The 67,946-nt window shown below is 58.7% G+C and overlaps 3 protein-coding genes across 5 annotated transcripts in view; 1 reads left to right on the forward strand and 2 right to left on the reverse strand.

The window, feature by feature from the left end:
- The first annotated feature begins 5,377 nt into the window (after positions 1-5,377).
- LOC138813913 (E3 SUMO-protein ligase PIAS4) lies at positions 5,378-27,868 on the forward strand. The gene is made up of 11 exons (XM_070002506.1): positions 5,378-5,843; positions 10,577-11,003; positions 20,200-20,284; positions 21,162-21,203; positions 21,357-21,447; positions 21,551-21,679; positions 21,773-21,878; positions 24,753-24,826; positions 24,961-25,121; positions 26,828-26,958; positions 27,055-27,868. Exons 1-11 carry the CDS (start codon positions 5,817-5,819, stop codon positions 27,318-27,320), a joined length of 1,539 nt encoding a protein of 512 aa, XP_069858607.1. The 5' UTR covers positions 5,378-5,816; the 3' UTR covers positions 27,321-27,868.
- A 2,532-nt stretch (positions 27,869-30,400) lies between these two features.
- Positions 30,401-47,286, reverse strand: LOC138813909 (zinc finger and BTB domain-containing protein 7A). 3 transcript variants are annotated; one of them, XM_070002497.1, is made up of 3 exons: positions 47,006-47,286; positions 37,595-38,883; positions 30,401-34,951 (listed from the first exon to the last, which is right to left on the reverse strand). In XM_070002497.1, the coding sequence occupies exons 2-3, from the start codon at positions 38,866-38,868 to the stop codon at positions 34,477-34,479; spliced, it is 1,749 nt and encodes a 582-aa protein (XP_069858598.1). In that variant the 5' UTR covers positions 38,869-38,883; positions 47,006-47,286; the 3' UTR covers positions 30,401-34,476. The 3 variants fall into 3 exon arrangements, with proteins under 3 accessions (XP_069858598.1, XP_069858597.1, XP_069858596.1); XM_070002496.1 differs by lacking the exon at positions 47,006-47,286 and adding an exon at positions 45,649-45,833; XM_070002495.1 differs by lacking the exon at positions 47,006-47,286 and adding an exon at positions 39,217-39,964.
- A 19,298-nt stretch (positions 47,287-66,584) lies between these two features.
- Positions 66,585-67,946, reverse strand: part of LOC138813916 (dual specificity mitogen-activated protein kinase kinase 2) — a 20,431-nt gene continuing 19,069 nt past the window's right edge. The window contains exons 10-11 of the mRNA XM_070002509.1: positions 67,476-67,521; positions 66,585-66,832 (exon numbers count right to left, since the gene is read on the reverse strand). Coding sequence (XP_069858610.1) covers positions 66,722-66,832; positions 67,476-67,521 — 157 coding nt within the window. The 3' untranslated portion in view covers positions 66,585-66,721. The remainder of the gene's footprint in view (positions 66,833-67,475; positions 67,522-67,946) is intronic.

Raw genomic sequence — 67,946 nt, forward strand, 5'->3', positions numbered from 1 at the left:
AAGGAACAGAGAGAGAGTTAGAATAGAACAGAGAGAGAGCTAGAATAGAACAGAGAGAAAGCTAGAATAGAACAGAGAGAGCTTCTGGGCCTGGGCTAGGCCTTATCTAGGGTATGGGCAGGGAAAGGTGTGGCCACATCAAATTCAGATGTGACCTCAGCGGATGCAGATGTGACCTCTTCCAGGTGTCCCAGTTGCCTAGGTAACACAGGTACTGGGTGGAGACTTTGCTGCGAGGAGGGTGGAGTCCGCTAGCCATCCAGAAGCGGACCTTACAAGAAGGTACAGCCAGGCCCAGGTGAGGGATGGTATGGCCACACTGGATGTAGATGTGACCTCAGGAACTGGGACGCTCCCTAGGTCCAGTGGGAGGCGTGACCAGGGGCAGCCCAAAATGTGACCTCAGAGGGGGGCGGGGGCAGTGGCTGCCTGCAGGCGTCCTAGTTGCCTAGGTGACACAGGCACAGGATAGAGACTTAACCAAGAAGTGGGAAGGCCAGTGCAGTGGGAAGGCCAGGGCAGAACTTTACAGTCAGGTGATCTCAGAATTTTCAAGGAAACTCAGATTAAATCACAGCTTCCACTTCGTAGTTACAAGGTTTACATTAGTTACAATTGTAGTCAAAGCATGTAACTTTGAAACCATGACAGTTTTACCTATTTTACATATAGACAAATAGACAGACATGTTTGTGTACAAATCATAGGGTACCCTTACATTTTTATATCAGCTTCTGGTATTTTTGTGGCAAAAAGATATTTTGTCTAATTATGATGGAACCACGTGGTCCATTATAAAAAAAAAACAACTTTGTCAACAACAAACTTTTCAGTAGACAGGAGACGGGACACGAACACAGAGACATGCTATGCCATAATAGCCTCTGGGCTGGTCAGGGAGACAGGCTCAGGTCAGGACAGGGAGGGTCACAGAATTGTGAGTCAAGTCCAGGGGAAACGAGTTGAGCAGGCGTGGACAGCAGCTGTGCTGAGCTGAGCGGCTCAAGTTCAGGGGGGCAGGGTCCCAGGGAGATTGAGATGTCATATCCCGGACCCTGCCTCTTGGAATTCAGGCATACCCATTACCCAAAGGGTGGGTGTGATTCCACCTCCAAGAGCTTTTTCTGAGATTTACCTTGATGCAAAGATGGCACCTGTTAATCCTAATTTTCTTATCTGTCACTGTGGTCAGTGCTAGAGAGAACTCAAAATTTAGCCAACAAACAATTTAACAGAAGCTCCACTCTTAAACAAGAACAGAAAACCTCTTAGTTAAAGTTCCTCTTTAAAACAATGCAATATTCCTTCGAGACTTTTGGTGAAGTCCAAACCTCATGGTCTTCCTTGGAGTTTGAACTTTAGAACATGATGACAGTTTTTGTCTTAAAAAGTTTACATACATGCATATATTTTCTTGCCTACAAAGATATTCTTTTTCTTTTCTTTTTTTTGGGTCCAGTCATGGGGCCTGAACTCTGGGCCTGGGCGCTGCCCCTCAGCTCTTCAGCTCAAGGCTAGCCCTCTACCACTTGAGCCACAGCGCCACTTCTGGCATTTTTTTCTTTTTGCTTATGTGGTGCTGAGGAATCGAACCCAGGGCCTCATGCATGCAAGGCAAGCGCTCTACCACTGAGCCACCTTCCCAACCCCAGATTTTTTTTCAATCCTAGGGCTTGAATTCAGAGCCTGGGCACTGTCCCTGAGCTTCTTTTGTTCAAGGCTAGCATTCTACCACTTGAGCCACAGCGCCATTTCTGGCTTTTTCTGTGTATGTGGGACTGAGAAATGAAATCCAGGGCTTCATGCATGCTAGGCCAGCGATCTACCACTGAGCCACCTTCCAGCCCCGTTAGTAGTTTTAGGCAGGCAAGCAGTTTAGGGAGGCAAAGTGTGAGAGAGAAGGGGAGAGGGAGGGGTGTAAGGCCCGCCCCCTTCTATGCAGGCCCTGTGCAGACATCTCCCTACCTCTTGGCTAAGTCTCTGTCCAGTACCTGTGTTACCTAGGTAACTGGCACCCCTGGAAGCAGTCACCTCACCCTCTTGCTAGGTCACATCCTGGGCTGCTCCTCGTACTGCCTCCCATCTGACTGTAGGAGGGTCCCAGGTCTGAGGTCACTTTCGGATCCAGTGTGACCACACATTTTCCCCACCTGGCCACACCTCCTCCAGAGTCAGGCTTAGATAAGTCCTGGCCCAGGAATAGGTTGCCCCTTTGGCCATGTGCTTCCCCGCCCGGGCCCCTCTCCCCTCATTCAAGGCAGGGTAATGATTTGATAAATAAACTTCATTTCCTGCCTGAATACCACGAGTTGTTCTCTTTATCAGCTATCTAATTAAGCTTACCTATTTAATATACCTTACAACGTGGAGACAGTTTCACTTGCACTCACAGAAGTGGAGTTCCAAATTTTTTTTTTGGGTCCGGTCGTAGGGTCTGAACTCTGGGCCTGGGCGCTGTCCCTCAGCTCTTCAGCTCAAGGCTAGCGCTCTACCACTTGAGCCACAGCGCCACTTCCGGCTTTTTTCATTTTGCTTATGTGGTGCTGAGGAATTGAACCCAGGGCCTCAGGCATGCAAGGCAAGCGCTCTACCACTGAGCCACCTTCCCAGCCCCTGGGCCCAAATTTGATTGCATTAAGTTTAAGATTGGGCTCAAAGGTGAACAGATTTTATGAAGAAGTTTATTGTTTTCCTACTGTTGGAGAGTAAACCAGCGGAGCTGATAAGCAACCAAAGAGCATCCTCAGTGGCCATACCATCAGCTAATAAGGAAGGAAAAAAAAAAAAACAGGACAAGGAGTTGTCACAGGCACTTGCTGATTTCCTTGATCTTTCAAGCTCTGTGGCTTAAGGTCCCTGGGTGGAGCTGGGAATTCAGCAGGCTGAGATTTCTCTTTGTGAGGCCCAGTGGCCTTACAGATAATCAGAAAATCAGATCCCAGTCCCAGCTAACTGCAGGTCTGGTTTACTCACCCTGATTGGAGATGTACATTGTGGTGGATGGAAGTAGAGCACTCAGTCAGGAGAAAGTTACCTTGGTGGTCCTCCTGGCCATCCGAGGGGACCATGAGATGGCAAACAGGAGCTTTGGTGGTCCTCTGGCATCGGCAATGAAGGACCACGGGCTAGGTCCCAGGACAGCTGGTTTGACCCCCCAACTGAAGTGGGCAGGGGAGGCAAACCCATTGGGGAACCTATCCTGGGTTTTGGCACCAAGTGTTAGGCTCCATCATGACCACCCCAGGGGGTCACGTGGAGGCAGGAGAAAGATTATAAGGTTTATTAGAAGGGCCATATCTCCCAGGGAGAGGGAGTAATATGGCATTTGCCCCATCCAGGTGGGTAGCTCTGGGGCTAGTAGCAAGGTCCATGCATAGGTCTGGGAGAAGAGAGGGAGTGGCCAGCTATATGGCAGGAACTCTAGCACAGGGAGGAGCTCAGGTCTGGATGGAGCTGAGGACTGGAGGTGGGGATAATGCTAACAGAACCCAAGGCTTCGTGCATGCTAGGCAAACTCTCTCCACTGAGCCACATTCCCAGCCCCACTTCTGATTTTTGAGTGGTTAATTGGAGGTAAGAGTCTCATGGGGACTTTTCTGGCCTGCTGACTTCGAACCACAATCTTCAGATCTTAGTCTCCTAAGTAGCTAGAATTACAGGTGTGAGTCACCAGCCCAACATCTTTTCTAGTTCTTATCAAGCCACTAATAAAAAAAAACACACACACACACAAAGGGGCTGGGAAGGTGGCTCAGTGGTAAAGCGCTTGCCTTGCATGCTTGAGGCCCTGGGTTCAATTCTCAGCACCCATAAGCAAAAAAAAAAAAAAAAGCCGGAAGTGGTGCTGTGGCTCAAGTGGTAGAGCGCTAGCCTTGAGCTGAAGAGCTGAGGGGTAGCGCCCAGGCTCAGAGTTCAGGCCCACGACCGGACCCAAAATAAAAAGCAAAACAAAAAAACACACACACACAAAAACACTTAGCAGGTGTGGGAAGGTGGCTCAGTGGTAGAGAGCTTGCTTTGTATGCATAAAGCCAAGTTCCATTCCTCAGACCATATAAGCAGAAAAAGCCAGAAGTGGTGCTGTTAGCTCACTTAGGTGGTAGAGTGCTAGCCTTGAGCTGAGGAGCTGAGGGACAGTGCTCAGGCCCCGAGACAGGCAGAAAAAAACAAAAACAACAAATAACAACAAAAACAGTGGCTAATACCAATATAGGGAGCACACCCTTATAAGACGTCTAACCCTAATCTAATCACTTTCAACCAGTAGATTTTGAGAGAACACAAACAATGTGATTGTCTTCGTTTGCAAATTTAAAATATAGTCCTGATAAGTGGCTTACACCTGTAATCCTAGCTACTCAGGAGGCTGAGATCTGAGGACTGTGGTCTAAAGCTAACCCAGGCAGGAAAGTCTGTAAGACTTTTACCTCCAATTAACTACTAAAAAGCCAGAAGTGGAGCTGTGGCTAAAGAAGTAGAGTGCCAGCCTTGGACACACAATCCCAGCGCCCAGGCCCTGAGTTCAAGCCCCAGGAAAAGCACAAAACAACAAAAAAAATTGAGATAGGGTTGTGATATGTAGTGCAACCTGTCTCTGAATTTAAGGTTTCCCTAATCCCCTTGCCTTTCAAAAGCTGAAATTAAAGGAGGACACCACTGCGTCCAACCCATTTTGTGTGTTTATGAGTGTTCTCCATCCTGGGGCTGAAATCCGCCTGAATGCTCCTAGAGCTTTTTTGTGCTCAAGGCTGGTACTCTCCCACTTGAGTCAGCCCCACATTGGGTTGGTTTTTTTTTTTCTTTTGGTCGGTCGTGGGGCTTGAACTCGGGGCCTAGGTGCTGTCCCTCAGCTCTTCAGCTCAAGGCGAGCGCTCTATCACTTGAGCCACAGCGCCACTTCCGGTTTTCTGAGTGGTTTATCACAGACTTTCCTGCCAGGGCTGGCTTTGAACCGCGATCCTCAGATCTCAGCCTCCTGAGTAGCCAGGATGACAGGCGTGAGCCACCGGCACCGAACCAAAGGAAGCTTCTGAGCGGGAGCAGGTGCAGGTGCGGGAAGATGTCCACGGTTCCCCCGTGGGTGAGAACTCGGGACCTGCCGGGGATCCGTTCCTCCGGAAAGTCGTTAAGGCCCTCCAGACGCTGGGGAGTTTGCGGGCGGTGGTGGCCGTGGTGCGGCGTCAAGCCTCCCTCCAGCCGGCCCAGCCAGCGCGCAGCCCGCGCCGCCACGTGCGCCCCAGGACCCGGATGTGCGGCGCGCGGAGCGCCTCGGGCCCGCCAGTGTGCGCCGCGCCGCCCCGCGCCGCCTGCGCCCCGCCGCCAGGCGCCACACCGCACGCACCGGCAAGTCGCAGCGGTTGAGCAACCGTCTCCTCTTCCTCCAACGCCGACGGCAGTTCGCGAACGCACCTGGCGACCGCCGCGCGCCCGGAGCGGTGACACCTGGCGGCATTGTTGTCGCGCTGGAGCCCACCCTTCCTCAACCCCCTCCTTAGACGCCGTCCGGCACCCGCCCCCCACCTGTGCGGCGCTTCGGTTCCTTTAAGAAGCCAGACGCCGCCGCGAGTGGGCGTGGCCGTCGCGGGCAAAACCTAAAGGGGAGGGGGAGGGTGTAGGGTAGCTGGCGTTTCTGATTGGCTGGAAGATCGGGCGGTGGCCGCGCACGCCTGCGCAGTATGTAACCATCCGCCCAGCTCGGGGGGGCGGAGTCAGAGGCGGTGTTAATAGGCCCGCGCGTTGGCCCCGCCTACGAGTGGCGGGCGGTCACGTGACGCGACGGCTGGGGGCTCCCGGCGCGGGGGACGCTGGTGGCCAAGATGGCGGCGGAACTGGTGGAGGCCAAAGTGAGTGAGCGCGGCGGCTCCAGCCGGGCCGGGCGGGTGACGGGGCGGGGTCGGGTCCTCCAGATGGGTTCTGCACCCTCCGTCCGGGGCCGTGGGATGCGTCCCGCCCGTGGCTGCCTCCGGGGACGGTGGCCCGGGGGCCCCGGGGCTCCGGGTGCGGGCGGGGGGCGGGGAGGCCGGGGGCGGGGTCCCAAACCTCATCCCGGTGTTGGCGCCGGGGTTGTGTCCCCCGGCCCTCAGGCCGAGGCCGTGCCCCCCTCCACCCCCCGGAGTAGTTCTGGGGTCCGACGTCCCGACGGTCGGGGGCTCCGCCGGTGCCGGCGCAGTCCTGCGGGACGGCGGGCCGGACCGGCTGCCCGCTGCCTACCTGGTCCGGAGCCGTTCCTCGTTGCTTTCTTCTTGGCCGGGGGGAGTCCGAGATCGAGATCCCAGCCTCCCTTGCCCCGCAGGCTAAAAGCTTGGGGTCTGCGGCTCCGGAGAGTCCCCTGAGCCCGGCGGGTGTTTAGGGGTGGGGTGGGCTGAGGAGTGTTCCGTTACACCCCTGCCACCGCCCCGGGGGACAGCCCGGTGCCCGGCCCGACCTCTCACGGCACTTGTCTTCGGGAGCGGGGGAGGGGGCTGGCGGGAAGGGGGGTGTCCGTGCCTCAGGATCATTTGGGACTCCTCTTCAGTGCGGTGGGGCCCCGCGCCCCGCCCCCTCCCGGCGCTCCAGAGTGACAGAGTGGCCACCCCTGGCCTTCTCTGTGGGACGCAAGCCCGACCAGCCCCTGTCGGTCGGAGGTTCCCCCCCCCCACCTCCGACCCCCCGTTCAGTTTTGGATGTTGGCCCTCCATCTTTCACCTCCCTCCTTCCTCCCCTCCCTCCCCGTTTTCCGTGTCCCATCTCTCACTTTCGGGGCGGGGGGGGGGGGCTCTCCACACCACTCTTAAACGGGATTCTCTCTACTCCTTAGTCTCCAACCTGCTTCCTGATGAGTCTATGTTTGGGGTCGGCTTCCTTTCTACTGAGCCCCCAGGACCCTATGCACCCACTTCTGGCTTTTAGTCCCCTTCTTTTTCTGCCTTGTCTTCCATATTGATCCTTGGAGGGTCCCTAATAGGCTCTATTTAAGGTGGGCCTTCACTGCTGCTCCCCTATTCTGTTCCTGGGTCTTGGTTTCAAGACTTTTTTCCCTCTCCAGGATTTGGCCCCTATTAACCCTCTTGCTGAAAGCTTGTCTGTTTCCCAGGTGAGGGTCCAGTGTTCTCACAGTTGACCTCCTTTCAGAAGTACCCCTCCCCCAGACAGCTACTCCTAAGAGCTGTGGGACCTCGACCTCCTTCTGCTCTCCCCTCCCCAGTTCCTCACCTGCTGGTGTTTGCTCCTCACTCCTTCCTCTCCCCTTACTTCACCCTTCTCCCCCCTGCAATCTAGAAGACAGCTTCTAGGATGTGATTATAGGGTAGACCAACCTTTCCCCAGAACTCTTCCCCAAAACCTGTACCACATACACATCTGCCCCTCCCCAGGATTATGGAGAGACAGACATCTGCACTCTGCATCCCAGAGGCTTAGCCTCTGCTTGGAGTCCCCTGGAGCCTTGAAAGGTGACCTCCTGTAGCATGTGGGGCCGTACCTCTGGACCCTCCCTGCAGAGGGTAGGGGCTGCCTTGAAATTTGATCTGATGTCCTCTGCATGACCTATGGTGGCAATCCCCCCCACCCCCATTAAGTCACATTGACCTTTCAAGTTTTCTGAACTGCTAGGTTGTTGGTCCAGAAGAATAGGGACCTTCTATCCCCTGGAGTCTCTTGCTCTGGTCTCTGCCTTAACTGTAGTTGAAATGTCCCCTCTTTCTTCAGTAGCTCTCCCTGCCCTGTGGGATACATGCCCCAGAGTTTGCCTTTCAGTGTGCACAGGGTGCCGATGGAGAACATGTAGGATTGGCACACAGGCATACGAAACCGATGCTGAGGCAGGTTTGAGGGTGCAGTCATCCGGGATGGTGGAGGAGCTGTGTCAGCCTCCTGCTGCTCCCCCCCCCCCCGCCCTGTTTACAAACAGCCCAAAGGCAGGCAGGTCTGGATGGACAGAACAGGAAGTGCTCTTCACTGCATCTGAGGCTTCTTGGATGTCTGTCTGTTACCCCTCATGCCCCAGTGTCCAGGACGGGCTCAGGAGTGGCAGCTGTGGGGAAATGTGAGTCGGGAACATATGGTCAGGCAAGAGAGCTATGCTCTGTGGTGCCCAGTCTGATGTTGGAGTGGCTGGCTTTCAGGCCCTGGGCTAACTAGCAGGGGATCTGGAGCTGAGGATGTTGGAAGGGCTGTGAACTCCCTGCTCTTGCTGGTGCATCCTGGTCAGCTCCCAGCTGACCACACACCTATCCCTCCTAAAAGGCTTGAGCCACTTCCAGAAGGAACATCTTGTCCACAAGCTGTTTCTTTCTGTACAAGGTAGGAAGTCAGGCCAAGGGAGCAGAGCATCTTTGTGTTTAAAGCATGGCTGGCTCTCTGAGAGCCTGCACTTTGGTAAGCTCCTCAGCAGGTGTGGTGACCCAGTGCTCCCCCCCACCCCCCCGCCCCCGCCAATCTGCTCTTCCCCGTGCAGTGTGTGTGTGTGTGTGTGTGTGTAAGAAAATTTCTGGGCTGGGAATATGGCTTAGTGGGCTTATTGGTAGAGTACTTGCCTAGCATGCATGAAGCCCTGGGTTCTAGTCTTCAGTACCACATACACAGAAAAAGCTAAAAGTGGTGCCTTGGTGCAAGTGGTAGAGTGCTAGCCTTGAACAAAAGAAGCTTAGAGACCGTGCCCAGGCCCTGACTCAAGGCCCAGGACTGGCAAAAATAAAAATAAATAAATTCTTTTTTTTTGTTTGTTTGGTCTGGTCGTGGGGCTTGAACTCTGGGACTGGGCGCTCTTCAGTTCAAGGCTAGTGCTCTACCACTTGAACCACAGCACCACTTCCGGCTTTTTTATTTTTGCTTATGTGGTGCTGAGAAATGGAACCAAGGGCCTCAAGCATGCAAGGCAAGCGCTCTACCACTGAGCCACCTTCCCAGCCCCTAAATAAATTCTTAAGGAGTGCAGTGGCTGGCCACAAGCCCAGACCCCAGCCCTGCCTCTTCTCCCTCCCATCCTCAGTTTCCTCACCTGCCTGCCTGATGGAGCACAGGCCCACCTTTACATGGACGTGCAGCTCCTACCACAGAGCCCAGGTCACACATGAGTGTCTGCTGAGCTCTGGTTTGCCTTGGCATAGCTGGCAGGTCCTGCTGAGTGTCACCCGTCACTTTGCCACCAGCTCAGCGATTAATTAGCCTGTGAGACCAGCCCTTCTCAACTGTGACCTATGCTGCCCCTGGGGACACTGGGCTGTATCTGGGGACATGTCTGTCACCAGTGGGGAAGCTCCAGGATGGAGTAAGGTGGAGGCCAGGGATGCTGCCAGGAACCCGGAAGTGCTCAGAATGTCCCCAGAGGCAAGCCAGCCATGTCCAGGGTGCCCAGGGGCAAGCCCCTGCCTGAGCCAGATGGTGCCCATCTGAGCAGATGCCTATGGGAATGGGGTGTATTGGGAGTCGTCTGGAGAGTGAAGTTTCAGACTCGATTTCCAGCAGGTGACTAGTGTAAGGTCCGGCATGGCTGTGGTTACTTGTGTTTGTGGCTAGAGCAATGGCTCTGCCAGGGTCCTCCCAGCTTCCCGCCCTGAGGAAAGGATGGGAATCAGGGAAGCTGTCAGCCCACACCGGTATTGGGAAGAGCCAGTTTTTTGTTTTTTGGGGTTTTTTTGGGGTCCAGTCGTGGGCTTGAACTCTGGGCCTGGGCACTGTCCCTCAGCTCTTCAGCTCAAGGCTAGCGCTCTACCACTTGGGCCACAGCGCCACTTCTGGCTTTTTTTTCCCCCTGCTTATGTGGTGCTGAGGAATCGAACCCAAGGTCTCATGCATGCAAGGCAAGCGCTCTACCACTGAGCCACCTTCCCAGCCCAGGGAAGAGCTAGTTTATGGGGAAGATTGCCAGTTCCTGCCCTGGTGATGCTTTCAGGTGCAAAGATGACGAAAAAAAAAAAAAAAGAACCTAAAATAGATGTGGGGGGCGGGACAGTGGGAGGAGCTCCTGCTGCATGGAAAGTTGGAGGGGGGACAGGCTTCCTGGTGGTGGACAGGATGGTTTGGAACAGCTCTCTCTCGGACACCCTGGGTCAGCCAGACACCCCCACCAGGCCATCCGAGTGCTGCGTGTGCTTGCTTCCCTCAGAACGTGGTGATGAGCTTTTGCATTTCCGAGTGCTATGCATTTCCCTGAGTGCTGTGTGTGAGTGTGCGTGCGCACGCATGTGTGCACTTCCCTCAGTACATGGTGTTGAGCTTCCGTGTGCCCGAGCGCTATGCATTTCCCTGAGTGCTGTGTGTGTGTGTGTGTGTGTGTGTGTGTGAGTGTGCGTGCGCACGCGTGTGCGTGCACTTCCCTCAGTACATGGTGTTGAGCTTCCGTGTGCCCGAGTGCTATGCATTTCCCTGAGCGCTGTGTGTGTGCGTGCATGTGTGTGCGTGCGCATGCGTGTGTGTGCACTTCCCTTAGAACATGGTGATGAGCTTCCGTGTGCCCGAGTGCTATGCATTTCCCTGAGCGCTGTGTGTGTGCGTGCGCATGTGTGTGCGTGCACTTCCCTCAGAACATGGTGATGAGCTTCCGTGTGCCCGAGTGCTATGCATTTCCCTGAGCGCTGTGTGTGCTTGCTTCCCTCAGAACATGGTGATGAGCTTCCGCGTGTCCGACCTCCAGATGTTGCTGGGATTCGTGGGCCGCAGCAAGAGTGGCCTGAAGCACGAGCTGGTCACCAGGGCCCTGCAGCTGGTGCAGTTCGACTGCAGCCCGGAGCTGTTCAAGAAGATCAAGGAACTCTACGAGACACGCTATGCCAAGAAGAACGTGGAGCCTGGCCCACAGCCCCACCGGCCCCTGGACCCTCTCACCGTGCACTCCACCTACGACCGGGCTGGCACGGTACCCAGGACTCCGCTGTCGGGCCCCAATATTGACTACCCTGTGCTCTACGGAAAGTATCTAAATGGACTTGGACGATTGCCTGCCAAGACCCTCAAGCCAGAAGTCCGCCTGGTGAAGCTGCCCTTCTTCAACATGCTGGACGAGCTGCTGAAGCCCACCGAGTTAGGTGAGTAGCCACTGCCTTGCGCTGCCTGTCCCGAGGGACCCTGGGGTTCGTCTTTCCTGGCAGCAAAGCCACTGGGTCTACTGTGGGTTACTGTACCTGCCAAACAAACTGCCCCCAACCCAGCTGCTTAACACAGCAGCTGTGGAAGCCGGGCACCCATGGCTCATTCCTGTAATCCTAGCAACTGAAAAGACAGATCTGAGGATCAGAGTTCCAGCCAGATGAGATTCTTATCTCCAATGAACTACTGAAAATCCAAAAGTGGGGCTGTGGCTCAAATAGTAGAGCCCCAGCCTTGAGCACAAAAGTTCAGGAACAGTGCCCAGGCCCTGAGTTCAAGCCCCAAGACCAAGACAGACAGACAGACAGACACACACACACACACACACACACACACACTGAGAATAAGCTGTGGGTTTGTGGACAAATTTGCAGTAAACTGGGAGCATCTGGTTCATACCTGTGAGGTTGTAGAATGTGGGCCACCCACTGGGCCACTCATCTGAAGGTTTGGCTGAGGCTAGAAGAGCCCTTCCTCAGACTGTGGAGGCTGCATGCATAAGTTATCTGAATGTCCTTAGCCTGGTGGCTCTGGTGTCCCAGAGTGAGTGTCCTGAGAGGGAGGTAGAGAGCCAGCTTCTGTGAGCACACACACGGCCCAGCTGGAAGCCACAGTCCTTTGTTAAGAGCCAGTCTGCCTGTGCAGCCCAATGGGGCTGGAATTGCGATCTCCTTACCTCAGCCTCCCCGGTGCTGGGCTTACAGGTGTGGCCACACCACCCCTTCCCTTTTGCCCTGTTCCGTTGCTTTTCCCATCACTCATTCAGAGGCCTTCCACTCACTGTGACCTGTGCTTAGTCCTTGTAGAAAGGGGCTGAAAAATGGTGTGTGACCCTCTGACCTATCTAGAGGGAGGACATTGCCAGCAGGGGAGCCTCAGGTAACCTGACAGCCAGCTCAGGCTGGGGGCCACAGGATGGAGACAGATCTAAGCTCCCCAGTCCTTCCTGTCTCTGATTCTTTGTCGCAGTGTTGATGGAGCTGGGAACTAGAACTTGGCTGTAGGAGCAGTGTGGACAGGCCAGGCCCTCCCTGGCAGTGTCTGTCACCTAGGCTGCAGGGAGGCTGGGCGCCTGGTCTCAGCCTCAGATGCTGCCCCTAGTTCAGGACAGAGGAGGCCTTACCAGCCCAGACTCGCAGTAGCAGGTCCCCCTAGCCCCTCAGCCAGAGCCAGCCAGCCGTTCCGGACCTTGGTGGGCTCATACCCAGCACCCAGCTTTTACTAGGTACCCAACTGGCACCATCACCTGGAGACCTGGCCCATTGTGTTCTGCTGCCTGGTTACCCGCCCATCCACGTGCTCTCACAGCCAGTATTTATGGGCACTGCCTCGCAGTGCCAGGAGCTGGGCTTGCGGCACGGACAGACAGGTGGAGCCCTCTGCCCTCCCGTGGGTGGCCTCCTGCGGCACCCCACTTGGAACTGCAGTGCACACTGCCTTCCTTGGTACCTTCACTGTTGTGGCAGAGTGGGTGGGTCTTAACTCCCCAACCCTCTCCACCCCCACTGGGCCCAGTGGTTCAGAACCTCCATGCCTCCCCCACTGCTGACCCAGCTTCCTGCCTGGCCCTAGGGCCTCTCTGGCATGCGCCGCCATTCAGCACAGGCTAGTGCCAGCCAGCCCCCTCCGCTCCCCTCCCCTGCTCTGGTGGAGGGGGAGAATGAGGAGTGGTTGATGGTTGATCTGCCCTCCTGCCTGCTGCCTCTGGGCTGCAGGAGGTTGGGAGAAGGGCTGTGGTTTCTGGCGGGGCTGCAGGAGGGGGAGGGCAGAAGGACTGGCATGGGTTCCATCCTGCAGCCCCCAGAGCCTCCACCTTCTGCCTGATGCTGGCTTTCCTCTGGTATGAGCCATTGCACTCTGATCTAAAGCTCCACCCTCTGGTGTGCTCTGCTGAGACCTTGCATGGTGGAGGAGACTGGCACCAGAACCTCTTTGAGCAGGTTGGCCTAATAGTTGACTGGGGATCAGAGCTCATCCCTGGTTCTTCCTGGCTGGCTTCCCCAGCCTGAGTGCTCTTTCAGTTCCTCCCTTCTCTGGGCTCCCCCGAAGAGTATGGGGACCTTGGGAATGACGGGCGATTCTGAAGATCAGTTTGGACTCTAGGAGTCTAGAGAATGACCGAAGTCACAGGGAAGTGTGAGCCAGGCTGGGTGCTGGTGGGTCTGGGCCGGAGGTGACTGGATCTCCCTGTAGGGCATGACGGGCCTCCTCCCTGCAGGGTGGGCTGGCCTCCTGCTTGCTCCACTGCTCCGCCCCACAATGCATCACTGCCCTGGGCCCCCCCTGGGACCCTGGTCACCTGATCTCCGGGAGAGCCTGCTCCCCTGTTTGCACCAGCAGCCTCTGCTGCACTTAGAACAAAGAGGCCGCACGCCCTCCCTTCCTTCCCCTCCCCATAGCGGGGAGGCCTGAGAGCAAACCCCCCATCCCACCAGGGCACACCTACCATGGGCCCTCATGCTCTGGGGGTCCTGAGGGGCTTCCTGGGGCTTAGGAAGAGCACAGACTCTAGGCTGGAGGCAGTTGTCCTCATGTTCCGGAACCCATGGTGGTTCAACCCACCTCACCCTGGGCATGGCCCTCCCCACCATGGAGTGCTGGCATCGCCTGAGGCCTGACCAGGGGCCAGTTCTGTCTGCTGCCCCTTCCTCCTTGCCCTGGCCACGACCCACTAACCGGAGCGAGGCCCACAGGCTCCGATCCGATTCCCCGGAAGAACCATGCTGGCTCTGAGCTCTGGGCTGGAGCCTGCGCCAGGCAGACAGGAACCATAAATCACCCTGGTGGTGTGCTGGGTGGGGGAGGGGAGGCAGAGCAGCCGCAGACCAGGAGCTGGACCCCGAGCCCAGGAGAGCATGGCTGGCCATTATAGAGACACAGGAGCCACTGCTGAGGGAGGGCCCATGCTCAGAGAGGTTAGGAGCCTTGCCCAGGCTACCACAGCAGGCTCATCTGTCCTCCCAGCACGACCCCTTTCCCCACAGACAGCATCTGCACGGCCTTAGCACAGGGGTCTCTGGGTGGCTTTCCACCCAGGAGCCAGGCAGGCCAAGGCAGAAGGCCATTGCCTGATCCAGGGCCCAGGAACACACGGCCCCTGTGTTGCTTGAGGATCAGCAGCTGGAACCTGACCAAGGGGTGCAGGCGAGAAAAGAGGCCATCATGGGCATGGGTATGGGAGTTGGGGAGGTGAAGGGAGGAAATGCATTAGTCCAGCCCCAAGCTGCTCTTGCGCCCAGAGCTGGGTGGCACCGATGCTGGCTGAGGAGCCTGGCGCAGCACGCACACCCCCCTCACCCTTCCTCCTAAGCCTGGGCTGGGAGTGTCAGGAGCCATTACTGTGCATTTGTGAGGATGGTGGGCTGGAAAGGCCTCCTGGCCTCGAGGGCCCAGGAGGGTGGGGCGTGTGCTCCTGGCATGGGGGCATGGGACGGAAAGTGCCAGGCAGAGGGGGCTCGCTCATGCCACTGAATGGCCCGTTGTGTGGGCCAGTATGGGGTGCTGGGGCAGGGACACAGCCCATGGAGGGCTGTGGGGATCACTGCGGCTTCTCATCCAGCTTGCTGGTGTGTCTTCTTTGTATGGCTGTCAGTATTGGGGCTTGAACTTAGGGCCTAAGTGCTATTCCTTAGCATTGTCACTCAAAACCGGCGCTCTACCACTTGAGCCACAGCTCCATCTAGCTTTTTGGTGGTTAATTGGTGGTTAAGAGTCTTACAGACTTTCCTGCCCTAGCTGGTGTCAGACCTCAGTCCTCAGATCTCAGCCTCCTCAGTGGTAAGGATTACAGGCGTGAGCCACTAGTGCCCAGCATTGCTGGTGTGTCTTATGCTTCAAACTGGACCCTTTAGGAAGTGGCGCTGTAGCTCAAGTGGTAGAGCGCTCTCCTTGAGTTGAAGAGCTGAGGGACAACGCCCAGGCCCAGAGTTCAAGCCCCACGACCGACCAAAAAAAAAAAAAAAACAAAACTGGACCCTTTAGAGTCACTAAAGACGCTGAGGGTATGGTGTCCTTTGGAGCTGTCTGGGTTCCAAGCTGTGCCCTAGAGCCTGGGCAGTCACATTCCTCCCAGGGTGGGGGAGTCAGAATCCCCCCCCATCTCCCCCCTCCACCATTCTGCTCACTTTACCTCTAGTCTTCCAATCCTGGCAGCCAATGTCCACCTGTCTAGCTGACCGGCCTCCTCCTAGCTCCACCCCCTCAGGCTGGTGGTCAGCAGCCAGAGGGAGCTTTTCTTTCTCTTCCGGTTTGATGGGACAGGGACTGGATAATGTAGCTCAGGCTGGCCTCAAACTCCATGTGCTTACCCGTAGCAGTTGACACCCTGCCACTCCAGCTCTGACTTTTCCGGGGGGAATAAGGAATACCAATCCCAGAGCTTGAATTTGGGGCCTGTTCCTAAGCTTTGCTAGCATTCTACCACAGCTCCAGAGAGAGAGAGAGAGAGAGAGAGAGAGAGAGAGAGAGAGAGAGAGTGTGTGTGTGTGGTTTATTGGAGGTAAGAGCTTCACAGACTTTCCTGATTGGGCTGTCTTTGAACCATGATCCTCAGATTTCAGCCTCTTGAGTAATGAGTAGCTAGGATTACAGGCGTGTACCACCACCACCTCTAGTCCTTTTTAACCTTAGTTATTTTTCAGGTAGTCTCTTGTTTTTGCCGAGGGATGTATTCAATCTCCAGTCTTCCTGTCTGTGGCTTCCATAGCTAGGATCCCAAGATCACAGATATGATCTTCGCACAGAACCACCCCTTCTCCTGGACCTAATGCTGTGCTGGCCCAAAGAGCAAAGGGGTGGAGGTGAGAGGCAGGTCTTGCAGGAAGTCAGGCAAAGAGGGCAGGCTACAGTTTATAAGGCAGGTTCAGCCACAGGGACGGATAGGAGTGTTCCAGAAGAGGGATATAGGTGGTCATGCCTGTCATTCCAGCTGTTTGGCAGGATGAGGCGGGAGCCTGGTGAGTTCCAGGCCAGCTGGTCCACATAGCAAGACAGGGTTGAGGTGTGACTTTAGTAGTAACCATTTTCCCGGCAGGCACAGGATCCAGGTTCTACTGCTAGGTGGCTCAAGCCTGACATCCTAGCTACTCAGGAAGCTGAGATCTGAGGATCATGATTTGAAGCCAGCTCAGGTAGGAACGTCTGTGAAATTCTTCTCTCCAATTAACCAGCAAAACACCAGAAGTGGAGCTGTGGCTCAAGTGATAGAGTGCCATTCTTGAGCAAAAAATCTCAGCGGCAGTACCTAAGCTCTTAAGTTCAAGCCCTAGGACTGGCACAAAGAGAAAGAAGAACGAAAAAAAGGACACTGGTTCGTCTCGAGCACTGCAGGGAAACCAAAAGAAAAAGACTCAGCAAGAGTGCCAAGGCCCTGGCAGGAGAGGGGGAGGTGGTGGCAGCCCCTGTGGAGTCCAGGCCCGGGGTGTGGGACCGGTCCCACACTCACTGTGGACAGGGTTCTGCTGGAACCGTCATCCCGGGGCCAGGAGATGGGCTGAGGGAGAGGGTCTGGGATGCCCTGGGGTTTGAACTCACCTCCAGTGAGGAGTAGAAGTGCTGTGGGTGCTGGGGAAGTAATCCAGGAAGGCCTGGGAGAGCGGGTGATTGGAGGGAGCTGTCCCTGGCCAGCCTGGTAGAAGCAGGTTTGGGGACAGTGGCACGGCCCAACCTCACCTACACACAGGAGCCCTTGGGAAGGACTCCTGATTCTTGGTCAAAGAGAAACTGGCGTGGCCTTCCATGCTAGGGACCAGCCCTGGGCACCGCCCCCCCCCCCCCAAGACCTTGCAGGCCAGGGGGGCATGGCGTGTTGACTTTCCTAGCCAGCGTCCTCCCCCACCCCCCCACGCCTGCTCAGATGTCAGCCCTGTGAGGCCTTCCCTGCACCCTGCCCTGGAGTAATTGCTCCCCACACACCTGGGCAGATCTGGGCGTGTCTGCTCCCCAATTAGACGCCTTCCTCCTGAGCCCTAGCCCTGGCTCCACAGTCTGCTATCACCCAGGGACCAGCGAGTGCTTAACAAACAAACTCAAGCCGGCCACAGCCGCCTCTTCCTGGGCACCCAGAGAAAGCAGCCTGTGGGGGGGAGGCCCTCCAGGGCTGGATCTGAACCCCAGCCGCTGGCTTCTAAGAGTACTAGGTCTGGCCTCTGCATCACCTGGTCTCCAGGTTGGGATTCAGAAGGTTCTGGCACTTGGCCTGCTGGGGTCAGGGGGCAGTCATAAGCGGTTGTCATAGGCACCTGGCCTTGTCCACAGAACTCTTTGTTTTTTTTGTTTTGTTTTGGCTTGTTTGGTTTTTTCAGTCGTGCGGCTTGAACTCTGGGCCTGGGCGCTGTCCTTCAGTTCTTCAGCACAAGGCAAGCGCTCTACCACGAGTCACAGTGCCAGTTCTGGTTTTCTGGAGATAAGAGTCTCACAGACTTTCCTGCAGGGTCTGGCTTTGAACCGTGATCCTCAGATCTCAGCCTCCTGAGTAGCTAGGATGACAGGCGTGAGCCACTGGCACCTGGTGGTTCCCTTTGTTATTTTTTTTTAGTGCTGGTCCTAGGGCTTAAATGCGGCCTCAGCTGTCCCTGAGTTTCTCTATGTTCAAGGCTAGTGCTCTACCACTTGAGCCTCTGTGCCGCTTCCAGCTTTTTCTTAGTAATAGATTGGAGATGAGAGATTCATGGACTTTCCTGCTCTGGCTGGCCGCAAACTGTGATTCTCACTCAGATCTCAGCCTCCCAAGTAGCGAGGATTACCTGCATGAGCCACCAGCGCCTTAGTGGCAACTGGAGTTTGAACTCAGGAGCTTATCCTTGCTAGTCAGCCCTGTGATTGCCCCAGCCCTTCACTGGGAGAGGTCACAGAAGACACCACTGGCCTGAGCATGCCCCTGGAAGGGCTTTTGGGACCATAATTTATGGGAGCATTGGCTGTCCCTGCTCTAAGTAGTTTGCAGGGTGAAACTAGGCATGTCCCTCCAGTGTCCCAAGCCCAGGGCCCAGGCCTCGTATCCCCTCTTCAGGGACTCCCCTGGCCAGGGCTTCCATCGGAATTTTAAAAACTGTGTCTAGCAAGGTATTTTGGTCCACACCTGTAAATCCCAGCACTCTAGAGGCTGAGGCAGGAAGATCTCAAGTTGCAGGCACAGGGTGCTAACATGATGACAGATACAAGTCACCCAGAGAGGACACTGGGGTCTCTGGAAACAGGGCAGCCTTCCCTGCAAGGGATGGGACATCTGAAGGCTTGGGAACACATGAGTGTTCTGGGACTGCTCCCTGTCCCCTCCTCCCGAGTGTTATTGTGTAGGCAGTGTGCAGTGCTCAGCACCCAACAAAAGTACTCAGGAGGAAGTGGTGCTGTGGCTCAAGTGGTAGAGTGCTCGCCTGGAGCTGAAGGGTGCATGTTCGAGACCGAAAAAAAAAACAAACAAAAACCTCAGGAGAGAGCTCCTTATCCAGACATCCAGGGTGTCTGCCCATCGGCCTGTCTGCCTACTTACCAGTCATGCCAGTATTGGGGTTTGACCTCAGGACCCCTGCTTGCTACCTTTGCTTATTCCACTGGCACTACTACTTGGGCCATGCCTCTGGCCAGAGTTTTTACTGATTATACTTTATTTTTCGCCAGTCCTGGGGCTTGAACTCTGGGTCTAGGCACTGTCTCTGAGCTCCTTTTTTTAGCTAAAGCTAGCACTCTACCACTTGAGCCATAGCTCCACTTCTGGCTTTTTCTGTGATTAATTGGAGCTAAGAGTCTCATAGGGGCTGGGAAGGCGGCTTAGTGGTAGAATGCTTGCTTCGCATGCATGAAGCCCTGAGTTCAATTCCTCAGCACCACGTAAACAGAAAAAGCCGGAAGTGATGCTGTAGCTCAAGTGATAAGAGTGCTAGCCTTGAGCAAAAGAGGGACAGTGCCCAGGCCCTGAGTTCAAGGCCAAGGACTGGCCAAAAAAAGTCTCATGGAAGATTCTGTACTTCAGTCCGCAGATCTCACATTCCTAAGTAGCTAGGATATATAGGCGTGAAGCCACCAGCGCCCTGCTACTGTTTGTTTATTTTATTTTATTTTATTTTATTTTATTGTCGGTCATGGGGCTTGAACTCTGGGTCTGAGCGCTGTCCCTAAGCTCTTCAGCTCAAGGCTAGCACTCTACCACTTGAGCTACAACTCCACTTCTGGTTTTTTGGTGGTTTATTAGAGATAAGAGTCTCTCGGACGTTCCTGCCTGGGCTGGCTTTGAACTGCAGTCCTCAGATCTCAGCCTCCTGTGTAGCTAGGATGACAGGCGTGAGCCACCAGTACCCAGCTTCCGCTGTTTTTTTTTTTTTTTTTGGGTCCGGTCGTGGGGCCTGAACTCTGGGCCTGGGCGCTGTCCCTCAGCTCTTCAGCTCAAGGCTAGCGCCCTACCACTTGAGCCACAGCGCCACTTCCGGCTTTTTTCTTTTTACTTATGTGGTGCTGAGGAATCGAACCCAGGGCCTCAGGCATGCAAGGCAAGCGCTCTACCACTGAGCCACTTCCCAGCCCCCGCTTTTTTTTTTTTTAATTAGGAATTACTTGCCCCCACCGGTCCCCGCGTATGGCTTTGCCGGTGTCCCCCTGATGTAGGAGTACTGCATCCTTCGCTTACTGAAAGCATTCTCTTTGAGCCCCCGTGGCTCTGTCAGTTATGAGAGGGAAGAGCCCCACTGCCCTCAGAACTTTCTAGGCCCTCTGCTCCAGTGGTGGTGTGACCGTGAGCAAGGCCCCACGGCCTCTGTCCCTGCCGGCAGCCAGTTCTGTGACTTCTGCTCCTGTGCCCTGGGAGGCCCTGGGAGGCCGGTGCCTCGCCCCCGCAGGCCCAGCGCCGGAGGCGGCCCCAGCGCAGCCATGGCTACCACTGAAGGGCACTTTGCCAGCAAGGGCGGGCAGGCAGGGTTCACCAGGGGGCGCCACCTTCTCTTACCTGCATGGCCTGAGCTCCACGAGGGCCCCTAAATCAGGGCCACAGCCAGGTAGCACTGTTGTTTCCTGCCCAGCGTCCCCCCTCACACTCCGCGCTGGATGGCTTTGCCTTAGTCCCCAGCTGTCAGCAGCTTCCTGTTTCCTGTTCCTGGTCTGAAGAGGGCTGGCCATGGCCATGACCCTGACCCTGTCTGCCTTCAGTCCCACAGAACGCCGAGAAGCTTCAGGAAAGTCCCTGCATCTTCGCCCTGACACCCAGACAGGTGGACCTCATCCGGAGCTCCAGGTGTGCGGCCCCACCCTCCGCCTCAGTGGTCACCCCCGGCTGACCTAGGCCCCATACCTCTCCTGCTTGGGGGTGGCATGTACTTTGACCTTTGACCCTAGAGTGACATGTACTTTGATCCTTTGACCCTTTATCCCTCCAGAGGTAGATTTCTCCCCTCCCCCCCCTTTTTTTCTTTGCCGGTCCTAAGGCTTGAACTCAGGGCCTGGGTGCTGTCCCTGAGTTTCTTTTACTCAAGGCTAGCACTTGAGCCACAGCGCCACTTCCAATGTTTTCTGTGTATGTGGTGCTGAGGAATAGAACCCAGGGCTTCATGTGTGCTAGGCAAGCACTCTACCACTGAGCCACCTTCCCAGCCCAGACGCCCCTTTTAACAAGCTTCCTCCCTCCCCCACCCCCAACACCGCGGACACTGCTGGTAATTCTCTGGGGTGGTATTCTGGGCCCTGTACCCTCTCCATGCCAAGAGCTCCTGATCACGACAGCTGAGTGTCCCCAGGCACAGCCCTGGGTCCCCGGGAGGCAGTGACAGCCCCGGTGAGGCTGAGAGCCGGCCGCGCGCCTGCCTCCAGCTGCAGCAGAACCACGCTGGCCATTGAGCAGACACACCGTGTCCTTGGGTGTCCCTGCATGACCCACCTTGGCCCCCAAGGCCCTGAGCAATGCCCGCTCCCCCAGGGAGGCCGAGAGCTATTCTTTTCTCCAGGGTATTCAGGGCGGGACTTGGGCAGCATGGGACAGGGTGTTGCTGATGCCACCTGCCAGCCTCTGGCTGCTTGGGGTGGTAAAGGGCTGGTCAGTGTGGCGTGGCGTGGCGTGCAAGACGCTGCCTCCCTGACCCCCTCTTCCTCCCTTGGGTCCTGTTGTGCATCCATAGAGAGCTTCAACCTGGAGTGAAAGCCGTGCAGGTGGTCCTCAGGTACGTCCCCTGCCCTGTACCGCCCCCCCCATCCGCACCCCCTTCTCCACTGCCTTCTTGGGGCTCACCCTGAAGCCCAGATACATGCAACCCCTGTCACCCTCACTGGACCCAGCATGGCCTCTGCAGCCTCTGGGTCGCCCCGTGTTACAGGATCTGCTACTCAGATACCAGCTGCCCCCAGGAGGACCAGTACCCCCCGAACATCGCCGTGAAGGTCAACCACAGCTACTGCTCCGTCCCGGTGAGCGCCCTCACAGGGGCGGTGGGGTGACCCAGGGAACCCCGGGGGAAGGTGTGGGGAGAGGGGGACCGCTGCAGTGGCCTGAGCAGCCGTGTCCCCCCAGGGCTACTACCCTTCCAACAAGCCTGGCGTGGAGCCCAAGCGGCCATGCCGGCCCATCAACCTCACCCACCTCATGTACCTGTCCTCGGCCACCAACCGCATCACTGTCACGTGGGGAAACTACGGCAAGGTGAGCCGCTTGCCCGCCCGCCCTCATCCCCCCCCCCCCCCCCCCGCCACCGTCGCAGCGCCCTGACCCACCCCACACCTGTGCCCCGTGCAGAGCTACTCCGTGGCGCTCTACCTGGTCCGGCAGCTGACGTCGTCGGAGCTGCTGCAGAGGTTGAAGACGATCGGGGTGAAGCACCCCGAGCTGTGCAAGGCACTGGGTGAGCACACGCTTGGCCTGTGGCCAGAGCCAGAGACTGGGGCCCTGGGCCGCCCCAGCCTGCCCACCCTCCCCGCTGTGAAGCACCGGCGTGGCCAGGGAGGTGTTGGGGAGGGTGGTGACGGGGGTGGTGGTGCAAGGCCACCCTGGGGGGGCGGAGGCAGACAGTTGGGTCTTGTTCTGAGAGCAGCTCAGAGCCTCAGGAGGGCCGCTGCCCCCGGGTAGACACTCAGGTGAGCGGTGCTTGTAACAAAAGGGTTATTTTGTTTTTCATTTTGGCAGTACTGGAGTTTGAACTTAGTTTGAACTCAGTGTCTTCCCTTGCTTAGCAGGTACCTAGAGCTGAGCCACACCGCCAGCCCTTTGGGATTTAACTTTTGTTTGTTTTGCTTTTGTTGGTAGTGGGGCTTGAACTCTGGACCTGGGTGCTATCCCTGAGCTCTTCAGCTCAAGGCGAGCGCTCTACCACTTGAGCCACAGCACCATTTCTAGTTTTCTGGTGATTCATTGGAGACAAGAATCTCATGGACTTTCCTGTCCTGGCTGGCTTTGAACCGTGATCCTCAGATCTCAGCCTTCTGAGTAGCTAGGATGACAGTCATGAGCCCCCGGTACCCAGCTGATTTAATTATTTTGGGGGGTTGGAGTCTCACAAAGTTTTTGCCCGAGTTCCAGCCTCAGACTGCTATCCTCATACCCATGACCTCCCACATAGCTAATATGAAAGGCTTGTAGCCCCACAAATGGCTTGTTGGTTGAAATGGCATCTTGCTGACCTGCCTGGGGTAGCCTCAAACCATGATCCTCTCATCTCTGCCTCTTGTTTGTTTGTTTTATGCCAGTTTGGAGCTTGAACTCAAGGCCTGAGTGCTATCCTTGAGCTTTTTTTTTGCTGAACACTAGCACTCTACCACTTGAGCCACAGCTCCACTTCCAGCTTTTTGGTGATGATTAATACTCCTATGAAGAGTCCAATGAACCTTCTGCAGGCCTGAACCAGTGGCACCAGATTCCCCAAGAAGCTTTTAAAAATAACAGCTAGAGCCAAGCACTTGTGGCTCACGCCCATAACCCTAGCTACTCAGGAGGCTGAGATCTAAGCATCTTTGCAGGCAACCTGGGCAGGAAAGTCTATGGAACATTTTTGTTTGTTTTTAATCAGTCTGGGCTTGAACTCAGGGCTTGGGCACTGTCCCTGAGCTTTTTTGCTCAAGGCTAGTGCTCTACCACTTGAGCTTCAGTGCTACTCCTGGTTTTTAGGTGGTTAAGAGATAAGAGTCTCCTCACAGAGCATTTCCTGCCTAGGCTGGCTTTGAGTCACGTTCCTCAGATCTCAGTCTCTTGAGTAACTAGGATTACAGGCATGAGCCGCTAGTGCCCCGTGCATGAGACTCTTATTTTCAATTAACTACTAAAAGCCACAAGAGGAGCTGTGGTTCAAGTGGTATTGTGCTAGCCCTAAAAGCTCAGGGACAGCATCCACACCCTGAGTTCAACCCCCCAGGACTAGCATGTGTATGTGTGTGCGCGCATGTGTGCGCGTGCAACACCCAATACTTAAGAGTTTGAGAAAGACAGCTGTACCTAGACTGGCAAGAGCAGATGCCGAGGTCCTCATCGAGCGCCACCAAGCAGCTGTGTGGCTGGGCAAGTCATTGGTGGTCACTTTCTCAACACAAACCCATCTGTGCTCCTTGAGGGACGGTGCGGGCTGCCTGGACCCCACCTGGCTGGAGCGCAGCCGCCGCCTCAGCCCGCCTACCCAGCGGAGGCGCGGCGAGTCAGGCCCAGCCATGTCCCTCAGAGCAGGCTGCTGCCCAGTGTTAGGGGCCTGAGGGGTGGGCCGCGCTGATCAGCAGTGGGGAGGGTCTCATTTGTCCCGAGACCTGGGCCTGACTTGTGGCTGCTACTTGGGCCTCCCAGCCTGTGGGCTCCTCCCAGCCCCAGGCTGCTGAAACCTCCTACTGCCCGGTCCCTGGCCCCGGGTGAGGGGGCGGGGGGAAGCGGGGAGGGAAGCAGCCACGTTGCTCACTGCCCCGGGGATGGGGCTGGTGTGTGCTGGGCAGGCCTGGCCATGGGCTAGGAGCCTGTCTGATGCCTCGGGCCCCTCCTGCTTCGTGCACTGTCTTGACACGGGGGGGGGGGGGGGGGGGGGGGGCGGGGCGGCTGTGCCCCTAGCCCCGCTCAGCCTGGGGCTCGGGTAGAGTGGGAGTGTTGGGTAGAAGTTCATACTGGAGTGTGACTGCCGTGGCCAGAGGCTCAGCACCCGCAGCAGCCGGGTCCTCACCTGGCCCCCTGGGAGAGAGAGGACACAGGTCATGGGCAGGTGGGGGGACACTCAGGTCAGGGATGGGGAGCAAGAGGAGGCCGTGCTGATTCCTGAGGAGGGAGGGGTGCAGCATCCTGGCAGCCAAGGAGGGAGAGGCCATCTGCCCTTTGTCTGGGGGACTGGGCACACACCAGATACCCCCAGGGCTTACCTTGGGGAGCATCACCCCCAGTGGGGCAAGGCCACCCCCCATTACGAGGCTCTTCCCATGGCAAGAGCCAGCTGTCCGTTTGTCCTGGAGGCGAGGCTGCAGGGGCGGCTCGGTCCCCCTCCCCGTGTGGCCTTTCTGCGGCAGAGTGAGGATCACAGTGCTTGTCCGTGGGTGGGTCTGTGCTGTCCAGATTGTTCTAGAAAAGTCTTGGAGTCCATAGCAGCTCTGTGGAGGGTGGGAGTCTGCGGGGCCGCCAGCACCAGCATCTGGGCATGTGCGCTTTCGTCCAGTTGTGGTCAGAGACGAATGACGCTGGTGCTGTGGCGTGGGTGTTAGGGGCGCAGCGCAGCGCCCTGCCCCCCCTGACACCCCCTCTGCCCCTCTGCCCGCCTCAGTGAAGGAGAAGCTGCGCCTGGACCCTGACAGCGAGATCGCCACCACGGGCGTGCGGGTCTCCCTCATCTGCCCGGTGAGTCCGGTGCCGGGTGGGGGTGGGGGAGGGGGTCCCCCACAGCCTCTCCTCCGTCCAGCGCTGTCTCCCCAGTCACACGGGCCCCTGAGAGGCTGGGGGTGGCACAGCCCACTCACCCCACCCTCCCACAGCTGGTAAAGATGCGGCTGTCGGTGCCCTGCCGGGCAGAGACCTGCGCCCACCTGCAGTGCTTCGACGCCGTCTTCTACCTGCAGATGAACGAGAAGAAGCCCACATGGATGTGCCCGGTGTGCGACAAGCCTGCTCCCTACGACCAGCTCATCATTGACGGGTGAGCCTCGGGGCCCAAGGAGAGTCCCCCCCCCCCCCCCCGCCGGGGCCCTGGTGTGCCTGAAAGAGTGGAGCCAAACCCTTGGGAGACACTGGGTCAGCAAAAGGCCGACTCCTGGCCGCGTGTGAGGCTGCAGGGCGGCACGGGTGGCACAGGGGTCCCGCCGGCATCCACGGTGACTTTCTGTCAATCGTGGGGTTTGAACACGGTCTCTGAGCATTTTTCACTCAAGGCAAGCGCTCTACCTCTCTGAGCCGTGAGGCCCCTTGCGGTTTTCTAGTGGTTCATTGGAGATAAAGAGTCTCATGCACTTTCCTGCCCAGGCTGGCTTTGAACTGTGATCTTCAGATCGCAGCCTCCTGAGAAAGGATGACAGGCGTGAGTCCCTGGGGCCTGGCTCACTGTGACTTTTCTTTGTTCCTCCTCACACCAGCCAAGCTCTCGACTGCCGAGGGACTCTGGGAGTGACTGTCCCCATGTGGTGACCTCTGCTGGCTCCTCCCCCACGTCCTGGCCACACCCACTCCCAGGTGGCACTAGCCTGCAATGACCCACAGTCTAGCCTTGCACCAGAAGGCGACTAGGCATGCACCTTTCTCCCTTCGAGAGAGACTGCTCAGGTCTTGAGTTTCTAGAACCTGAGCCCCGTTGTCTGGCTTGGTGCTCATGCCGCCTCCAGCCACACCCCTCTGGTCCCCAAGTCACTCAGGCAGAACCTCGGTCCTCAGCCAGCATGGAGCCCGACGGTAATGGAGGGAGAGGCCTCTGCCCTGTCTTCCCCAGCAGACCCCTTATTCAGTGCACGTCCTTCCCCTGGTCACTGGCCAGACACCCTCCTTTTCAGATGAGGAGGCTCCCCCAGCTCCCAGATGACCAGGCCAGTGTCTTGCACTCAGGTCCACCGGCTCCGAGGCCAGGTCCTCCCGGAAGGCCCAGGGCGCTATCCCCGCCTGGGTGCAGGGAGTGGGCCCCTGGGACCACAGAGGACCTGGCTTGAATGGCTGCTGTGTCTTCAGGCCAGCAGCTGCGGCCTGTGCCCTCCCCCGCGCCTCTGACTGCTCCAGGGCCTCGGGCCTGGCAGGTGCAGACGCCAGGGCCCGTCTCCATCTTGTCAGGACAATAGGAGTTTACAGGCAGGACCCTGTGCCACGCAGAGCGCCATCCACACACACGTGAACCGGGTGTGGGAGACCATGGGGCCGGGGCAGCCTGCACGGCCCCTGAGAGTGGCCTGAGCTGCATGGTCCAGGCCACCTGGAAGTGGGTGCAGCTTTGGCCCCAGGCAGCATGGCTGGGCTGGGCTGGTGGGGGGGGTAGGGGGGGAGGGAAGGGGGGGTCTGGGCACCATCCGCCCCTACCAGACCTCTGTCTCTCCGACTGGCCGGGACGGCACATAGCAGCCCCTGGTGACTCCCCCAAGGCTCTGTGGACCAACCAGCACCCCCGCTTTGGGCCTGTCCCCCACTCGCTATATGGGGTTTCCCTGCCTATGGCATCGAGCCCCGCCTTTTAGGCCTCTGTTTGTCTTCTCCAAAAATAGAGTATTGGAAAAAAGGGGGGGGTATTGGGATGGGGGAGGCGGAGCTGCCTCGAGACCCCGCCCCCTCTCCTGGCCTCCATAGCCCTCAGCCCTGGCTTCTGGACGGGAGCGGGGAGCGGGCCAAGGGGTGCCTGGCCGCCCACCCTCACCCACCTGCCCACCCCAGGCTCTTGTCCAAGATCCTGAGCGAGTGTGAGGATGCGGATGAGATCGAGTACCTGGTGGACGGCTCGTGGTGCCCAATCCGTGCCGAGAAGGAGCGGAGCTGCAGCCCCCAGGGCCCCATCCTGGTGCTTGGTGAGTCCTTCCCCCCCCACCCCCCCCAGGCTCCTGGCCACCGCTCTGCGGAGCGCAGCATCCCGAGTGCCCGTGCCCCATCCCTGTCACCCGCAGGCGCCTCCGATGCCAACGGTCTCCTGCCGCCCCCCAGCGTGAACAGTGGCGGTGGCAGCGGCCCGCTGGGCAGTGCGGGCGGCGGGCCGGGTGCCCCGGGTGTGGAGAATGGGAAGCCGGGAGCCGATGTGGTGGACCTGACGCTGGACAGCTCGTCTTCCTCGGAGGAGGAGGAGGAGGACGAGGAGGAGGAGGACGAGGACGAGGAGGGTCCCCGGCCCAAGCGCCGGTGCCTCTTCCAGAAGGGCCTGGTGCCGGCCTGCTGACCGCGGGCCGCTGGACACTCACGGGTGCTCACCATCGAGGGCGGGCGCAGGCGCGGGGTGCGCGGGGAGGAGGAGGCCTTTGCTTTCCCTTCGTGGGTCACTTTGTTTTCTCCGCTCCGCCCCTGGCTCCCGGCACCTGTACCTCTGGACTCCTCTGGGGGATTAAAAAAAGTAAAATGACAAAAAAAAAAAGTACAAAAACAAAAAACAGAAAAAAAAAAAAAAACCCCGACTTTGAAGAATAAGGCAAAAGCCACCACACAGCCACGTCCCCAGCTGGAGCCCAGGCCCGAGCCTGAGCGGGTCCACGAGTGGTGAGCAGCTGGGACCCAGGACGCCCCACAAACTCCCCCCCCCCCGCCCTGCCCCGCCATTGCCTGCAATGCCCGGGACCCTTCCAGCTGGTGCAGGGGACCCATGGGGTGGGCACAGGCCAGACCTGGCTGGTGACCCTCGCCCTTGGCTGTGTCTGTTCCCTTGCTTTCTCCGCAAAATGCACAGGCTGGAGCCCTGGCAGCCTTGCTGTGCTGCGAGCATCCTAGCTAAGAAGCCATGGAGGGGTGGGGGGGCGGGGGGCCGGGGGGGCGGGGAGGGTGTGCGCCACAGATGTGTTGTATTTTTTGAAAGTGCAATAACTTGGTATTCAGAAGGCTGGGCTCCGGGCCAGGCCTCCCCAGGGAGGTGGGCCCCAGAGGCGCGGCACCGTGTGGCGTGGGGTGGGGGGGGTTCTCAGTTTTCTAGCCAGCTACCTCGGTAACTCCAATTCAGGTTAACTTCCCTATGGAGCAGCACAGATGCCGCCGCCCGGCGGGTGGGCGCGGGGCTCCCGCTGGCTCCTCCTTTTCGTCTTGCTCTTGGGTTTCCCGGCCCCTCCCTGGGAGCCTCTCTTCCAACAGGGCCTGGCCTGCACCACACCAGTCCGGAACCCCCTCTGCTGGGGGGGGGTCTCAGAGGGCAAGGGGGGGCCTCCAGCCCTCCAGGCCCAGCGCCGGGCAGCCGCCGATTCTACACAGAACTCTCCGAGTCAGGAAGCAATACCTTCAGGTCTAGAGGACGGCCGGGCAGCCTCTCCAGGAGCTCCGCCGGCCACGCCCCACTGGCAGCCCGGGCGCTGTTTTCTAATATTTGTATTCTAATTTAATTGTTTTTTAAAAATGCAAATAAAAAGGTCACGGTGAAGCCACTGAGGAATCCTGAGGTGTTGTGTGCTGCTGGGGCCCCGTCACTGGCCTGTCCCTGCAGGGATGCTCCACTCTGGCCCACGTCACTGGGCAGGGGGAAACGCCCGTGCTGGCCTCAAGCTGCCCCACCAAGTGCTAAAGGTGATGAACCGACAGTCGCTTTACGAGTTGGAAGCACAGACGGCCATGGGAGGGTCGCTACCTGTAGGCAGGAACAGGACAAGGCCCTGGCACCTCAAAGGGCCGCACGCTGCCGGGCTCCGGTGGCTCACACCTGTCATCCCAGTGACTCGGGAGGCTGAGATCCGAGCATGCAAGTTCAAAGCCAGTCCAGGCTGTGAGACATCTCCAGTGAACCACCAAAAAGTTGGAAGTAGCCAGGTATCGGTGGCTCACACCTGTAATCCTGGCTACTCAGGAGGCTGAGATCTGAAGATCGTGATTCAAAGCCAGCCCAGGCAGGAAAGTCTGTGTGACTCATTTCCAATAAACCACTAGAAAACTGAAGTGGTGCTGTGGCTCGTAGTAGAGCGCTCGCCTTGAGCTGAAGAGCTGAGGGATAGTGCCCAGGGCCCCTCCCCCCCCCAAAGAAAACAAAAGTTGGAAGTAGAGCTGTGGTTCAAGTGCTTGAGCATTTTGCTCATTGCCCAGGCCCTGAATTCAAGCCCCAGGAGACACACACACAAGACCCACACTATGTGATCCCCATTGGTAGAAAATGTGCACAACAGATGGGTCCAGAGATGTATTCCATTGGGGCAGGGACTATGGAGGGGACAAGGTAACTGCTCATGCAGATGGAACTTCTTGGTAGGATGGAATGTTCCGGAACTGGACAGTGTATTAAAAACCAGGAACCAGGCACTGGTGGCTCATGCCTGTAATCCTAGCTACTCAGGAAGCTGAGATCTGAGGATCACGGTTCAAAGCCAGCCTGGGCAGGAAACTCTGAGACTCATGTCCAATGAACCACCAGAAAACTGGAAGTGGCACTGTGGCTCAAGTGGTAGAGCGCTCACCTTGAGCTGAAGAGCTGAGGGACAGCGCCCAGGCCCAGAGTTCAAGCCCCACGACAGGCCCCCCCCCCCAAAAAAAAAAAGGTGAGCTGTTTGGTGTGGAGATTGTACCTTGATGAAACGCCAGGTGGGGTCTCCTGCCCATCTCGTCCTGTGTGGCTGTATACAGCCTGGGCTTCAGCAGGCCCCGGCGAGTCATGGCGGCTCAGGGCTGCCTGAGTAGCCCAGGGACCCCAGCCCATGTACACCCACTAGCTGGCAGCCAGCTGCCCGGGTGATCTCACACAGCTCTGTGCCTCTGAGCGTGTTGCCAGACAGGAGCGAGGCCAGGACGTGCCAGTCCCCTGTGCCCAGTTCCAGGAAGGAACAGAGGGTCCGAGCAGACCAGGTGCTGCCCCCCAGCCCGGCCAGCCCTGCTGGCTGAACCATGGCTGGCTGCGGCAGTGGGAGCCCGGGGAGGGAGGCTCCTCGCTCAGGGCCTGCAACGACTTACTGCTACTCCGTCAGAGAGGAGGCCCCACGAGCCTCTTCTTCCCGGGGACAGGAAGGATGCTGTCTGTGGGGACAGCTGTGGGTAGGGCCTCGATGGCCTCAGGCCACACCCATGATCTCGTAGACCTTGGGGCTGACTTGGGATGAGCACTCAGGCCGCAGCCAGTGCCCTTGCTGCCCTCGGGCCCTTTCCAGCACCCATGGGCCACTCACTACCCCCTGCCTGGCCACCCAGAGCTGTGGTCACCTTCCTGACACCCAGCCACCCACCCGGGACCCTGCCCAAGATGGACAGGAGGGTCGGTCTGAGTGGGGGGAATCCCACACCCCCTCCCACGGCACCCCCCCAGCAAGACACACGACATAGAAATCAGGCAAGGAGGCGGCCGCGGTCGTAACAGGCTGCATTTAGTGGTTTTTTTCTTTTTTATGTACAAGAAAAATGAAATTTTTTTGTTTTTTTAATCATCTTTTATGTTTTTTGTTTTTTTTATTACTTTTAAAGCTTCTCCCCCCACCCCCAAAAAGTGCATTTTTATCCATTGATTTTTTTTTTTTTTGTTAAATCTCCCCACTTTATAAAGACTCTCGAATACAGTCCATGGAATGTCTTGTCTGTGCTCTGTAACCCCTGGGCACCCCCCCCCACTTGCCAGGCCTGGCCCCCCAAATCCAAGGCACCTCATATCCAGACCTGGGGTGCCAGGAGACCACCCATCCATAGCTCTAGGCAGCCCTAGCCACAGGCCGGGGTCCCCTGGCCTCCATTTCCTAGCCTCCCACCCCCACCCCATGTCAATCTAGCCCGTCTGACCTCTGAGACTTGCGACCCCTTAGCACTGAGCCCACACAAGGCCCTGACCCGCCCTGCGCCAGCCAGGCCCCCACGTCTGGAAAGGCTGCTTCCTCAGCTTAAATAACTCTTTAAAATAAAACTGCAAATATAAATATCTTTCTCTCTCAAAAAATAGGATTTTTGCTTTTTTTTTTGTTGGCTTTTCTTTTTTCCTTTACCCCCCCCCCCCCGGGCCCCCTTTCTGGTATTCCTCTCAGCCTGTGTCCCTGTGTCATCTACAATTGTGGCTACCTGGACTGTCTCTATCCTGGGGAATGTGGCTGATCCCTGCCTCAGTTTACCACATGCTACCTTGACTGTGCCTGACATGGCCCAGAGGACCCCCTCAGGAGGAAGCCACGGTTAGCTGTATACATTAGGGTGGTCAGTCTCTGCTGCGGTGCAGGGGTGTCTCTGGCTGGGTGGACTTTGGTATGACCCGCTGAGTCCAGGCTCTGCTTTACATTCACTAGTTTCCATGTAGTTGGTTTTATTATTATTTTTTTATTTCTTGGTTTTTTTTCTTTTTTAATCTCAAAAGGTGGAGGGGGGGCAAGGCAAGGAGCAGCTACTACACAGGGCCATTCATTCCTCTCTTTAGGGCCCTGCAGATTTGGGGACAGTGGCAGGCGGTACCCCTGCCTGGAACTACGCCCCCCCCAGGCCTGGCCCTCACTCTCCTGCACACACCCGCACACAGCACCCACTCTTCACCAGGTGATGATGGAAAGAACAATTTCACTTGGTTTTGTCTTTTTTTTTTCCTTTTTTTTTTGTTTGTACCAGGCAGTTAAAAAAAAAAAAAAACACCAAAAAGAAAACACAAAAAAAAAAACCCCAAACAACCAAACAAAAACCTTTCTGTAACATCCTCCAAGACAAACAGCCTCCTCAAATATTTCCTGAAACACGTAAATTCAGCAGTATCTTTGGCAACACCTTTATCACGACCTTAATTTAAAGAATAAAAATAAAATCGATCCACGTCTATATACAGTATGTGATTGCGCAGAGTTGGGGCAGGGCCGGGTTGGGCTGGGGGACGGGGCTGGGGGGCGGGGGGGGGGTCCCGGCTCTGGGCCCATGCAGACGCTGCGGCCCCCAGGACGGGCTAGCGGTTAAGGCAGAGTTGGGGGGCAGGGCTGGCAGAAGCTGAGCGCGGAGCTGGGGGGCAAGGGTCTAGTGCAATTCCAGAGGTCTGTGTTCAAAACTGCCACTGGCAGGCTGTGGATCCCTACTCCTACCAGGGTCCCCACAGGGCCAGCCCCCTACATCTAGAGGCCCCCACCCCTAGCAGGACATGTGATTTGAGTTGGTTTTATTGCGGGGCGGGGGGGGAGAACTCGTCCCACCCGGGGGGGCCTCTTGGGGAGTAGGGGTGGCCCCCAGCCTGGGGTGCTTGAATTCCCAGCTCAGCCTCGAAAGCTTGTTCTCCAAAACAGCTCGCCTGGTGACAGTGACACTTGGGGGGGGGGGCCTGGGGCCTGCCCCTTCTGCTGGCCCGCAGGGGGAAACCTGAGACATTTCGGGGTGCTGAAAGGCTGGGGAGGGGACAAAAACTATCCAGTAGAAACTGAGAGAAAAAAAAATCATCACCTTCTTCAAAAGCTTCCCTTTAAAAACAAAAGGACAAAAGTGGGGGACACAGGGACCCCCCCGCCCCCGGCCAGGCACCAACAGGAAGGTCCCGCGCGAGGCTTGCGACGCAGCCGGGAGGGGCTTCCTGGAGCCGGCAGCGCCGTCCTCCGCCTCGGGCCTCTGGTCCCTGTCCGTGGCCTGCGGCTCGGTCAACACCGGGCCTTTGGGGAGCCAGAGGTTGGGGGGAAGACAGGTGCAAGCCAGTTACAGTCAGTGCCTTTGATTAAAAATGGGGGGGAGGCCCTGGAAGAGAGGACCCTGGTCAAGGATGGGGGAGCACGTCCAAGATGGTGACCCAGGAGGACAGCCATGTTGGAGGGCGGGGGGGGGAGGGGAGGGGAGGGAGGCTGGGTGGTCCGGCTGGTTGGAAGGCCAGCCTTCTCGGGCCCATCCCTGAGCTGGGGGGGCAAGGAAGGAGGGAGCCCCAGGGGCGGCCACCGCCGAGCCAAGACCAAATGCAGGAGAATCGGGGGCGGGGGGGGGGGAAGGCTGGCACAGACTGGGGGACCCCATGGCTGTCCTCAGTTCAGGCCCTCCCCGCCCAGGACGGCCCACAGGCCCCTCAATGGCTCCCTGGCCGCCTGGCCACCCCCGTCAGCCTTGGGGAACAAAACTGGATTCTATGTTTGCGGTGGGGTTTTTTTTTTTTATTGTTTTGTACAAAAATAAATTGACTTTTAGGAATTCTCTTCTGCTTTCTCTCTCTCTCTTTCTCTCGCTTTTTTTTTTGTCTTTTCAATTTTTCATAGAAGTTGGATACAACTTGTAAACATGTTTTTAAATTAAGAATTAAGATAAAGTACCCGTTCTGTTACAAAGTGCCAAGACTTCTAATGTGGTTGCTTGCCTGTGGTTGGTTTTCTCATTCTTCCTTTCCATTTTGTAAAATCTTGGTTTTTATTGCTTTTGTGACATTGAACTTCGGACCCTCTAGCTCCCTCGCCCCTCGCTGGCTCCCCCCACCCCCGCCCTCTGAGACCCTGGTCCCCCCGATCTTGGCTGTCTTCACCCCATCCTGCCGCCACTTCTAAGTATATTATATATATATACATATATACACACACACACACATATACACACACGTGGATAGACACATCCATATGTATGTGTGCATGTGTGTATATATATTATATCTATATATAAATTTTGTTTTTCAGGAGGAAAAAAAAAATCTAAAAAGTGCTTGAAAAAGTGGGGAGGGGCTTAGGGGGACGGGGTCAAGACAGACATTTGCAATCTCCAAATGCGGGGTCTCGGGTGGCTGGGGGTAGGGGAGCCCTGAGTGGTGGTCCCAGGCTCCCGCCAGGTTTAAGTGCCGTGGAGGAAGGCGGCGGGAGCCCGGGCCACCCTGGAACCCCCTGCAGCCCCCAAGCCTGCCCCCGTCCCCAGGCCTGGGAATAAATAGGTTTGTGTCTCGGCGGCCGAGGGGTGCAGAGGTGCGAGGTCACAGGCGGGGCGGGAGGCGGGAGGCCAGTGGGAGGACTGAGGGGAAGACCCCCCCCTTAGTAAGTGCCCTGAGGAAGGAGGGTGGGGGGCCAGGGACCATTTAGCGTCCGCTCAGAGCAGACAGAGATCATTTAAGGTCTTGTCTGAAGACTCACAGAAACCCAGAGGGGAGGGGCACGAGAGCTGGCCCTGTTCCCGGCCCCCCCCCCAAGTCACCCCAATCCAGCCTGGAGCCCAGGGCTGGAGAACCAGGCTCGGATCAGGCCCCCTGCCCATAGTGGGCGCCCCACAAGACCCCATGCCGAGCCCAGACCCCCCCGGCGGACAGGGCGGGGGACGTGGGGGCAGGAGGGGGCCCTGTGGAGGGGCTTCATGAAGGCGACAAATCTGAGAAGCAGTATCCTAGTTCTGTGACGTCATATATATATATCTGTATATATATATATATAGATAGATAGATAGATAGATAGATATCTGTATGTAGATAGGTTTCTTTGTGTCTGGGGTGGGTGGCTCCTCTCGGTCTGGAGTTCCTGTTCTTTTTGGTTTCAGGCGAGCCTAGCTGTGAAGGGGGCCTGGGCGGCGGCCGCCCCGGGGCCCCCTGCGCCCTCGTCGCCGCCGGCTCCAGCTACATTCAGGCGGCCCGGGCCGTCGGGGCTGGTGGCCTCATCGTCCTCCTCCTCGTCGTCCTTAAAGTGCTTCTCCTGGCCGTTGCGCGGGGCGTCGGGGGCGCCGGGGGGCGCGGCGGCCCCCGCGGTGGCGTCGGGCGGGGCGCGCGCGCGCGGCTTGCGGCCCCGGCGCGAGGGCACCCCGTTGCAGCCGTCCTTCTTGAGGTGTCTGTGCAGGTGGTCGGAGCGCACGAAGGTCTTGCAGCAGCTGTCGCACTGGTAGGGCCGCAGGCCCGTGTGCACGCGCATGTGGTTCTTCAGGTCGTAGTTGTGGGCGAAGGCCGCCCCGCACTGCTGGCACAGGTACGGCTTCTCGCCCGTGTGCTTCCGCATGTGCACCTTCAGCTTGTCCTGCCTGCGGGTGGGCACGCGGGGCTGGGTCAGCGGGGTGGGGGCTCGGCCACAGGGCCCGTGGGCTGGGCGCTGGACGCCTGGGCCCTGCTCTTGGGACGAGGGGAAAACAAGGCAAGGCAGATGGCCAGCCCCAGTGCCAGTCACGGGGGAGCTGAGCTCACCACAGCCCCTCAGGCGCCCAGGCCCCACCAGTCCCCTTCTTCTTCCCCTCTGCTTGCCCCAGGACCTTTGCACGTGCTATGCTGGCCAATGGACACACTTCTTCCCCGAGCCCTATCACCAAACACAGGCTCGAATGCCACCACCTCTCGTGGCCCTCGATGCCCCCATCTTGCCCTGTGCTGCTCACTGCTTTCCTTTTTTCTTTTCTGTTTTTGATCGGAGACTAGGGCTCCTTAGTATTTGACCCTTTTGCCCTTTGGCTGGCGCTCTTAGCACCTGAGCCATGCAACCCGTGCCGTTCTTTCTCAGTCTCTCCTATGAGCCCCACGGCCTCTCCCTGCCCAGCGTGCCCGCTCAGCCTGCTGTCTTTGGACCCTAAGGCGGCTCCTAAGCCCCTGCAATGTGGCCAGGGCCGCTGAGGCACGTGCTAGGGGAGGCACGGGAGGCCGCACGTCATACATCGGGTACCCGGATACCCCAGCCCCGCCCACATGCCCACAGGCACCTGGTAGGTTCCTGACACCCTCACTGAAGATGGGGGTGGAGTCCTTCTGGAAATCTACAGGGCTGGAGCAGATCCTGGGTCTCAGAAGCCCTAGTGACTAATCCCTGACTTGCTGACAAACTCCTACGCATCCCTCAAAAGCCCACCTTGAATGCCCCTCTGCCTTCCCCAGCCCCTGAAGGCCTGGCACCTTCGGTCCCAGGCCTTTCCCAAATGGCACAGTGCAGGGCTGATAGCCCCACTTCCTCTAATCCTGCCATGCCTGGCACTTGGGTCATAAAGTCTCCACCCGGCCCAGCTCTGCTGTCCCACTGGGCTGCAGTGACGGCTCCCTCCCGGGCTGTCCGGGGCTGAGGCCCATTCTTGAGCACTCAAGGAGGCTCCTGCTCAGAAACTGGCTCAGTGTGCCAGATCCCCGGCCTGGAGGGCACAGCCTGGACTAACGCGCTCTAGCACGTAGTGCTAGCACGTAGTCCCCGCTGGGACTGGAGGCTCAGAGAGAGGGAGTGACTCTCCTGATGTTACACAGCGGGCCAGGGGCTGGGCACAGAGGCAGAGTGGGGGTGGGAGGCAGCCCTAGTTTCATCACCCCGAGCCCCGGCCTGGGTAATTATAGCCCAGGCTGCACAGGCCCCACTTACTCAACACGCCGCCGTGACTCAGAGGGGCCTCTGGGCTGCAGGCCTAGAGGGGGCGGTGGGGGTGCGCGCTGGGGCCCCGGGCTGGGGGCACAAACGGGTCGTGGGTGTGCCGAAGAGCAGGGGCTTCTCTGAATGACATTTCCCTATGCCTCAGTTTCCCTGACTACTAAGGACCAGTGGGGGGTGGCAGAACACACACCGACTCAGAATGAAACCAAGCCGGGCCCAGGGCTGGGGCGGCTGCAGCCCCAGGGGCAGGTCAGCGGCGGCTCAGGCCGGCCACGAGGCTGCCCCGCCCCGCCCCGCCCCGCCCCGCCCCGCCCCGCTCTTCCTGCAGATGGCAGCACCTGCGCCTTTCACCGCAGGCTCCGCCCCCCGCTCGTGCTCTTTGCCCCCACCTGGCACTCCCAGGCACTGGAGTTCAGGCCGCGCCCTGGTCTCCAGCCCGTGGGTGGGGAGGGGTCTGGCGTGCTGGGGAGGGGGCAGCCTCAGGTCCCGCTCCGCAGGGTGGGACCGGGAAGCGGGGACAATGGCTTCTTTCTTCAGCCTCGGTGGGCGTGGCCAGGGGAACCCCAGGGCGGGCTGGCAGGGGGGTAGGGGTGACGCTGAGTCACCCAGCCTGGCAGGGTCGCTGCCTGCCTGTGCCCACCCCCACACACACGGGCCTGGCCTGCCCTGGCTCCACGGCCAGGCCGGCCACCTCTGGACTCCTAAGACTCAATCACCAACTATCACAGACTGGCCTCGAACTCTTCCCACTCCAGGGAGCACCCCAGGACCGCCACCCAGGCCTCTTCATGTCCACGGGCCCTGCAGAACAAACCCTCACCCCGAAAAGTCCCCTGCACCAGGGCCTCCGCTGGGCGTGTCAGCCTAAGCACCTCTCCCGGCCCCTCCCACCTCCTCGCTCGCTGAGGCGGCGGCAGCCTGGCCCCGGCCCGAGCAGGGAGCGCCGGCCCCGAGCCTGCTCTGCCCCACTGCTGGGGCCTAGACCAGGGCTCGGCGGACAGCAGGTGCCTAACAAACACGGCCAGTCCCCGAGCTCTCGCGCTGCCAGGCTGCCCCTTCTCCTGCCGCAAAACAAAACCTGCCACACGCACACACAACCTGCCCAGCAAAAGGAAGAGCGCCTCTGGCCTGGGGGGGGGGGGGGTTCAGGGTGTCTGCTGGGGCCACCTGGCCTCAGGCCTCAGCTGTCCCTTGCTCGCTAGGCTGTCTGCCCCCAGAGCAGGGAAATCATACTGGCCCGGACAGACAAGCAAGAGGGTCGGGCTAGGTGCAGAAGGCTGTCCTGGCCGCCCGCCCAGCCGCCCAGCCGCCCGCCCGCCCGGCTCACCTGGTGAATCGGACCTTGCAGATGTTACACTCGTAGGGCTTCTCGCCCGTGTGCGTGCGGATGTGCCGCGGCAGCTTGCCGGCGCCCTGGATCACCTTCTCGCAGATCGGGCACTTCTGGAAGGCCTTGGCGCGGATCTTCTTCTCCCCCTTCTGCGACCACGCCGGGTACACGTCGCCTTCGTGGGCGCCGCTGAAGTACTTCAGGTAGTAGTCCATGACGCCCTTGTCGTCCGCCCGCGACTCCTCGTCGCTGTCCCCGGCCGCCAAGGCCCCCGCCCGGCCCACGGAGGACATCATCTGCTGCAGCAGGGTGCTGGCCGCCAGCCCGTCCACGTCCGCCGTGTCCCCATCCTCGCCCTCGGCGGTGCCCGACAGGAAACCCGGGGAGTCTCCGGGCTCGGGAGCGGCCTCTGACAGGGAGGTCACCTCCTCTTCCCCGGCCCGGCCATAGTGGCCGTTCTGTGTGGCCGCCGGCGGGGCCACTGGGGGTGGGAAGAGGCCGCCAGCCGCGGGGGCGTCCTCGTCCCGCTCGGGCCACAGGCCCGGGTTGCTGTCCCCCTCGTCCCCGTCCCCTGCCGGGGGCCGCTCGGCAGGGGGCCCTGGCCCGTAGAAGTCCAGGCCATTGCAATCGCCTGCGGCCACCGCTGCCACGGCGGCCGCCACAGCCTCCTTGGTGGCGTCCAGGTCGTCATCGGGAGCGCTGAAGGCGGACCACGGGAAGGTGCCTGCAGCGGCGGCGGCGGCGGCAGCGGGGGGCAGGCTGTTCATGGGGTTGCTCTGGAAGAACTCCAGGTACTCCTTGGCGCGCAGGAGGTTGCGCTGGTCAATCTGCTCCACCAGGTCCAGCTGCCCCGTGTCGCCGCCCCCATCGGCGGCCAGGATCTGGCGGTCCAGCAAGTCGGCGCACACATGGCTCACGGCGGGGATCTCCAGCAGGCGCGCGGCGCTCAGGATGTCGCCCACGTTGGCTGTGCTGACGGTGAGCGTGGCGGTGTAGGCGAAGTCCATGAGGGCGGTGAGCGCGTCCGCGCTGACGAAGTCTATCTCGTACACGTTCTGCTGGTCCACCACGGCGCCGGACGTGAACAGCTTCTTGAAGTACTGGCTGCAAGCCGCCAGTACGGAGCGGTGCGTGGGGAACTCGCGGCCCTCTACCAAGATCACCACGTCGCACAGCAGGCCCTGCGTCCGCTGCTCATTCAGCCCGCTTAGGATGTCGCTGCTGTGGTCGGGAAACGGGATCCCGATGGGGCCGTCCACGCCGCCGGCCATCTTCCGCGCCGAGACCTGCAGCCGGGACACGGGGTTCTCATGAAGGCGGCCCCCTGCACAGCACCCCCGCCGCTTCCCCAGCCGGGCCCCAGGGCCATCCCGTGACCAGATCCACCTGACCCGCAGGAGCCGATGCTGAAAGCCCACCCTGGCTGCTCCCCTCGGGGGAGGCCCTGAAGAGCACCACGGGGCTGTGGAGCGCCCGCCACAGCGGGCACACGGGGGTCCTGCCCATGCAGCTGCTTTTGCTCCCCTGCACCCCCCCCAGACCTGGGCAGAGGGGCCACCTGCCACAGCTCTCCACAGAGGACCCAGCAGGGCCTGGGGACACACCCAGGGCCCTCTGACCTGGAAGCAGTCCTTGGAGGGGGAGGTCTGAATCTCCCCCAGGAAGAGGTGAGGCTGAGCCACGGAGACCCGGGGCCGGCCGCACAGTGAGTAACAGGGGAAAGCAGGCCGCGACCTAGGCGGAGCCCCCCAAGTCCACAGCCCGCTTGGCATCCTGCATCTCAGCTGCTCCACGGGCTGCTCCCCCAGGGCAAAGGCTGCACTCTGCGTCTCTCTCTCTCTCCAGAAGGGCAGGGGTCTCTGCTCACGAAAGTGGGAACCTGCTCTCCCCGGTTTGTCCATCCGTCCGTCCGTTCCGCAGTCCCCGGGGCTGACTCACCCGCCCACTCTGGCTTGTGTAACCCTCTGGCTGTGGTCCCCACCCTCTCCCGGGAGCCAACCGCCCCTTACCACCCAGCACAGCCCCACTGCTCCTCACCCCTCTGGGATGCCACCGCCATCCCTCAGGACAGGGCCTGGCGGGCGATCCCTTGGCCCCCTGAGAACCACAGGCCCCTCCTGTCCCCACCAAGAAGCCCTAATGCCTGGCCCTCCCATACATGAGCCTTTCTCAGGCCAGCAAGGGAGCCCAGGGCTAGCCCAGCCGGACCCAAGGCCACAGCCCCCCTCTCCCCAGCCAGTGGCCCTTGGAGTGGGGTCCCATGGCCGACACAGAGGCCTTTGTGTGGCCCGGGCTCTCTCCTCCCGTGGCCGCCCACCCTCCTGCCAGCTGCTAGGCTCTCACAGCCCCGCCTCAGTGGGAAAAGGAGGCTCAGATGCGGCCTGGGGGGGGGGCTCTACGCCCTGGTGGGAGCGCCCACCCCCTACCACCATCTGCCGTCTGGCCCCGGCCCCGGGGAGCGTGTGGGCAGATGGGGCTTGGGATCAGACAGGCCCAGGCCCAGGCCCAGGCCCCTGCCCCTGCCCCCGCCCCCCCCCCCGCATGCACGCTTACAGGGAGGGAGAAACCTCTGCCCCGGCCCCCCTCCCTCCCTTTCTGGGCTGTCCTCCTCCAGGTGACCCAGGATCCTCTGGTCCCCAGGGGCCTAGAGATTGAGACCCAAAATTGTCCAAGTGACTCAGCCCTCACTGTGGCAGCTCCTCCCCTCCGCCAGGCACCCAGCCCTGGGCCAGGGGCTGCTGGGGCCTGGCAGGGCTGGAGGCCACGCCTCCCCTCTCCTTTCCCAGGATACGGACTCCCCCAAGCCTCCCCAGAGCCTCTTGCCAAGCAGCCAGGCCTGGGGGACACTGACCAGGCAAGTCACACGAGGCTCACACTCCCCACCGACAAGATGAGCCAGCCAAGACCCAGAGAGGGCCAGCGTGCCAGCCAACGACACCCAGCAAGGCTGGATGGACCACAACGGAGGTCCCCACCTACCCAGAGAGGATGCCCTCCTTGCCTGGCCTCCGAGACCGAACTGGGCTGCAGACACCTGACCCGCCCACCCGCCCTCTCTCCAGGAACAAGAGCCACCTGCCCGGCCGCCAGGCACCGCCGCCCCACCTGGGCCTCTCAGGGGCCTCTCCCAACAACCCGCTCCCAGTAGGGCAAGGACGTCAGGGGTTTGGCCAGAGCCCCTTGCCGGTGCCGGAGGCCCAGAAATAAAAAGCACCTGAATGCTGCGGACCCACTGTGTGGTTCTGGCTGCTTCTCACGCTGATTCCTAGGGACCCTGGCTAGCACACGGCCTAGGAAGTCCCCACAAACTGCCCTCAGTGGTGGCACTGGCCTCCTCCTCGGAGCAGGCCCCAGGCCCAGCTCTCCTGACTCCTGTGTGTCCTTTCCATGGTTGCTAAGAAATGCGGGTGAGGAGCCAGCTCTGGCAGGCCCGGCCTGGGCTGGAGGTGGGGACCTGCTCTCTCGACCCCAGCCACACACAGTAGGGCCGCAGCCACCAGCGGAATGAACCGAAGCCCCAGCTCACACCAGCTGTGCCCGCCCGGAGAGCTGCACCACTCCTGACCCCCGTCTAACCAAAGGTGACTTGCTACAGCTCCTTGCAAAGGCGACAGGACCCGGGCCCTCACCTCGGCTCTCTAGAGCTCCCAGAAAGCACTAGCTGCTTTCAGTTCATCCTCCTCCCGCTCCTGACTCAGAGAGGTAGCAACACCCAGCCAAGGTCACACCGTACACACACAGCCAGGTGCAGCTGGGGACAGGCCCTCCCGCTTGGGCTGCTGCCCCCCTCCCCAAGGCTGGGGACCAGCTGTAAGGTCAGGGGAGGCGTGTCGTCCACGAAGGTCCCGGGGACGGTAGGGGGGTAACCAATGGGAGAGGGCCTAAGGTGGCCAGGGACCCCCACCCAACACCCAGCGAGCCTCCCCACAGTCACCTGCCACGCCACCCACCTCCCACCCTCGGCTGAGCAGGGGCCTCAGCCGCTGCCGGCCCCACTCCCAGAGCTGAGTGAACCTGAGCAGGACCCACACCTCCAGGGCCTTGGTTACCTGGGGTGGGGGGAGGGGGCAGTGGGGGGGAGGTGGTGGAAAGAGTCCTCTCCCCACTCAGCAGGCTTTCCCTGAGCACCCACTGTGTACCCCGGCTGGTCACCAGAAGGCCCAGACAGGCAGCCCCTTGCAGCTAGGGAAGCTTTTGAACCCCACTTTGGAACATCAGAGAACCAGGCCCACTACCCTTGGCACCGACAGGCCAAGAATTGGGTAACCCAGCTCTCAGAAGCAACAAGGTGGTAAATGCTGCCTCAGAGAGGGTGGGTGGTTAGCCCAAGGTCACACAGCAAAGCCTGGCTCACAGGTGCGGCTGCCAGGCCCCAGCCGAGCTGGACCTGCCCCCTCCCAGCCTGGCTGCCTGTGTTGCAAGATTGGCCGGCTGGTTACCCCGCCCTGACCTGGTGCCAATCCTGCCTGGCCCAGTCCCCGGCCCGGGTTTAATGGGACAGGAATGCAGTGTCCCACTCCAAGGCCGGCCACCAGGGGCCCTCCAGTCTGCCCCCTGCCCACCTCCCCCCTAGGTGGCAGGCCACCCTCAGGCCAGGCAGGCGCACACAGGCCCTCGGCCATTTTGCATGTCCATTTATTGCCCTAAATGGGGAGGGGCTTCCTGCCCGGGCCTTAAAGGGCCAGAGGCAGGAAGGCAGCTGGCCCAGTGGGAAGTGTGCATGTGTGGGGGTGGGGGCAAGGCGGCCTGGGGATTCCATCTTACCCCCAAGTCCAGGGCGGGGCCGAGGCCCACCCTGTTCCCACGCCCCACGCTCTCTGAGTATAGTCAGGGCCAGGAAGCCCAGACCCGAGACCCAGGCTGGGCTCCAAGAGGAAGCTGCAGCGCTCCAGGAGGGCAGGCGGTGAGCTTCCTGTTCCTGGGGGAAAGCAAGGCCCAAGGCCACACCAGCCAGCCCGCTGCACCTGCCGACCAAGGTGCCCAGCAGAGGCCACCACATGACCTCGAGGGGCCTGCCTGTCACCTGGTATGCCCTCTCCCCAGCCTGAGCAGGTGGAGGGCTCACGACCTGGAAGCTCCCTGGGCCAAGGGGCCCCGGGCCCCGGAGAGCCGGGCAGCCTGAGCTGCCAGGACCTCGGATCTCACCAGATCCCTCAGACACCCTGGCGGGAGGGACCCGGCCTGTTTTCCAGTCAAACCAGAAAGGCGTGGGTGGGGACGCCTCCACCGAGTGGCCATCCCCAGCCTGCTGGGGGGACAGATGGAAGGGCTGGTCTTCTGGCCACGCGCCTCACCCATGCCAGGTTCTGAGCAGGGCACCTGCACTGCAGAGCTCTGAGTCTGGGCCTTCAGGGCTGGGGCTGCTCCCCAAGCCTGGTCTCCCTCATACAGGGACTTTCCCCTCCCTCCCCTGCCCCCAGCTCAGTAAGACAGGGCCTGGAATCATGACCCATTCTGCAACAAAAAACAGGCTCAGAGAGGGGAAGCAACCTGCCCAGAGTCACAGAGCCGAGCTGGAATTTGAACACAGGCCATCTGACTGACTAGTCCAGCCTAACTAGTCTTCCCAGAATGCCTTTGCCCCTCCCCCAGCGCAGCCCGAGGGAGAGCAGCAGTGGACGGAGTCCCCCACCCTGAGGCCATGGGGCTGAGCTGGGCGTCCCACGGAGCCCCAGAGCTGCCCCAGAGAAGGGACAGGGAGGTCACCCAGGGGCCTGGGGCAGGGCTGGAGTCCAGGGTGCTGGCCCTGGCCCTTGGATCCCCAGGTCGGGTGTGCAAAAGGGACTCGTGCCAGGCTCTGACCCAGTCCAGTAGTCGCCCAACTCGGGCTCCAGGGCCTTGAATGCCACTGAGGTTGAAGGCAATCTCCCAGATTACTCACGGGGAACTGAGGCAGATGAGAGGCCCCTGGTGCCCACAGCCGCTGAAGGGTGGCTTATATCAGGAATTGGGGCCGGGAAACAGGGGTGCGGGGCGTCTCGGGTGACCAGAGAACCACACCAACGCCCAGCAGCTCCTGGGGTGCCCTGGGCTGGTGAGCTCGTCCTCCACAAGGGAGGCAAGGACAGCCGCAGGAGGACCTCCACTGTGGGGACGAGACTCTAGGGGCCTGGGGCTCGTCCAAGGTCACACAGCAAGAAAACTACATTCCAAATACTACTGAGCCCCTCCCTCAGGCCAACTCTGCTTCAGAGGGGTAACTCTGGAGTCTTGGCTCTGGGGAGGTGACCTCTGTCCCTGCCTGCCCGAAGGAGGGAGGAGCAGGGTCAGGATGGTAGGGTACGGCTTGGCAGGGGTGGGACAGGGCTTCCTATGCACACCAAGTACCCACATGCCAGGCTGGGAGGCGAGAGAACTGGGGCTCATGCTGTGTGACCTTGGAGCCTTGCTGGCCCTCTCTGAGCTCAATGTCATCTTTGGGCAGAGTCACAGGGAGGCACCGTTTAGGTGCCTACAATGAAAGGAGGTTCTACCATGCATCTGACTCTCCTTCCTGGAAAGACACAGGTGGGCAGACAGCGCTGGGCCAAGACACCAGGGGACTTTGGAGTGGCCCTCCACCGGAGAGGCAGGACCACCAGGTCAGACCCAGCTGCAGCTGGGTGACCTTGGGCTGCTCTCTGCTTCCCTGCCTCCCATGGCCCAACCCAGACCCAGCTCTGAGGTTTACTGGGCTCACGTGGGACCTCCCCCCAGGCCTCATCCTCCAGTTGACAAGGACTGCCACCAGGTGGACCCAGCTATGGGTCAGACAGCCTCAAGGAAAAGAACAGAACAAGCCCCAAAGCCACCAAGGACGCAGGACTGCCTCAGAAACTGACTGCCCACACCCCCCCCCTCCTCGGGGCAGCGCTGGCCGGCCTCAGTCTCCCCTGTGGAGCAAAAAGGCTCCCGCATCACCTGCTGCTCTCTGGGCTGAGAGGTGTGGGGGGGGGGCCCCCAGCGGGCCGGGCCAGGTGCTGACTGGTCACCCTGCAGCCAATCAGAACTGAATAATAAATACCCCCCCAAAGTGACCCACGAATTAAAATTTCAGTGTCCTCGTTGGCTCCTCTTTCCTGCATGGGGCCTGGCTTTTCCAGTGGCGGCGGCCGTCCCCCCCCCCTCCCCCAGGGCGCCCCGTCGCCACAGCGATGCCTGGCGGTAAACAGAGCCCCGAGCCCAGCAGAGTGAGGTGCCAGGCCCGGCCAGGCCCCGTGTGCGCTGCAAGGCCCCAGGGGGGGAGGTGGGGGGGGGCGGGAGAGAAATGTCCCCAAGCCCGGAGCCCAGGCAGCAGCGACCAGATCTGGCCTGGAGCCCCGGCCTGCCAATAGGAAGTGAGGGGCTGGTGGTGGCGGGGAGGTCCCCCCCCCCGTCCCCAAGGGTGGGAGCGGCCACTCCGGGTTACGCCCTGGCCCGGGTGGAGGGGCCGACACGGGAGTCCCGGGCGCGCTGTCCGCGAGGCAGCTGGCGGGGCGGGGGAGCGGGGCACCCATGGGTGAGCCAGGTGGGCCGGCGGGGGGGGGGGAGGGGCATCCACGCCTCTCTCACTTCCGCCCGCGGGCTGGGGGGCAGAGGAGCCGCGGCCACTCCGCCAACTCCAGAAGTGGGGAGACCCCGGGCGCCCCGGGGTCCGGCGGCGACTCGGCGGCTCCCCCGGCGGCCGGGCTGCGCCTCTTCCCAGACCCGCAGAGGCCTGGGGCGGGGGGGGGGGGAGGGGGGAGGACGGACACCGGCCCCGGGCGCCCGGCGCAGCCCCCGGCCGGGTCCCACCCCGGGGCTGGGGGGAGGGGGCCGCCCCCCCGCCCCTGCCGCGCGCCCCGGCGACCAGGCCGCCCGGCTCGCACGTGGTGGCGGCGTCAGGGGAAACGGGGTAGCGGGTGGGGGGGGGGGTCCGGCCCGAGGAGACGGGGTCACGCGCTCGGGGGCGCGGGCCGCCCTGCGGGCCTCCCCGGGGCCCACGGGCCGGGGCCGCGCGGACGCAGGACGAGGAGGCCGCACCGGGAACAGGAAGCGGCCGTCCCCGCGGCCCGCGCCCCTCCCCGAGCCCCGGGCCGCCGCGCGGGTCCTACCTCCTTCCCGGGCAGCGCGAGGGGCCCGGCCCCGGCGGCAGCGGCGGCGGCGGCGGCTGGCTGGCTGGCTGGCGGCTCCGAGGCCGGGAGGCGGCAGTGAGCCCGGCCCCGCGCCACCCCCCGCCGCCGGCGGCCAATCCCCACCCGGGCTGGGGGGAGGGCGATGCAAATTACCCCGGATCTGGGTCCGCCCGCCCGCCCGCCGCCGCCGCCGCCGCCGCCGCCGCCGCCGCCGCCGCCGCCGCCTCCCCCGCGCCCGGCCCGACCCGCGCCAGGCCGCGCATCCCCGGGCTCGCCTGCGCCGCGCGGCCGCGGGGCCGTCGCCCTCCCCGGGGAGCGCCCTCTCGAAGGGGGGGGGAACCCCCTCCCCCAGGGCGGGGGGCCGGGGGCGGGGGGTCGGGGACAGTTACACAACAGGCGGGAGGGGCCCGGGCGGGGAGGGGGAGGCCCGCGGCCGCGCAGCCGGAAGCCGGGACCGCCACCGGCCCCCGGCGAGGGAGCCGCGCAAGCCCCGCCCCCACGCCGCGCCGCGCCGCGCCGTCGCGCGCGCCCATTGGCGAACCGGCCCGCCCCTCCTCTCGGGCCGCGGCGGGCCGCCGGCGCGGAGCATCCTGGGGCTTGTAGTACGCGTCTGCGGCCACTCGCCCGGCCGGGGGCAGCAAAGGAACTACAGCGCCCAGAGTGCCGCGCGGCCTCGGCCGCCCACCCGGACACCCCACCCCTTCCCCCTCCTTTGCAAAGCCCCCCTCCCTGTTTTTTCAGCCCCCTCCCCCCCATCCCCCATAGAGCTCCATACTGGCCAACTCCAACGTATGCACGCAGCACCGAATAGGCCCCCCGGGGGGCGAGGGCGCCCCCCGTGCCCGGCTGCAAACTTAGCGCGCGACGCGCCCCCCTAGATCCCCACGCCGGGTCTCCCCCACCCTCGAAGCAGCCCCACTTCCCCTCCCCCGCTCCTCGCGCGCCCGGGAGCCCCGAAAAGACCAAGAACCCGGTGTTGGGGTGGTGAGGGAATTGGGGGTGAGTGCTGGCGCGCGAGCCCATGCACTTCGCCCCCAATCCCCTCTTCCCGGGCGGCGCCCTCCCCCCCCCCCGTCCTGCCTCCGTGCGCTCGGGCTCGGGGTGGGGGGTTCGCCTCCAGCCTCCGGGGTAGAGCTGCCAAGCACCCCGTCCTCGGAAACTTGGGGAGAAACGTCCCCGGGTCTCCCCTGGGCCGCGAGCGCAGGGTGGGCGCTGCGCTTTCCCCGCCTGGGGCGCCCCCCGTCCCCGCCCTGCAACCCCGGTGCCCCCCCCGGGGGGGGTCAGGGGGACGGCGGGACGGGGAGGAGGAAGAAACCGCACCGGGCGCTGGACTTACCTCGCGGGGCCGGGGCCGGGGCCGGGCCGGGGCGCGCGGGGCCGGGGCCCGGAGTCGGGGCTGGGCGCCGTCGGCCGCTCGTCCGCCCGCGGGGTCGGCGGCGCTCGCGCTGCCCGGGCTGGCGGTGCCCGCGTCGCGCCTGGCTCGGGCGGCGGCGGCGGCGTCACGGCCCCTACAGTCACCGTACAGTACCGCCAAGGCCCCGTATGATGCTCGCGACTCCCTTCCTGGTTTCTCCGAGGGCAAGAGGGGTCCTCCCTTGTCTTAAAGGTGCCGCAGCCCCGGCCCCCCCCCCGCCCGCCGGCCCGCCCCCCCACCCGGCCTCCGCGGCCAGAACAGGCTCGGCAGGTCCGCTCTTGCCACGTCCCTGCCCTCCCGTGGGGCTGCGCCCGCCGCGCCGGGGAGACCGGGCTGTTATTAGGTTTGGGGGCGAGTGGAAGGGGGGGGTCCAGCCCCCGCCGCGGCGCCCCCCCCCGCCCCGGGCCCCCCGCCTCTGACCTCTCCGCCCCGCCGCGCGGCGCCGTGCCAGCTTGCCAGCTTATCTGGCCCCAGAGCTCTCCGGGGCGCGGGGGGCGGGGGGAGAGCGAGTGAGCGCGAGCGAGCGCGGGGGGCCCCCCGGGTGCGGAGGGGGGGGCCTGCAGATAAACAGGCCCCCAAGCCTGTGCGCAGGGCGGGGTGCGGGGCGGCGGGGGGGGTTCCGCGGGCCGTGCCCCCCGACGCCCGGGGCGTGGCAGGATGGCAGCGGGGGTGGGGAGCGCGCCGTGCGCACGGCGGGACCGACGCGGGCGTGGGTCGGGCGTGCTGCCCCCGGGGCGGGCCGCGGGTGGGCTGAGGGGGGAGGAGGAGGAGGCTGATCGCTTGGGGACCCCCACACACACCCCCCACTCCCTCTTCTCACACACACGGGGTGGGGTAGGGGGTGTCCGGGCTCCTGAGCCCTTGCGGAGGGGGGGCTCGGTGTTGCCCAAGCCGCCCGGTGCTGGACCCCGGGGAGGGGGGGCAGCGGCTTTGCGGGGACGGCGCGGAGCCGCCGGGGCGCCCCGTCCCCTCGGGTGGGGAGAGAGCGGACCTGCCCGCCCGCGATTATATAAAGGAGTCGCCTCCACCCGCCCCGCTGCCAGGGGCGTAGCGCGGGGAAGGGGTTGGGGAGGGAGGAGGGAAGGGCGGACGGGGTGGGGAGGGCGGTTGTTTTCCCTGGCTTCCCAAGTTCCCCCACCCACCCCATCCAGCTGCTGGGGGTAGGGGGTGGGGGTGACGGTGGGGAGGGGGGCGGAGGGGAGGATGGTGTGGAGGGGCGGGGATAGCGGCGTCCCCCCCACACCCCGCACCCAGATTTCCTGGGGTCCTCGGAGCTTGGGTGGGGAGTGGGAAGGCGTTGGTTCAGCCCAACTTTTTCTTTTCTTTCTTTTTTTTTTTAATTCTGTATTTTCTCTCTCTCTCCCCTGTCCACTTCTACTTCCTCCCCGGTCGTGGGAGAGGTCTGGCGGGGGAGAGGGAAGGGGAGGAGGGGACGAGCGGCCCAGAACAACGTGACCCCAAAGCCAGGCCTGCACTTAGTAGGCGCCAGGGGGAGCGGGAGGGGGTGGGGGAAGGCCAGGCTTGGGTGCCATCGACTTGATTGCCTGGAGAGAGACACGTAGGAGGGGAGGGGGATTGGCAAGGTGGGTGAGGGAGGGAGGGAAGAGACGGCTCTCTGGGCCTCAGTTTCCCCTTCTGTATCCCATCGGATGGAGAAGTCAGGCTCTCCCAATTTCGTTGCCTTGATCTGGTGCCCCGCGTCTCCCTGGGGGGGGGGGGGGAGGGCGGGGGTCGGTCAGTCGGTCTGTCTGTCTGTCTGTCTCCAAGCTCAGGTGCGATCGCATTCTCGTGGAGAATGATTTCTCCTGATCCTTTATGGTGGCCGGCAGGCGCGCATCGAACATCCCCACACCTTACCTGCAGGAGAGAAAAAAAACTATCTCTGGAGCCCAAGAAATGTTACCCAGGTCGTTTCCCTTGACTTCAAAGCGCCCCCTCCTCCCCTCATCACCCCAAACACACGCTTTATTATTGCCTCCCCCCCCATAACCCACCCCACCCCATGCCATGTATTAAATGGGTCTCTCAACATCCAAACGGATTGATGGCCGGATAATAAAAATGTTTTGGCTTTCAAAGAAGGAAACCCAAGAAGACCCCCCCACTCCCCAGGGGAAACGAACCCCAGCAGTTGGGGAGGGGTCAGGGAAGGGTGCAACCCGGGAACTTGGGGCTCAGGAGAGAAGCCCCTCCATCCTTCAACCAACCAACAGGCTCCCTGGGCCAGGGGTGCGTTTGCAGGGAGCCCCCCCCCATACACACACACCAGCTGTGCTGTGCGCCCCTCTGCTTCCCACAGTCCAAGCCTCCCCCATCTCTCCAGAGCTGCGGGACTCAGTTTCCTCCCTCCCCCCCCCCCCAGCAGCTTCTGCAACTCAGTAACCTCCATCTAGAATGGTCCAGGGAAAAGGGGATGGGGACATCTAATAATTCGCATCTCTGGGGCCAAGATCAAGGAACATGACTTCCATTGAATATCAGAGGAAAGGAGAGCTCCAAGGCTGACCAGGCTCAGGGTGTCACCTCTCAGCCATTTCCAGAGTTCTGGCGCCCTGCTTGGGGATGGCGCACCACAGGGCACGCTGCTTCTGGCCAGTGTAATAAACACACGCACCAGGCTGGGTCCTCACTCCGCTTACTGCCAATACCCCTCTCTCACCAAAAAAAAAAAAAAAAAAAGAAGAAGAAGAAAATCTTAGGAGAGTGAGACTGGAGGCTCAATTCATGGAGACCTTTTCTCCAACAAGCAGATAAATGAACAACAAGGAGGAGGAGGAGGATGTGTGCCTGTGTGTGGTTAAATCTAGGTGGATGCTAATTTAAAATAAGGTAAGAGTCTTGGGTGGTTTATGCCTGTAAACCTAGCTACTTAGGAGGCTGAGGTTCAAAGCCAGCCCCAGCAGGAAAGTCCTTGAGACTCTTATCTCCAATGAGCCACCAAAAAAAGCTCCAAGTGGAACAGTGGCTAAAGTGGCAGAGCACCAGCCTTAACAAAGCTCACAGTGCCCAGGCCGAGTTCAAGATACTGAGTGGCGTGCGCACACACGCACGCACACGCGCGTACACACACTCACACGTAGGAAAAATTTAGTTATTTCTTACTGTTTGGTACTGGGCAGGTAACTTAACCGCTCTGGTGCTAGAATCCATTGAAGAGAAGATAAATTGGAGAGCTTTGTTAGGGTTGGTGACAAAGGTGAAAACAAGACCCTGCATGTCATACACTAAAACCACCCAATCCATGGTACATTTGTGATGATTATAATTATTCCTGTTATCAGGATACTACCTCCAATATTGGCATTGGACATTTTTGTTTGAATGGCTTTTCCAGTCCTGGGGCTTGAACTCAGGGTCTGGGTGCTGTCTCTGAGCTTCTTTTACTCAAGGCTAGCACTCTACCACTTGAGCCACAGCACCACTTCTAGTTTTTTCTGTGTATGTGGTACTGAGGAAACCCAGGGCTTTGTGCATGCTAGGCAAGCACTCTACCACTGAGCTACCGTCCCAGCTTGAGTAAAATTTTGAATGGACAGTTCTTCAAAATAAATATTTAACCTGCCAGGCGCTGGTGGCTCACACCTGTAATCCTAGCTACTCAGGAGGCTGAGATCTGAGGATCGCAGTTCAAAGCCAGCCCGGGCAGGAGAGACCATGAGACTCCTATCTCCAATAAACCACCAGAAAACTTGAAGTGGCGCTGTAGCTCAAGTTGTAGAGCGCTCGCCTTGAGCTGAAGAGCTGAGGGACAGCGCCCAGGCCCAGAGTTCAAGCCCCACGACCGACAAATAAATAAATAAATAAATAAATATTCATTGGACATGTGTTAAGGACTTAACTCATTAAGTGATGAGGGAAATGGTAAGATATTAAACTGAAGGAAAGAAAATGAGTAGTGGCCTATAATCCCAGCTACTCAGAAGGCAGAGATCTGGAGGATTGTGGGTTGAGGCCAGTGAGAGCAAAAAGTAAGACTCCATATAACAGGGCTGGGAAGGTGGCTCAGTGGTACAGCGCTTGCCTTGCATGCATGAGGCCCTGGGTTTGATTCCTCAGCACCACATAAGCAAAAAAGAAAAAAGCTGAAAGTGGTGCTGTGGCTCAAGTGGTAGAGGGCTAGCCTTGAGCTGAAGAGCTGAGGGACAGCGCCCAGGCCCAGAGTTCAGGCCCCACGACCGGACCCAAAAATAGGTAAATAGATAAATAAATAAATAAAAAGACACCAAAAAGAGGGTTGGTGTTAATGGCTCAAGTGGTAGAGTGCTTGCCTAGTAAATGCAAGGAACTGAGTTCAAACCCCAGCACCAAGAAGATAAAAAGGCAAATTGAAGAACTTTGCACAGACAGGAAAGTCGGTAATGCTGGAATGAATCTGTGAATAAAAACTACAGAGTAGCTGTACTCTAGTGGTTCATGCCTGTCATTCTAGCTACTCAGGAGGCTGAGATCTAAGCATCATGGTTCAAAGCCAGCCCAGTCAGGAAAAATCCATGAGACTCTCATCTCCAATGTACTACCAGAAAACCAGAAGAGGCGCTGTGGCTCAAAGTGGTAGAGCACTAGCCTTGAGTAAAGAAACTCAGAGACAGCGCCCAGGCCCTGAGTTCAAGACCCATGACCAGGAAAAAAAAAAAAAAAAAAAAGCAGGGGCTGGGAAGATGTCTCAGTGATAGAGCGCTTGCCTTGCAATGCATGAGACCCTGGGTTCGATTCCTCAGCACCACATAAGCAAAAAGAAAAAAGCCGGAAGTGGCGCTGTGGCTCTAGTCATAGAGTGCTAGCCTTGAGCTGAAGAGCTGAGGGACAGCGCCCAGGCCCAGAGTTCAGGCCCCACAACCGGACCCAAAAAAAAAAAAAAAAGCAAAGCATGAAGTTTTTTTTTTTCCTTGTACAAAAATCATGGCCATTATCATCAGTCTGCTCCAAGTTAAGGAGTGAGGAAATAGAGAAAAGGTAGCCCCCAGCAGAGATCTTGATATTTCAGCGTGGCCTTGGGGCAGTTTTTGTTTTCAAATGGTCACTAGGGAGGTGGTTTCCAGGAAGGAGATGAGGCCCGGACCTGAATGAGAACACCACCGGGTGAAGGCTGGGGATGGCTGTCCAGGTAGGAAGATGGCCCCCACCAACCCATCAGAGGCCCTGAGGTGCTTCTCAGCTTCCCACTGGAAGCTAGAACTACAAGATTGCAGCTGGAGAGACCAGGCACCCAGCAATGGCTGGGAAGCCATGGGAAATGCCTTATGCTTGCTTGCACTAGCGCTCTCTCTCTCCCACACCTCTCTCCTGCTCCTCCCTCCTTTCCTCCCTCCCCCCTCCTTCCTTCCTTCCTCCTTCCTTCCTTCCTACCTTCCTTTCTTCCTTCCTTCCTTTCTTTCTTTCCGCTTGAATGCAGGGCCTGGGTGCTATACCTGGGCTCTTTTCCTCCAGGCTAGCACTCTATAACTTGAGTCACAGTCCACTTCCAGCTTTTTGATGGTTCACTGAAGATAAGAGTCTCCTGGACAAGCCAGGCACTGGGTGGCTCACGCCTGTCACCTAGCTATTCAGGAGGCTGAGATCTGAGGATCACAGTTCAAAGCCAGCCTGGGCAGGAAAATTCCTGACATTCTTATCTCCAATGAATCACTAGAAAACCAGAAGTGGAGTTGTGGGTTAAAGTGGAGGGCACTAGCCTTGAGCAAAAGAGCTTATGGGTTCAAGCCCCACAACTGACAACAGCAACAACAAAAGTCTCATGGAGTTTCATGCCCAGGCTGGCTTTGAACCATGATCCTCAGATCTCAGTGACCAACTCTCTCCTCTGTCCCTCTCCCCCTTCTTTCCTCCCTCCCTCCCTTCTTTCCTTAATTCCTTCCTTCTACCATACACTTACTAAGCAAGGACTCTACCATTGACCTACACCCCAAATCCCTCAATATATTTTTCTTTTTCTTTTTCTTTTTTTTTTTTTTTTTGCCAGTTTCTGGAGCTTGAACTCAGGGTCTGGGCACTGTCCTTGAACTTCTTTTGCTTAAGACTAGTACTTTACTACTTGAGCCACAGCACCACTTCTGGCTTTTTCTGTGGTATTGAAGAATAGAACCCAGTGCTTCATGCATGCTAGGTAAGCACTCTGCCACTGACCCATATTCCCAGCCCTCCTCAATATCTTTACATACTATTTACTCAGAACCTTTCACTCACTTGATTTGTTTACCTGACCTTCCAGGACCACTGAGCCATGCCTTCATTTGCTGGTTGGTTTTTGTTGTTGTTTTTTACTTTTTTTTTTTTTTTTTGGTCTGGTCATGGGGCCTGAACTCTGGGCCTGAGCACCGTCCCTCAGCTCTTCAGCTCAAGGCTAGCGCTCTACCACTTGAGCCACAGCGCCACTTCTGGCTTTTTTCTTTTTGCTTATGTGGTGCTGGGGAATCGAACCCAGGACTTCATGCATGTGAGGCAAGCACTCTACCACTGAGCCACCTTCCCAGCCCAAACAATGGTTTTTTGACTCAAGCTTTATATAACTCAGGGTGGCCTTGAGCTCAGAATTGTCTCACCTCAGCCCTTCAAGTTTGGGGATTACAGGCACGAAGACCATGACAAGCTACCATTGTTGTTGTTAGTGTGTGTGTGTGTGTGTGTATACTTGTGCACACACCTGACCACACTGTCCCTGAGCTTTTATGTTCAAGGCTGGTGATCTACCACTTCAGTCACAGGTCCAGGTTTGGCTTTTCTGGTAGTTACACGGAGATCAGAGTCTCACAGATTTGTCAGAGCTGGCTTTGAACTGTGATCCTTGGATCTCAGCCTCCTACATAGGGAGGATTACGGGCATGAGCCACCAGCAGCCGGCTATCATTCCTTGTATAAAGTAAATAGCCAAAAGGTGACAACAACCCAGTGTTTCTGGACATACACTATAAGATGCAGGCCATCCACACTCTGGAATACTACTCAGCCATGAAAAGGAAGGGAATCGTATCACCTGCTCTGACATGGAGGGACTTGAGGGCAGACACAGAAGGACACACTGTGCAGGGCCCACTCACGGGAGGTCCCCAGAGGTGTTAAATCTACAGACTCAGGAAGTAGCGTGGGGGAGGTGCCAGGAGCTTGGAGGGGGAGGGGAAGTTAGTGGTGGAGACAGAGCTTCATTGTGGGAGATGGAAGGTTCTGGCTGTGAAGGGTGGCGTGGGGACCAGTGCACAGTCATGTGACTCTGCTCCATGCGGCTGAGCCGTGCACTTAGCTGTGGTTTAAGATGGTAGATGTGCCAAGTGCCGGTGGCTCACACCTGTCATACTGGCTATTCAGGAGGCTGAGGATTGCGGTTCAAAGCCAGCCCAGGCAGGAAAGGCCAAAAAACACTGATCTCCAATAAAATCACCAGAAAACTAGATGTGACACTGTGGCTTAAGCGGTAGAACACTTGCCTTGAGCTGAAGAGCTCAGGGACAGTGCTCAGGCCCAGAATTCAAACCCTATGACCACCCCCCCCCCAAAAAAAAAAAAGAGTTCCAGGTTGAGGTGGGGTTGTGGTGGAGTTGTAGCTCAAGTAGTATAATCACCTGCCTAGCAAGCACAAGACCCTGAGTTCAAAGTCACATACTCAAAAATAGAGGTTCAAAGCTAACCGGAGCATAGAAGTCCATGAGACAGTTATCTCCACTTAAACAAATGAGTCAAAGTAGAGCTGTAGCCGGGAGCCAGGGGCTCACACCCGTCATCCTAGCTACTCAGTAGGCTGAGATCTGAAGATCTGACTCAAAGCCAGTCCGGGAAGGGAAGTCTGAGAGACTTATCTCCAATAAAGCCCTGGAAAACTGGAAGTGGTGCTGTGGCTGAAGTGGTAGAGCGCTCACCTTGAGCTGAAGAGCTGAGGGACAGCGCCAGGCCCAGAGTTCAAGCCCCACAATCGACAAAAAAAAAAAAAAGTGGAGCTGTGGCTCAAATGGTACCTTTGAACACAAAAGCTCAGAGATAGTGCCCAGGCCCTGAGTTCAAGCCCCAGGACTGGCACCATTGGAAAAAATAAAAATAAAATCAGGCGCTGGTGGGTTTGAAAGTCCCACAGGGGACTTTTATCTCCCACTAACCACTCAACATCCAGGTGGAGCTGCAGCCTGGAGCACAAAGAGGTTCAGGCACAGAACCTAGGCCCTGAGTTCAAGCCCCACAATTGAGGAAAGAAAAAAAAAAAAGAGCTAGAGACTTGTGACAAGCCTGTCACAAGTCACAAGATCTGAGGATCGCGGTTCAAAGCCAGCCCGGGCAGGAGAAACCATGAGACTCCTATCTCCAATAAACCACCAGAAAACCGGAAGTGGCACTGTAGCTCAAGTGGTAGAGTGCTAGCCTTGAGCTGAAGAGCTGAGGGACAGCGCCCAGGCCCAGAGTTCAAGCCCCATGACCGACAAAAAAAAAAAAAAAAATGATTCTAAGCCAAACCAGAGTCAGGAAAGTCTTTCTGACTCTAATCTCCAATTAACCACTAAAAAGCCGGAAGTGAAACTGCACTCAAGTGATAGAGCACTAGCCTTGAGCAAAAAAAAAAAAAAAACTCAGGGACAACAACCAGGTCCCAGGACCACACACATCACACACACACACACACACACACACACACACACACACACACACACACCACACACCACACACCACACACACACCCCACACACAGATTTAGCAATGAAGATATTTGACATAGTATTGGGTTTTTGTTGTTGTTGTTTTTGATTTTGCTAGTTCTGGGGCTTGAACTCAGGGCCTGGGCACTCTCCCTGAGTTTCTTTTGCTTAAGGCTAGCACTCTACCAGTTTGAGCCACAGTGCCACTTCTGGCCTTTTCTTTTCTTTTTTTCTTTTTCTTTTTTTTTTTGTCATGGGTTGTGGTGCTTGAACTCTGGGCCTGGGCACTGTCCCTCAGCTCTTCAGCTCAAGGCTAGTGCCCTACCACTTGGGCTACAGTGCCAGTTCTGGCTTTTTCTGTTTATATGGTACTGAGGAATCCAACCCAGGGCCTCATGCATGTGAGGCAAGCACTCTACCTCTGAGTCATATTCCCAGCCAACTTCTGGCCTTTTCTGTGTATGTGGTACTGAGGAATCGAACCCAGGGCTTCAGGCATGTTAGGCAAGCACTCTACCACTAAGCCACATTTCCAGCCCCATAGTATTGTTTATAAACATAAAACGCTGAAAAATGACCTAAATGTTCTGTCATAGGAGTTTACTTAAACAAATATGCAGGGTTGATATTAAACATAGTTAGCTCCCTGATAACTCAGTTGGGCACTGAGAATTTGGAATGAAAAGTGAATGAAAGATCTCTGTAGAAGTGAACAACCAGCCACAGGAACTTGGCTTCACCAACAGTTGACAGTATAGAATGATAATTCTGCTCAGAAGAAAATCAGTAAACCAAGTGTGGTGGCTTGTGCCTGTAATCCCAGCTACTCAGAAGGATGAAATCCAGCAGATCAAGGTTCTAAAGCCAACCACAGAGAAGAAAACTCTTTGAGACTCTATCTCCAATTAACCAGAAAAGGACAGGCTAGAGGTATGACTCAAGTGGTAGCATGCCAGTTAGAGAAAAAAAAAAAAAGCTGAGGGGCTGGGAAGGTGGCTCAGTGGTAGAGCGCTTGCCTTGCATGCATGAGGCCCTGGGTTCGATTCCTTAGCACCACATAAACAGAAAAAGCTGGAAGTGGTGCTGTGGCTCAAGTGGTGGAACGCTAGTTTTGAGCTGAAGAGCTCAGGAACAGTACCCAGGCCCAGAGTTCAGGCCCCCGACTGACAAAAAAAAAATACTTATAGGGGCTGGGAAGGTGGCTCAGTGATAGAGTGCTTGCCTAGCATGCATGAAGCTGGTTTCAATTCTACAGAACCACCTAAGCAGAAAAAGCCAGAAGTGGTGCTGTGGCGCAAGTAGAGTGCTAGCCTTGAGTAAAAGAAGCTCAGGGACAGTGCCCAGGTCCAGAGAGCAAGGCCAAAGACTGCCCGCCTCCCCCTACTCACACACACAAAAGAGTCTCACAGACTTTCCTGCCTGGGCTGGCTTTGAACCATGATCCTCAGCTCTCAGCCTCTTGAGTAGCTAGGATTACAGGCGTGAGCCACCAGTAGCCAGCTAGGTGAGAGGACTTATCTAGAATGTGTAAAGTCCTGGGTTCCACCCCTATACAACAAATGTTGTGTTGTTGTTTTGTGTCAGTCGTGGGGCTTGAACTCTGGTCCAAGGTGCTGTCCCTCAGCTCTTCAGTTCAAGGCAAGCACAGAGTCACTGCTGGTTTTCTGGTGGTTTATGGGAGATGAGAGTCTCATGGACTTGCCAGGGCTGGCAAGATCTTCAGATCTCAGCCTCCTGTCTAGGATTACAGGCGTGAACCACAATGCCTGGCTAACAAAAGTTAAAAAAAAAAAAAAGGTTGGGCATAGAGTCACATGCCTGTAATTTCAGAACACTCATTGGAGATGTTGAAGGAGGAGGATTGAGAATTCAAGACCAGCCTGGACCATATAATGCGAATTTGTCACAGGACAAAACATTGATTACAACTATCCTGGTATTTGAATGACTACTGGACACTCTTGCTATTCTGTTTCTAGGCATATGCTTTTACTTTCTTTCTCTTTATTTTGTGGTGGGGGAGGCTTGAACTCAAGGCCTGGATGCTGTCCCCTGAGTTTCCTTCACTCTACCACTTGAGCCACAGCTCCACCCACTTCTGGTTTTTCACTGGTTGACTGGAGGTAACAGTCTCATGGACTTTCCTGCCCAGGGTGGCTTCAAACCTTGATCCTCCGATCTCAGCCTCCTGAGTAGCTAGGATTGACCGGTGTGAGCCATCAGCGCCTGGCTTCCAGGCACATTCTTAGTGCCAGAACTTTGCAAACCAAAGGTGCCTAATAAATCCACAATTCACCGAGAGTTAGCAGGAGGCCAGGTAGGCTGCTGGGAGTCCCAGGCTCCTCTGCTGGTTGGTCCCACCCCCACATTGTGGGTGGAATCCCCAGTGGCAAGGGTGCCTTCTCACAGTCTATCCCACAGTCCCAGGGTCGCTGTCAAACATGCTGTCTCATGGGTGTGGCTAACACAGAGCCAGCTCACCCGGAATGGCCACACCCTTGGTACGGGCAGTGCAGTCCCTCCAGGATGATTGACAAGTGCCCTCGGCACCCCGGTGCAGCATGGGATAAAGACAACTGTTGGAGTCTTGGGTGCCAGTGGCTCACACCTGTAATCCAAGCCATTTAGCAGACTGAGCTCTGAGGACTGCAGTTCAAAGGCAGCCCAGACAGGAAAGTCTGTGAGACTCTATCTCCACTTAACCACACACACACACACACACACACACACACACACACACACACACACACACACACACACACACACACACACACACACACACACACAGAGCTGGAAGTGGTGCTGTGGTTCAATGGTAGAGTGCTTAGCTTTAAGCCAAAGAAGCTCAGGGACAGCGCTAGAGTCCAACCTCAAGGACTGGCACAAATAAAAAAAAAAAAAAGAAGAAAAGAAAGAGAAAAAGTCAAGTGCTTGATAGTTGGGGGTAAGTGGCTTGAGAAGGAAGAGGAAGATCAGTCTTGAATGTGTGCAATGGGCTCTTGCAGGCAGGCAGAACCATCACTTGTGCTCTGTATGTATGAGAGAGAAAGAGAGAGAGAGAGAGAGAGAGCCTGCCTTTTGGCACATAGCTCTGCATTCTCCTGAGCACAGCTGATTGTATGTGGTAGAGAACACCTTTAGGACCACGCTACCCTCCCTCAGGGTTCCCCAGGCCATGTCTGGGGACTTGGGTGGCTGTCACCAAGGGCAAGAGCCTGGCCTGGCCTGAGTGGGCCTGGACCCTCCTTCAGCCCCGCATGCTGTAGGGCATGCACGTAGCCTCAACCTTCTTCGGCTTGCTCCGCCCAGGGATCTCAGGAGAACCCAGGACCTGAGCCCTCCTGCCTCTCTTCCTTCTCCCCACCATCATTCCTCCATGCCCAGAAAGGGGATCTGGGGGGCAGGGGAGAGGTTAGCCGTGGTGGGGAGGGGGATGTCACCGAAAGAGGCCACTCCCACTTTCCCCACCGTGCTGATGTCATGGGCCCCTACCTACCCAACCAGGGCTGGGTCAGACCCAGGCTTGCTGGGGGTAGTCAGGGTGGAACGGGAACGTGGCAGGGTTTCTGGCCTGACTCGCCATCCTGGGTTTGTTCTTTTTCTTTTTTTTTTTGAAAATCACCGCAATTTAGAGCGGCTCCTCCCTCCTCCCCCCCCAGTGGCCTGTGCCACGTGGGCCAGCCCCACGCGGGAGGGCAGAGCCAGCAAGAGAAAAAGTCACTTCGGCCTCCCAGCCCGCCGGCCCCGGCTACCCCCGGCCACAGGGCTCTGGCTCCAGTTTCACTTTGGTAATGAGGTTTCAGTTTCAGGCTGGGGGAGAGAGAGAGACGGACAGAGAGAGAGACAGAGAGAGGGACACAGAGGGGACAGAATTCGGGGTGACCCTGGCAGGTGCTGGGCAGGGCTGAGGTTGGCCACACAGCTCCACTTCCCAGCCAAACGCTTCCAAGTTCCTGATGTCCCTGAGGAGGGGAGGGGTGTGGGGGGCGAGGTCAAGGGCAAAAGGTGAAGGTGATGATCTTGGTTGACCTTGGCTGTGAAGGCAACATTCTTGTCATTCAGAGTCTCCTTTCCTTTCTCCTTCCCCAAACTGAGGCTAAGTTACCCCTGCTCCCCCTCTCCCCCACCCCTGGCCAAGATTAAATAGACTCCCCCTCCCTAGGGATGGAGGGGCCGGTGGGTGGGGTGGCAGCCAGGCCAGTTCCCCAAGGTACCCAGGGGAGGGGCCGGGGCAAGGTCCCCTGTAGAACCGGATATCTGGCTGGCGGGTGCCACAGCCACAGAAGGACCCTTGGCCCAGAATCTGCCAGAGAGAGGCTCCACACTGCTCTAGTCTAAGAGCTGGGGTGACCCCACTCTTCCCTGGGGCAGGAGGGGGACACCTGGCTGCTGCTTTTTGGCCCTGGTGGCAGGCAGTAGCTGATCCCGGGACTGGCCGCCCGGCTTTGCCTCCAGAGCACCTGCTTGCAGATGGAGGAGGTTATCCTGCGTCCAGTGGGCGTGGCGTGGCATGTCCCGCCTCCCCGCCCTGCCCACCCCCACCCCAAGGCCCTTCCTGCAGGTGGGGTCAGGCCCAGCCTGCCTGGGGATACACCCGCCCTGGCTGCGACTGGCTGGCAGCCACGGGTGAGGGGGGGAAGGGGGGAGCAGGGACTGCGGCCCGCTCACCTGGCGTCCCCAGCACCCCCACAAAAGCCTGTCCAGGTGCATGGGGACCCGTCAGACAGGCCAGGGGACCCTCCATTGGGTGTGCGTAACTCACACTGGGGTGAGGGGTGATGGAGGGGGGTGGGGGAGGGCTCACCCAGGTGTGTGAAAATGGAGGGGCGGGGCCTTAAGATATAATTCGCTGGGTTTACAATACATCCATTTACTTTGTTGACACAGGGTCTCCATGGAGTTTAGGCTGACTTAGAACTCCTGAACCTCCTGCTTCCTCCACCTGCTGGGATTACAGGTATGAGCAACACACTCAGGACCACATATTCACATACTGTTCACTACTAGGCTTTAAGGTATATTTACCACCATGTGCAACCATCCCCTCTGCCTAGTGCCAGAACATTCCATTGCCCTGCCACGAACCCTCCTGTTCACTCTGTCTCCTTCCCCTCCCAGACCATGGACCCCAGAGGTCCACTTCCTTTCTCTGGATCCACCCATTCTGGGTGGTTCCTATTAGTGAAGCCACAGCGGGGACGTTTTTGTGTCTGCTTCTCTTATTGAGCACGGTGGCTGGCCCTGAGGTCCCTCCATGTTGTGGCACGGGTCAGAGCCTGGTCCTGTTCTTGGCTGTGTAGTGCTCCAGTGTGGGGACTGGACACCGCCCCCCAGGCGGTGTTACCCCTGGCCCCCTGGGGCTCTGCTGAGCCGATGCTCCTGGGGATCACGCTGGAAAGTTTAGGCCTCCACACAGCTCTGGGCTGGCCCCATGGTGAGCCCCAGACCTTCCTTCCTCTTCCCCAAGCCTCATTACAAGGGGGCCCCTGAGCCTTGGGGTGACTTTGGGCTTTGTGGGTGGGGCCCCACAAGCCAGGCAGGTGGGGGAACAGAGACAGAGGGAGATAGGGAAGAGGGAGGAGGTGGGAAGGGGAAGGAGAGGGGAGGGGAGGAGGGGGGAAAGAGGACAGGGGTGTGCGTGGTGTTCTGGGGCTTCCGATTGTACTTCCGGCTCTTTCATGTGGGGTAGAACCAGGATTTAGCACACCTACTCGGGGTTCACTGTTCCCCCTTTGTTCCAGCCCATGGGAGGCTGGGCTGCCTGCCCTCCCCCCCCCCAGCCCCGGGCTGACTCACGGCTCCCCCCCCCCCATAGATAGGAGTGTGTGTAGAGACCCTAGCCCTGGGCAGACCCCCATGGAAGGAGGCTCTCCAAGGGACCAGATGCTACCTAAGCAGCCATGGGGGTTCAGAGAAGGTGGGGAGAAGGGAGTGACTTTCAGGTGTGGAGGGAGGAGGGCAGTCAAGCTCAGAGGTGACTGGTGTCCGATGTATAGAAGTGGGCTGGGAAGGTGGCTCGGCGGTAGAGTGCTTGCCTAGCATGCATGAAGTCCTGGGTTCGATTCCTCAGTACCACATACACAGAAAAAAGTTGTGAGTGGTGCTGTGGCTGAGCCCAGGCCCTGAGTTCAAGTCCCAGGGCTGGCAAAAAAAAAAAAGCATAATAAAGACCTGAGTCCCACAGGCCTTGGGTACCTGGGTACAGAAGGGCAGAGGGCGGACATGGAGAGGTTACCATGGGAGCTGGCGTTCTGGGAGAAATGGGGGAACGCTGGATGGTCATTCTTCCTCTCACAGAGGAAGGTTTGATGATTTGTGTTCTTATTTTAATATGCCAGTCCAGGGGCTTGAACTCAGGGCCTGGGCACTATTCCCTGTACTTTGTTGCTCAAGGCTGGTGCTTGACCACTGGAGTCACAGTCCTATTTCTAGCTTCCAACCAGGATCCTCAGATCTTAGCCTCCTGAGAAGACGGGGTGACAGGTGTGAGGCTCTCCAGTGGCTGGCTTCATTTTTATCTGTTAGGCTCCACAGGCCACTGCTGGGTGGTGATGAAGGCCCACCCTGTAGGCCAGATGGCACCTTGGGCAAGTCCCTCTCTGCTCTGGGGTGACGCGGAAGGGGGGCCCCACGTGAGGGGGCTGCGGAATACTGGTGGGAAGACGCCCAGTACATCCTCAGAGGCATGTCCTTTCGAGTCTGTGCAGGCAGGGAAACTGAGGCTGGCAGGGGCATGGGCCTTCCTTAAGTCCTCAGGGTCCCTGATTTCCGGACTGTGGGTCTGTGACTCCACCGGGAGGCCCCTGGGGCCTGTGGGTGGCTGAGTCATGGAGGAGGGGCTTCAGCGGCAGTGGGGGTGGGGGTGTGGGGGAAGCGGCTCAGATCTCTCATGATCAGCCCGGGGTGAGCAGAGAGGCTGTTCCCCAGGGGCAGCCCTGCCCTCACCCCCTGGCCCCGGAGGCTGGTGGGAATCTGGAGACTGGGCCCCAGAACCAGGTCTCTCCTCCTATCCTACTCTCTTCTGAAGCCATAGCCATAGGAGGTGGAGCAGGCAGGGCCTGTGGGCATGCCTCACCTGGCCTCTGCTCTAGGTGGGGCCAGGCCAGCACACCTGGTCAGCTGGGAGGTACAGGAAGGGGCCCAGGGAGGAGGAAGGCCCCTGCTAACCCGGCTTTCTGGGGAGCCCTGCTGCTTCCTGGTTAACCAGGGAGCCAGGGCTGGGCCCCACCTCCAGCCTTGGGTTTTTCTGCTCTGCAGTCCACCTTCCAGAAGGCTCTGTGCCACCCTGCCCATGTCCCACCCCCACGTCTCAGCCTCTTACACAGGAAACCCAGTGGTCTTCAGAAGGGCTGCTTCCTCAGGGCTATCCTGGGCCAGTACCCCCACTCACTCACAGCTCCCCAGTTGTGACAGCCGATCATAGCCCAGACCTGGCCTGAGACACCAGCAGGGTGGGGGCTAGAATTGCCCAGCGGCCATGCTGTGCGCTGACACAGGAAGGCCTCAGGATCCTGGCTGTGTGGTTTTGCCTAGCAGTTGCTCCTTTTTTTTTTCCTTTTTGCCAGTCCTGGGGCTTGAATTCAGGGCCTGGGCACCGTCCCTGAGCTTCTGCTGCTAAAGGCTAGTTAAGCGTTCTACCACCTGAGCCACAGCGCCACTTCTGGTCTTTTCTGTGTATGTGGTACTGAGGAATCGCACTGCCCATTTCTCTTTTTTTGTTTTTTTATTCCTGTGCCAGTCTTAGGACTTGAACTCAGGGCCTGAGCACTGTCCCTGAGCTTTTTCATTTTAAGGCTAGCGCTCTATCACTTAAGCCACAGCTCCACTTCTGGTTTTCTGGTGGTTCACTGGAGAGAGGAGTTTCACAGGCTTTCCTGCCTGTGTTGTTTTGAACCGGGATCCTCAGATCTCAGTAGTTAGGTTTACAGGCCTGAGCCATCAGTGTCAGTTGCTGGCCTTGAAGCCCAAATTCTTGACTGGTAGCAAAATAAAAATGTAACAGGCACACTGGCTGCTTCTGGTCATTGTGATGTGGCTTTACAGGTTACCAAGAACGTAGCAGCATTTCATCAGTCACTGTCCCTTCCTCTAGTTCACAACAGGGTTCCAGAAACTGAAGGGGTGGGAGGGGGGAATGTGTGGCTGCACAGGGCTGGCTGGCATGATGTCACCTGTGGGAACCTCTTGGCTTGCCAAGAGAGGCCATGGGTTGGTTTATTGTAAGCTTAGGATGAGCCCGGGGCCTCAGGAATCTAGGCAAGGACTTGCCACAGAGGTACAACCCAGACCTATTGGTTTTTTACCTGCTCCAGTCTGGAGTGGTTTTTTTTTTTTTTTTTTTTGGTTCAGAGGTGGGCTGGGTCCATGCATGGAGAACTGGGCAGGGCACAGAGGGCTGGTGCCTGTCCAGCACTCCATGAAGTAGTAGAGCACTAGCCTTGAGTGAAAAAGCTCAGGGACAGTGCCCAGGGCCTGAGTTCAAGCCACAGGAACACACACACACATACACACACAAGAAATTATACACACACACACACACAGAAGAAATTACACACACACACACACACACACACACACACACACACACACACACACACACACACACACACACACACACACACACACACACACACACACACACACGAAATTATCCAGGGTCTGGGAAGGTAGCTCAGTGGTTAAGTGTTTGCCCCGCATGCATGAGGCCCTGGGTTCGATTCCTCAGCACCACATAAGCAGGAAAAAGCTGGAAGTGGTGCTGTGGCTCAAGTGGTAAAGTGCTAACCTTGAGCTGAAGAGCTGAGGGACAGTGCCCAGGCCCTGAGTTCAGGCCCCATGACTGACAAAACAAAACAAAACAAAAACCAAATTATTCCAGCTGGGAAAGTGGCTAAGCAGTAGAGTGCTTGCCTAGCATGCATGAAGCCTTGGGTTCAATTCCTCAGTACCACATAAACAGAAAAAAGCCAGAAGTGGCACTGTGATTCAAATGGTCGAATGCTAGCCTTGAGCAAAAGAAGCTCTGGGACAGTGTCCAGGCCTTGAGTTCAAGGCCCAGGACTGGCAAAATAAAAAGAAAAGAAATTAAGAAAGAAAGAAAAGAAAGAAAGAAAGAAAGAAAGAAAGAAAGAAAGAAAGAAAGAAAAAGAAAGAAAGAAAGAAAGAGAGAGAAAGAAGACATTATCTTTCCAAACATGATTAAGTGGAATGTTCACGCAAGTCCTATACTGGTAGTCAGTTGGGGTGCTGGGGATTTTGGTGGCCTCTGGGTTAAGGAGGTGCTAGATGTGTGTTCTGGCTGCTGCCTGGGCACTGGGGTCAGGCTGGTCCCCAATCTGGTGCCCAGGCTAAGCACTGTTGACTTAGGATGGAAATGCTGAATGCTAAAGAACCTGTAGGTAGCTGGGCGTTGGTGGCTCACGCCTGTCATCCTAGCTACTCAGAGGCTGAGATCTGAGGATCATGGTTCAAAGCCAGCCTGGGCAGGAAAGGCCGTGAGACTATCTCCAATGAACCACCCAGAAAACTGGAAGTGGTGCTGTGGCTCAAGTGGTAGAACACTAGCCTTGAGCTGAAGAGCTGAGGGACAGCACCCAGGCCGAGTTCAAGTCTCACGACCAAAAAAAAAACAAAAACAAACAAAAAAAAACCCGCCGGGCGCTGGTGGCTCACGCCTGTAATCCTAGCTACTCAGGAGGCTGAGATCTGAGGATCTCGGTTCAAAGCCAGCCCGGGCAGGAGAGACCATGAGACTCCTATCTCCAATAAATCACCAGAAAACCGGAAGTGGTGCTGTAGCTCAAGTGGTAGAGAGCTTGCCTTGAGCTGAAGAGCTGAGGGACAGCGCCCAGGCCCAGAGTTCAAGCCCCACGACTGACAAAAAAAAAAAAAAAAACAAAACCTGTAGGGGGTAGGTGGCAGTGGGGGTGGGGATCAGGCTGCAGCCTAGGGAGGTCACTAAGCTGGGAGGGGGGGAAGCTTCGGGAGAGGTGGGGTGGGAAGAGCCTCCCGCTCACCTGTTCCAGCACCTCAGGATCCTGGTGCAGACACAGTGCCACCCTCCGCCCAGCACCGCCCTGCACACTCCAGCTCCAGCTCCAGCTCCAGGCACAGGGCAGTCATTGTCCCCCTGGGCCCCAGGTCCTGTGGACCCATGTGGGGTTGGCAGTGAGAGGCACGGGGGGCGTGCTCCTCAGGGTCGGGGGGGGTCCCCCACAGGGTGGCACCTTTGACTTCTGAAGAATACACTTTTGGGGGGATGAGAAGTGACAGAAACCTTTAGGGCCAGAGGCAGGGCCAGCTTGTCTCTAATGCGTGCAGAGAAAAGGCTGCATGGGGGAAGGTCTCCCAGAGGCTGGGCTGGGGTTCCAGGGGCCCAGCCCCTGCCTCCTGCAGGGCAGCACAGAGATGGACATCTGCCTCTGTGTTGCCCCATCAGGAAGTGGGTGCAGGCCCTGGGGCCAGGTGCCCCCCCCCCCTGCAGGGCACAGGCTGCAGCAAAACAGCATGGGACTGAGGATCTGCTGGGACCCCTCGGTGCCAGGAACTAGTTCGAGGGACTCTGAGAATGAGCTGCTGGGTGGTGGCTTCTGAGCGGCTGGGCGGGCAGAGGCCACAGCGCCACTGCGTCTGTGGGGCTTGCTGCGAGGCGGAGTCCCAGCCTTATCTACAGATCTGCCAGCAAGTGTGGAAACCCAAGACTTCCTGTGTGCAGAGCTGTGTCAGCCCAGGGGCGCGGTGGGGCCGGCAGGGTCCTGTCCAGGCCGTGTGGACGTGGACAGGAGGGAGCTGGGGCTGGAGGCTGGGGGACGGAGCCCAGCTTTCCCCCCAGCAGATGCTGTTCCCCAGGGAACTGCCCACAGCCAAGCGTGACAAGGACCATGGCCGTGGCTGCTTTTTTGTCTCCATTTTATTTCGTTGAAACCTAAGGGAGCAGGCTCCCAGCTGACAACAGGGCGGGCCACGGCACCTTCCCCAGAGGCCAGCGCGTGACACGGGGGACAGGGCCACGCGCGCCACGCGGCTGTCACACGGCCGTGCGCGTGGGCGTGCTGGGCTGCTTCAGCCGCAGGGTTCGGCACAGCCAGCCCGCAAAGTCCACTTCTTCCACCTCGGCCCGCTTGATGAACGCGTGGTTCTGGAAGGGAAGGTGCCAGAGGGAGCTGAGGGGGGAGGGGAGGGGAGGGGAGGGGAGGGAAGGAACTCAGGGGAGGGGCTGTCAGGCAGGGAGGGGTAAGCATGCCCCGGGGTGGCCCCCCTGGCCTCCACACTCCTACGTTAGGCACACCCCTAGTTGTACCAGCCACACACCCGGTCATCACCAGAGCCCTGAAACACTGCTGAGGGGCTGCGTGGGGAGGGAGGAGACCCCAGGCCCTGCCCATGGCCCCAGGCTCAGGTGGAAGAGCCAGTGCCAACGGGCAGAGGAAAGGTAGGACAGCAGGAAACACTGTGGACCCCCTCCCTGCGTCCCCCGCCCCCCCCCCGTCCTTTGAGACAGATGTCACAGTACCCCAGGCTGGCCTAGAACTGGCCATCCTCCTCAGCCTTAGTGCTGGAACGTCAGGTGTGCCTGCGTGTGCACACATGCGTGGTTAAGCGCAGGTTCTGGGGAACCAGGGGGCCCTGCCAGGCCCCTGTGCCCTGTGCATTGGGTAAGCTGGGTCTGGAGGCTCTGCAGGGATCCCAGCAGAGTCCCCTCTGTATGGTGTACCAGGCCACGCCCTGTCGCCCTCCAGGCCACGCCCCTGACCACACCCCACGTCCTTACTCTCACTCACCATGAGCATCTTCAGATCCGCTCGTTCTGCTGGGTTCTTAATGAGGCTGGATATGGACAAGAGCACCATTAGTCCCTGGCTCCAGGGGCACCCATGTGGAGGGACATGGCGGGGCCGCTGGTGCCAGGCTGGGCAGGGCCCTGCCGGCATGGACAAGGGGCTCCACTGCTGACCTCAGGTTCCCTGGCAGGATGCCCCCAGGGAGGGGAGGGCAGTCAGCTCACTTTATACCAAAACTCCAAACTTGGGGGTCCTGGTGTCAAAACAGGCCTTGATCCCTCTAAAAACACAGGAGCACCTGAGGGCAGTGGCTTGACGCAGCTCAAGCCAGAGTCTCCAAGTACAGGCGCACACCAGATGCTCACCTGGCCTGTGCAAAGGGCCTGCGGTGCCCTACCCTGGGTGCTAGCAGGACCATCAAGAGTGTGATGAGTCCCGGGGAGCCAGGGGAAACAAGCGGGGCTGGCAGCC

Source organism: Dipodomys merriami, unplaced genomic scaffold (genome assembly GCF_024711535.1).
Source record: "Dipodomys merriami isolate MVZ:Mamm:240054 unplaced genomic scaffold, mDipMer1.0.p SCAF_6, whole genome shotgun sequence".
Taxonomy (NCBI): domain Eukaryota; kingdom Metazoa; phylum Chordata; class Mammalia; order Rodentia; family Heteromyidae; genus Dipodomys; species Dipodomys merriami.

Excerpts from the sequence above, each read along its gene's own strand:
- LOC138813913 (XM_070002506.1), top strand. The coding sequence starts at position 5,817 with ATGGCGGCGGAACTGGTGGAGGCCAAA. Across the intron at positions 11,004-20,199 it reads GCTGAAGCCCACCGAGTTAG|TCCCACAGAACGCCGAGAAG; the intron begins GTGAGTAGCCAC and ends GTCTGCCTTCAG. Across the intron at positions 21,204-21,356 it reads GCCGTGCAGGTGGTCCTCAG|GATCTGCTACTCAGATACCA; the intron begins GTACGTCCCCTG and ends CCCGTGTTACAG.
- LOC138813909 (XM_070002495.1), bottom strand. The coding sequence starts at position 39,498 with ATGGACAAACCGGGGAGAGCAGGTTCCCACTTTCGTGAGCAGAGACCC. Across the intron at positions 38,884-39,216 it reads CCTCCAAGGACTGCTTCCAG|GTCTCGGCGCGGAAGATGGC; the intron begins GTCAGAGGGCCC and ends TCCCGGCTGCAG. Across the intron at positions 34,952-37,594 it reads TGCAAGGTCCGATTCACCAG|GCAGGACAAGCTGAAGGTGC; the intron begins GTGAGCCGGGCG and ends GCCCACCCGCAG.